This window comes from Oncorhynchus mykiss, chromosome 13 (assembly GCF_057628025.1).
Source record: "Oncorhynchus mykiss isolate SJ-2025 chromosome 13, ASM5762802v1, whole genome shotgun sequence".
Classification (NCBI taxonomy): Eukaryota; Metazoa; Chordata; class Actinopteri; order Salmoniformes; family Salmonidae; genus Oncorhynchus; species Oncorhynchus mykiss.
This window is the reverse complement of record NC_143034.1, coordinates 41,819,074-41,891,162: the sequence shown is the minus strand read 5'-3', so window position 1 is coordinate 41,891,162 and position 72,089 is coordinate 41,819,074. Positions and strand designations below refer to the sequence as shown.

Sequence of the window (72,089 nt, the reverse complement as noted above, 5' to 3'; positions counted from 1 at the left end):
CAAAAATGCAAAACATTTTATAATAGTATGACAATTAGGAAACATTCTAGCCATGAAAGTGGGACAGCCTCTGTCGCGGGGGATGATGACATCGTTGAATAAACCACAAATCGCTTTCACTTCCGAAAACAATCGTTTTTTTTTATTTTTTTTTTACATACGACAGCATTTTGTGATCTATAGGCAGACCATACATAACATATTCTCATATGGTTTTGAACATAATTTTTATATATTTTTTTATGAATATATCACGATTTCACATTGTTGATTTGTTTATGTAATTATTTGTTTATTAATTTAAATGAACAGAACGATGCAATTCAGGCTTTAGCTGCCAATGTTGTACACCATGACAATAAACGAAACCTTACTTTAAACACGATTCACACCAACTGGATCTTTGATTGGCTATAGGCCCCAAAAAACGTATCTGTCTAATGCTGCATTATATTCTACAATACTCGCCATTCTCTAAGAATTTCGCCTGTCATATTTCAGTAAGAGTGTTATCTGATTGAGACAACCCCATAAACAAAGAAATGTTCTGATCTGCTCGAAGTGATGTCAACCGGCCAGCAGGGGGCATTATTACCCCTTTAGGTGCTCTTGTGAGGACCACAGTTTAGAGGGGATGGATGCTTAAAATTCACGTATGAGGACATATACATAGTAGTTAGTGCTAGCCAAGAGAAGATATGGATGCTTAGAATTGATCATTTACAGTATTAAACGCTTAAATGCCATTCTCAACCAGGTGCTTTAAAATATATTTTCAATACATTGGGAGATTAAATCAAATCAAATTGTACTTGTCACACACACAGTGAATATCATGTATAACAAGTGCAGTGAAATACTTGTATGCTAGGCTAGCTCAGTCAACATTATTATTACATGCTTATTACCTGTATAAGCAATATGTAATAATGAACTCGTCTGTTGCCTACGTCATCTATCCTCATTCCCAGGCCATCCAGACTGTTAAATAGCCATCACTAGCACAGAGAGGCTGCTGCCTACATACAGACTTGAAATCATTGGCCACTTTAATAAATAGAACGCTAGCCACTTTAATTATGACACTTTTATCATGTTTACATAACTTGCATTACTCATCTCATATGTAAATTCTGTATTCTATACTATCTATTGCATCTTAGTCTATGCGCTCTGACATTGCTCATCCATATATTTATATATTCTTATTCCATTCCTTTACTTAGATTTGTGTGTATATGGTATCTGTTGTAGAATTGTTAGATATGAAATGTTAGATATTGCTGCACTGTCGGAACTAGAGGCACAAGCATTACTCTACACTCGCAATAACATCTACTAACCATGGGTATGTGACCCAATACATTTGATTTGTTCTGTTTGCTTTTCAGGGCTGTACATGTAAACCATTACAATGTGATTGTGCAGGCTATTTTGAACCCCCTTCCCACATCCACTTTTCCCTGGGCTCATTGTAAAATGAAGGATTTACTCTTTTGCCCTGACATTGGCAGGATGTTTTAACACAAGGAAGTGCATCCTCCATATTGCCCTTTAAAAGGAAACGGACTCAAGAAACTGACAATGTCCTACATCTATCTATGATGAATCATTCAAACAACTTTTATTCATGAGTGTGATTAATAAAGCTCATCCTATGTTTGGACGTCTTCCTGTCCTCCATTGCAGACACGATCTCCTCCTCCTCCAGTCCGGTGTTGCTCCTTAGCTGGTCCATTTACGTGTTTTATGCCTCCCCATGCATTAATTAAAAAACATTAAAGATGTCAGCTGCTAATTTTAAGATTTACGCCAGATAAACACTCAGCCATTTTCCCTGGACCCCTGTAGCTGCAAATTCATGATTTCCCTGGGGGTTAACCTTGCAATAACCAAGTGGTGAGAAACATAGCCCTCTATATTTAAATGTTTCAGGTACACTCCGACAGGTGTCTGCGTCACATACAGTCAGTAACCACTCACAGACCCACCTCAGTGTTCACTAATCATGGAGGAAGACCACAGGACCACAACATTTTGTTTCTCTCTGTTAGAGCGGAACGCTTATGGAGAGATGTTTGGACTGCTGTGACATGTCAGTACTACAACTTGCTGCACAGTTTGGAGGAAGAAGGCTACCTTGACCTGCCAAATTCCATCCACCTCTTCTGTGTGGGATATGTGTTCCTATCTCGTCTGCGGGCAGATCTGCAGCATTCCACAGAGAGTTGGAATAATCACCCTTTAAGTACAAACGGTGAACCTGACACCTGTGGCATATCGGAATGCTCCAAACAACTGTGTCTGAGCCAGACTATTGACACAGAATTCCACACTATGCAGAGGTACAGTATGTGCTAATATGATAAAAGTTCTACTTACCCCATCAAGACACTGGGCTGCTTGTACAAAAGCCTGGGAGAACAAAATGTAATGAATGACTTAATTGTAATGAAGAGAAGGGCTGATGTTGGTAGTTTTAGATAGACTGACCTGTAATAGTTGGACTACTACATAACATATACATTAATATAACTACTGCCCCAACCACCTTGCTATAAGCTAAACACATACAGTATTCCATCAACAATTTATGCAGTGAATCAAACATGACATTGATGCACATTTCTATGACATAAAAGGACCACTAATCTGATTGATTGTCAGTCCTTTTTGGGAAGATTTTTTGGTAGGATTGATTTGATTGTTTTCATCAGTACAGCATGACACCATACTGCTATGGTTAATGATGGTAGAGTAAAATACAGATACACACTTTTCTGGAGAGACCATGTTCCATACTCTGCTCCTGCCCATGGGCTTACTCAGGCTGTATGAATAGAAAAACATAGTAAGAAGACTTGCTTCAGCTGTACAGAACAATTTTTTTGTGTTAGTCAAAGGAATTTACGAGTTTAAATTGCTTGAGTCTAGTGTTGACAATTTGAGGCTAGTGTAGTAGTGACTGTATTATAAATAGTAGTGGGAGAGTAGTTATTACTGACTGTATCCCAGTAGTAGTAAATCAAATCAAATTTTATTTGTCACATACACATGGTTAGCAGATGTTAATTAATGCGAGTGTAGCGAAATGCTTGTGCTTCTAGTTCCGACAATGCAGTAATAACCAACGAGTAATCTAACCTAACAATTCCACAACTACTACCATATACACACAAGTGTAAAGGGATAAAGAATATGTACATAAAGATATATGAATGAGTGATGGTACAGAACGGCATAGGCAAGATGCAGTAGATGGTATAGAGTACAGTATATGCATATGAGATGAGTAATGTAGGGTATATAAACATAAAGTGGCATAGTTTAAAGTGGCTAGTGATACATGTATTACATAAAGATGGCAAGATGCAGTAGAAGCAGCAGTTTAAATGAGTACAGTATATACATATACAAATGAGATGAGTAATGTAGGGTATGTAAACATTAAAGTGCCTTGCGAAAGTATTCGGCCCCCTTGAACTTTGCGACCTTTTGCCACATTTCAGGCTTCAAACATAAAGATATAAAACTGTATTTTTTTGTGAAGAATCAACAACAAGTGGGACACAATCATGAAGTGGAACGACATTTATTGGATATTTCAAACTTTTTTAACAAATCAAAAACTGAAAAATTGGGCGTGCAAAATTATTCAGCCCCCTTAAGTTAATACTTTGTAGCGCCACCTTTTGCTGCGATTACAGCTGTAAGTCGCTTGGGGTATGTCTCTATCAGTTTTGCACATCGAGAGACTGACATTTTTTCCCATTCCTCCTTGCAAAACAGCTCGAGCTCAGTGAGGTTGGATGGAGAGCATTTGTGAACAGCAGTTTTCAGTTCTTTCCACAGATTCTCGATTGGATTCAGGTCTGGACTTTGACTTGGCCATTCTAACACCTGGATATGTTTATTTTTGAACCATTCCATTGTAGATTTTGCTTTATGTTTTGGATCATTGTCTTGTTGGAAGACAAATCTCCGTCCCAGTCTCAGGTCTTTTGCAGACTCCATCAGGTTTTCTTCCAGAATGGTCCTGTATTTGGCTCCATCCATCTTCCCATCAATTTTAACCATCTTCCCTGTCCCTGCTGAAGAAAAGCAGGCCCAAACCATGATGCTGCCACCACCATGTTTGACAGTGGGGATGGTGTGTTCAGCTGTGTTGCTTTTACGCCAAACATAACGTTTTGCATTGTTGCCAAAAAGTTCAATTTTGGTTTCATCTGACCAGAGCACCTTCTTCCACATGTTTGGTGTGTCTCCCAGGTGGCTTGTGGCAAACTTTAAACAACACTTTTTATAGATATCTTTAAGAAATGGCTTTCTTCTTGCCACTCTTCCATAAAGGCCAGATTTGTGCAATATACGACTGATTGTTGTCCTATGGACAGAGTCTCCCACCTCAGCTGTAGATCTCTGCAGATCATCCAGAATGATCATGGGCCTCTTGGCTGCATCTCTGATCAGTCTTCTCCTTGTATGAGCTGAAAGTTTAGAGGGACGGCCAGGTCTTGGTAGATTTGCAGTGGTCTGATACTCCTTCCATTTCAATATTATCGCTTGCACAGTGCTCCTTGGGATGTTTAAAGCTTGGGAAATCTTTTTGTATCCAAATCCGGCTTTAAACTTCTTCACAACAGTATCTCGGACCTGCCTGGTGTGTTCCTTGTTCTTCATGATGCTCTCTGCGCTTTTAACGGACCTCTGAGACTATCACAGTGCAGGTGCATTTATACGGAGACTTGATTACACACAAGTGGATTGTATTTATCATCATTAGTCATTTAGGTCAACATTGGATCATTCAGAGATCCTCACTGAACTTCTGGAGAGAGTTTGCTGCACTGAAAGTAAAGGGGCTGAATAATTTTGCACGCCCAATTTTTCAGTTTTTGATTTGTTAAAAAAGTTTGAAATATCCAATAAATGTCGTTCCACTTCATGATTATGTCTCACTTGTTGTTGATTCTTCACAAAAAATACAGTTTTATATCTTTATGTTTGAAGCCTGAAATGTGGCAAAAGGTCGCAAAGTTCAAGGGGGCTGAATACTTTCGCAAGGCACTGTATATTAAGTGGCATTGTTTAAAGTGGCTAGTGATTTTTTTTATACATCAATTCCCATCAATTCCCTTATTAAAGTGACTGGAGCTGAGTCAGTATGCTCAATGTTAGTGGTGACTGTTTAACAGTCTGATGGCCTTGAGATAGAAGCTGTTTTTCAGTCTCTCGGTCCCTGCTTTGATGAACCTGTACTGAACCTTGCCGTCTGGATGATAGCGGGGTGAACAGGCAGTGGCTCGGGTGGTTGTTGTCCTTGATGATCTTTATGGCCTTCCTGTGACATCGGGTGGTGTAGGTGTCCTGGAGGGCAGGTAGTTTGCCCCCGGTGATGCGTTGTGCAGACCTCACTACCCTCTGGAGAGCCTTACGGTTGTGGGTGGAGCAGTTGCCATACCAGGCGGTGATACAGCCCGATAGGATGCTCTCGATTGTGCATCTGTAGAAGTTTGTGAGTGCTTTTGGTGACAAGACACATTTCTTCAGCCTCCTGAGGTTGAAGAGGCGCTACTGAGCCTTTTTCACAACGCTGTCTGTGTGGGTGGACCAATTCCGTTTGTCTGTGATGTGTACACCGAGGAACTTAAAACTTACTACCCTCTCCACTGCTGTTCCATCGATGTGGATAGGGGGGTACTCCCTCTGCTGTTTCCTGAAGTCCACAATCATTTCCTTTGTTTTGTTGACGTTGAGTGTGAGGTTATTTTCCTGACACCACACTCCGAGGGCCCTCACCTCCTCCCTGTAGGCCGTCTTGTCGTTGTTGGTAATCAAGCCGACCACTTTAGTGTCATCCGCAAACTTGATTGAGTTGGAGGCGTGCAAGGCCACGCAGTCGTGGGTGAACAGGGAGTACAGGAGAGGGCTCAGAACGCACCCTTGTGTGGCCCCAGTGTTGAGGATCAGCGGGGTGGAGATGTTACCTACCCTCACCACTTGTTACCTACCCTCATTGACTGTGTTTGAAGTAGGCGTAATAGTTACTATAGCCAGTTAGGCTACTCTTGGTGCGTTCTACAATCCTGCTGAGTTTCATCAAATTTGACCAATAGCGGAGAGGAAGAAGCAAAGCGAGCGGAGAAAACAGAGGCTCGACTCCGCCCCAAAAATGTGTAGCATGAAAATACAGCGAGACACCACCAGACCGTTGGGTAACTTCTGCTTTTTGCTGTCACACAAACTGACACCCCTGGTCCGCTCAATGTACATGTATAATGCTCGTACTGGACGCATGGCATGTAACCACCTCCACTGAGTAAACAGAGGAAATGAAATGAGAAAAAGCTCAAAAGCTAGAGACCTGTAGTTCATAAACATGGCCTTAGGGGCAAAGGCCAATTAGGACACAACACCACCTTATAGTCGGCAAGCTCAAACCTCATGCAGGCGGGGAGAATTTATAGCTTGTGGAGATCTCCAACATGTTTAGCCACGAGCAGGGTGGTCTCACACTGTCTCGACACTTACAGTGCCTTGCGAAAGTATTCGGCCCCCTTCAACTTTGCGACCTTTTGCCACATTTCAGGCTTCAAACATAAAGATATAAAACTGTATTTTTTTGTGAAGAATCAACAACAAGTGGGACACAATCATGAAGTGGAACGACATTTATTGGATATTTCAAACTTTTTTAACAAATCAAAAACTGAAAAATTGGGCGTGCAAAATTATTCAGCCCCTTTACTTTCAGTGCAGCAAACTCTCTCCAGAAGTTCAGTGAGGATCTCTGAATGATCCAATGTTGACCTAAATGACTAATGATGATAAATACAATCCACCTGTGTGTAATCAAGTCTCCGTATAAATGCACCTGCACTGTGATAGTCTCAGAGGTCCGTTAAAAGCGCAGAGAGCATCATGAAGAACAAGGAACACACCAGGCAGGTCCGAGATACTGTTGTGAAGAAGTTTAAAGCCGGATTTGGATACAAAAAGATTTCCCAAGCTTTAAACATCCCAAGGAGCACTGTGCAAGCGATAATATTGAAATGGAAGGAGTATCACACCACTGCAAATCTACCAAGACCTGGCCGTCCCTCTAAACTTTCAGCTCATACAAGGAGAAGACTGATCAGAGATGCAGCCAAGAGGCCCATGATCATTCTGGATGATCTGCAGAGATCTACAGCTGAGGTGGGAGACTCTGTCCATAGGACAACAATCAGTCGTATATTGCACAAATCTGGCCTTTATGGAAGAGTGGCAAGAAGAAAGCCATTTCTTAAAGATATCCATAAAAAGTGTTGTTTAAAGTTTGCCACAAGCCACCTGGGAGACACACCAAACATGTGGAAGAAGGTGCTCTGGTCAGATGAAACCAAAATTGAACTTTTTGGCAACAATGCAAAACGTTATGTTTGGCGTAAAAGCAACACAGCTCATCACTCTGAACACACCATCCTCACTGTCAAACATGGTGGTGGCAGCATCATGGTTTGGGCCTGCTTTTCTTCAGCAGGGACAGGGAAGATGGTTAAAATTGATGAGAAGATGGATGGAGCCAAATACAGGACCATTCTGGAAGAAAACCTGATGGAGTCTGCAAAAGACCTGAGACTGGGACGGAGATTTGTCTTCCAACAAGACAATGATCCAAAACATAAAGCAAAATCTACAATGGAATGGTTCAAAAATAAACATATCCAGGTGTTAGAATGGCCAAGTCAAAGTCCAGACCTGAATCCAATCGAGAATCTGTGGAAAGAACTGAAAACTGCTGTTCACAAATGCTCTCCATCCAACCTCACTGAGCTCGAGCTGTTTTGCAAGGAGGAATGGGAAAAAATGTCAGTCTCTCGATGTGCAAAACTGATAGAGACATACCCCAAGCGACTTACAGCTGTAATTGCAGCAAAAGGTGGCGCTACAAAGTATTAACTTAGGGGGGCTGAATAATTTTGCACGCCCAATTTTTCAGTTTTTGATTTGTTAAAAAAGTTTGAAATATCCAATAAATGTCATTCCACTTCATGATTGTGTCCCACTTGTTGTTGATTCTTCACAAAAAAATACAGTTTTATATCTTTAGGTTTGAAGCCTGAAATGTGGCAAAAGGTCGCAAAGTTTAAGGGGGCCGAATACTTTCGCAAGGCACTGTACATCACAAGAAAGAGAAATGGGTGTTAATTTATTGGGGCAATTACAAATTCTCGACTAACTCAACAACCACAGGCTGCTACTAACTGCCAATCAGATTGCACACCTGTTGCTACACCTTAATTACTTGCCGTGAACCTAGCTCCTCAGCAGCATCAGCTGCAGCTCGTCGATAGTCAGCATTCACACCTGTCGTCGCTCTCCTTTTTTTATTGCATATGACGCGACCTAGTGTTGTTGTTTTCTGTATTGATCCCCTCAAATTCCTTAAATGATGTGTCTTTAATATTCTATCAGAGTTTAGTTTTTTATTTCTTATTTCTGAAGTAAAAATTGTTTTTGCATCACTACCCCAAGTTTTCATACGTGGGTCAAATATGACCTTTATGTATTTCCAATGGAAATATTGTTTTACGGGAAGCTGGATGAGGAAGCCATTGGTGACTCTGAGTCAGAATCTGAGGTATCCAATTCAGATGACACAGACTATGTGCCTGTGGGTCAAGTTGGAGTTGTGGATGCAACTGGTAGTCCAGCTGTCCTAGATGAGTCTACAGATGGGGAGGAGGAGAGTGAAAACCAGTCAAATAGACTGCGTAAAAAGGGGTCTTACTGGAGTGAACATCCTCCGACTAAAAAGACAGGACCAGTAGCCATAACATCCTGAAGAGCTGCCCAGGGTGTGTGCTGGGGTCAATCTTTGTGCCACCAAACGATGCATGGGAGCTGTTCATTAGTGACAACATCATTGAGGCGGTCCTAAAGTGTACAAATTTAGAAGGATGGAGAACAGTGACGGCAAAAGGGACAGAGTGGAGAGAGGTCAACAAAGAGGAACTAAAAGCATGTATTGGTTTAACCCTCCCCGCCGGCGTGGAGAAAAGCTGGGATGTCTCCACACGGCATAAGGCCACCATGTCAGTCGGAAGATATGAGGATATCCGTCACCTCCTGAGAAGCTGTGTTCAGAGAGTCAACAGACCACCTGACAGCCTTCCGGTAGGTGTGGGACAGCATAAGTAGGCATGACACACATGCACACACACATTTTGTTCATTTGAGTGTTTGTGTTTTCTAAATTCACAATTGTTGGTGTTGTCATTTATATCGATGACGAATTTTGGATAAAAAATGTTTTTAAAAAGGAAATATAATAGGGACATGTTTAAGGTGGTTTTATTTTGTTATTCACAATTTGAAGTCATGTAGGGCATTAGAAACAGTATTGGGTATGTGGATATGGTGGGAACATGTGGATCTGAGCAAGTGTGATGTCACTAATGTTTGTGGATATGTACAGGGGCGCAACTTTCACTGGGGATGGGTCTCATGTCCCCCCCACATTCAGAAATTGCATTTTTGCCCCCCCCCCTCCTAACCCTAACTCCCCCAGTTGTATTATTACAATGTAATTCAAAAACGTCAATCGTGTGGAAGGGTAGGCTGTTTGGAGTGTTCAGCCAGCTGGATTTAGGACCGCTGGACACCACAAAGGGGGCTGACAGGCTGTGTGGAGGCAAAGCTTCTGGAAGGCTGGCTGGACCAGCACGGGAGAGTTGAGCATAGTTCAGTGTGTACGTACGTGTACATCACCAGGTTGTAAAAGGAAGCAGAGCAGAAATGGGCAACTCTTTACTTGACTAATGTAGCTTGCAAGGTAACTGCTCTTTACCGTAATAAAAAAGAAACTAGAGTTTATTTGCAGTGCTGAGCAAGTATTGTAACTGACATGTAACGTTAGCTCATCTTTCATCCCCTCTCGACTGAAGTAAATGAATGAGCTACGCTCCTAGCCTCTAGCTATCTGTCAGATAGCGATCTGAGGTGGCTATTATTACTCATATCTAATAACTGTTATTTGTATGGACATGTTTTTGTTTTATCCTGTTTCAAATGAAGTAAATTAACTTGACTAGCTTTCCCTAGTAGCTATTATTTTTGCCTCAATCACACTAGACATGAATCAAACGATGAAACCATCAGCCAAACAATGGAAGATTGATATTGTCACGCCTACTCCCGTTCCCTCTCTCCGACCTGCTCACTATCATTATGCACACCTGGACTTCATCATTACCTTGATTGCTTCCCCTTTTTTTAGCCCTCAGTAGCCTCAGTCTTCAGGCAGTATTGGTTTGTTTTCATGTTCCCTACGCATCTCCTGTTTTGTTAATTTGCCGTTCATCATTGTTATTAAACTCTCCTTCTACACCTTTGCTTCCTGACTCCCTGCTTATACATTGTCAGTCAAAGGTTTGGACAAACCTATTCATTCAAGGGTTTTTCTTTATTTTTACTATTTTCTATATTGTAGAATAATTGTAAAGACATCAAAACTATGAAATAACACATATGGAATAATGTGGTAGCCAAAAAAGTTAACAAATAAAAACATATTTTATATTTCGCCTGGATGACAGCTTGTGACATTTTTGTAGTGCAATGTGAGTTTTTGTTAGTCCATTTCCCTAGTTAATTCCCTACATTTCACACTGACAGTAATAAACAGCTCTAACGTTACAGGCTTTCCTGTCATGGTGCACAGTAGAGGTCTGTGCTGTACCAATTTCTTCATTCATTCTTAAACGGAAGAAGTTTGGAACCACCAAGACTCTTCCTAGAGCAGGCCGCCCGACAAAACTGAGCAAACGGGGAGAAGGGCCTTGGTCAGGGAGGTGACCAAGAACCCGATGGTCACTCTGACAGAGCTCCAGAGTCCCTCTGTGGAGATGGGAGAACCTTCCAGAAGGACAACAATCTCTGCAGCACTCCATCAATCAGGCCTTTATAGTAAAGTGGCCAGACGGAAGCGACTCCTCAGTAAAAGGCACATGACAGCACGCTTGGAGATTGCCAAAAGGCACCTAAAGGACTCACAGACCATGATAAACAAGATTCACTGGAATGATGAAACCAAGATTGGTCTGGAGGAAACCTGGCACCATCCCTACGGTGAAGCATGGTGGTGGGGATGTTTTTCAGCAGCAGTGACAGGGAGACTAGTCAGGATCGAGGGAAAGATGAATGGCGCAAAGGACAGAGAGATCCTTGATGCAAACCTGCTCCAGAGCGCTCAGAACCTCAGACTGGGGTGAAGGTTCACATTCCAACAGGAGAACGACCTTAAACAAAGAGCCAAGAAAACGCAAGATTGTCTTTGCGACCAGTCTCTGAATGTTCTTGAGTGGCCCAGCCAGAGCCCTGACTCGATCGAACATCTCTGGAGAGATCTGAAAATATCTGTGCAGCGACTCTCCCCATCCAACCTGACAGAGCTTGAGAGGATCTGCGGGACAGTATTGGGCACCAAGGCACCAGCCTTGCGCTCGGTGTCTCCGGTTCGCCTGCATAGCCCAGTGCGGGCTATTCCACCTCGCCGCACTGGCAGGGCGACCGAGAGCATTCAACCAGGTAAGGTTGGGCAGGCTCGGTGCTCAAGAGCTCCAGTGCGCCTGCACGGTCCGGTCTACCCAGTACCACCTCCACGCACCAGCCCTCCGGTGGCAGCTCCCAGCACCAGGCTTCCTGTGCGTGTTCTCGGCCCAGTACCACCAGTGCCAGCACCACGCATCAGGCCTACAGTGTGCCTCGCCTGTCCAGCGCTGCCAGAGCATTCCTCCTCTCCAGCGCTGCCGGAGTCTCCCGCCTATCTAGCGCTGCCAGAGCCTCCCGCCTGTTTAGTGCTGCCAGAGCCTTCCGTCTCTACAGCGCTGCCGGAGTCTCCAGTCTGCAAGGAGCTGCCAGTCTGCATAGAACTGCCAGTCTGCAAGGAGCTGCCAGTCTGCAAGGAGCTGCCAGAGCCGCCAGTCTGCATGGAGCAGCCAGAGCCGCCAGTCTGCATGGAGCAGCCAGAGCCGCCAGTCTGCATGGAGCAGCCAGAGCCGCCAGTCTGCATGGAGCAGCCAGAGCCGCCAGTCACTGAGGTCTCAATTAAATCCCGGTGAGGTACAGATACCCGTTACCTCTTATCGCCACGGCGATTGAGTCAATGCATGGGGCGCGCTTCTTCATGAAACTGGATCTCTGGAGTGCGTATAACCTGGTACGTATCCGAGAGGGAGATGAGTGGAAGACAGCGTTTAGTACCACCTCAGGGCATTATGAGTACTTAGTCATGCCATACAGGTTGATGAATGCTCCATCAGTTTTCCAATCCTTTGTAGATGAGATTTTCAGGGACCTGCATGGGCAGGGTGTAGTGGTGTATATTGATGACATTCTGATATACTCTTCTACATGCGGCGAGCATGTGTCCTTGGTACGCAAGGTACTTGGATGACTGTTGCATGACCTGTACGTCAAGGCCGAGAAATGCCTGTTCTTTCAGCAGGTTGTCTCCTTCCTAGGGTATCGCATTTCCACATCAGGGGTGGAGATGGAGAGTGACCGCATTGCAGCCGTGCGTAATTGGCCGACTCGCACCACGGTAAAGGAGGTGCAGCGATTTTTAGGGTTTGGCCAAAACCCCAGAGATTTATCCGGGGTTTTGGCCAGGTGGCTGCTCCCATTACCTCACTGCTGAAGGGGGGTCCCGTACGGTTGCAGTGGTCGGCTGAGGCGGACTGGGCTTTTGGGCAGCTAAGAGCTCTTTTTACTTCAGCTCCCGTGCTGGCCCATCCGGATCCCTCTTTGGCGTTCATAGCGGAGGTGAACTCGTCCGAGGCTGGGATAGGAGCCGTGCTCTCACAGCGCTCGGGTACGCCACCAAAATTCCGTCCCTGTGCTTTCTTCTCGAAGAAGCTCAGCCCAGCGGAGCATAACTATGATGTGGGGGACCGGGACCTGTTGGCTGTGGTTAAAGCGTTGAAGGCGTGGAGACATTGGCTTGCAGGGGCTAAATACCCTTTCCTCATCTGGACTGACCACCGCAACCTGGAGTACATCCGGGCATCGAGGAGACTGAATCCTCGTCAGGCAAGGTGGGCCATGTTCTTTACCCATTTTGTGTTTACCCTGTCCTACAGGTTCCCAGAAAACGAAGGCAGACACACTGTACCGGCTGTATGGCATAGAGGAGCGGCCCATGGATCAGACTCCCATACTCTCAGGCTATTGCCTGGTAGCGCCGGACATGTGGGAGCTGGATGCGGACATTGAGCAGGCGTTGTGTTCAGAGTCCGCTCCCCTCCAGTGTCCTGTCGGGCGTATGTACATTCCATCTGCTGTCCGTGACCAGTTGATCTATTGGGCCCATACATCACCCTCCTCTGGTCATCCGACTGGGAAGTACTGGTGGCCCACCTTGGCTAAGGCCGTGAGGGTTTATGTTTCCTCCTTCTCAGCGTGTGCACAGTGTAAGGCTCCGAGACACCTGCCCAGAGGTAAGCTACACACCTTACCCATTCCACAACAACCTTGGTCACACCTGTCTGTGGATTTTTTAACCGATCTACCTCTTTCACAGGGAAACACTATGATCCTGGTTCTTGTGGATTGTTTCTCTAAGTCCTGTCATCTCCTCCCTCTTCCTATGGTGCTACAGACTGCGGAAGCCCTGTTTACTCATATCTTCCGGCACTACGGGGTGCCTGAGGATATACTGTCTGATCGGGGTCCCCAGTTCACGTCGAGAGTGTTGAAGGCGTTCATGGAACGTCTGGGGGTCTCGGTCAGCCTTACCCCGGTTTTTCACCCTGAGAATAACGGGCAAGTAGAGAGAGTCAACCAGGATGTGGGCAGGTTTCTGCGGTCCTATTGCCAGGACCGGCCGGGGGAGTGGGCGGCGTTCATCCCCGAGGCCAGGTGTCTGCGTGCTGCTGGAGCCGCGCGTCGAGGGGGGGATACTGTCACGACTTCCGCCAATGTCGGCTCCTCTCCTTGTTCGGGCGGCGTTCAGCGATCGACGTCACCGGCTTTCTAGCCATCGCCGCTCCATTTCTCATATATCCATTTGTTTTGTCTTGTTCCATACACACCTGGTTTTCATTCCATAATCACTGCATGTATTTAGTCCTCTGTTCCCCTCCATGTCTTTGTGTGTAATTGTTTTTGTTATGTGGATATTGTCATACTTTTGTTATGTTCCTTGTTTTTGGCACTTTTATGTGCTGTCATTTTTGGACCGGAAATAAAGTGAGCCTGTTTACTACACTCTGCTCTCCTGCGCCTGACTTCGCCTCGCGTACACACCCCTAACACCCCAAGCACATGGGGTTGGGTAGATGGTTTTAGGAACCCCCAATTTAGGCGAGTAACTTTGTGCTCAGAGTACGAAACTTGTGGGAGGCTTCAATGTATTGATTTCCAAAGAAGACTTTCTGGAACATCTCAAATGTTTTTTTCATTTTGGGGGGGGTATCTTAGGTTTATATCAATAGATGAGGCCCATAAGCAAGATACATGCCTGTGCAACAATGGGAATACCAGCCAGGACCTCGGCTTCTTCAATGCAGATCGCATGCTCTGGATCCTGATGCAGATCACTCACTGTTGAAGGATTTTTATCAATAATGACTAAATAATGTATACATTTGGCGTAGACTTATAACTAACAGAGTTATATGCTGTCTGTTGAAGAATATGTTTGTTCATAGGCCAAGAGGAAGGGTTAACAGACAACAGAAAAGGGAGAGAGGCGCACAAAGCCTGACTCAGGCAGTGACGATGATGAATCCTGACTAGAAACTGATAATGCTAAAATAGTCAGGAAGGAGTTAATCGACTGGTACGGCAAACATGACAATGACTGTATTGATGACAATTTAGACCTTGATATGTTGGATGAGATGGACTCTGAGACTGAGGTCTTTGAATTAGCAACAGTAGACCTTGCTCTCGCTCAGGAAGAGAAACCCTTTTTGAAACTTACAGTCATGGGAAAAATAATCACATTTCTGAATGATACGGGGGCATGTAGGACAGCTACAGTGGGGAGAACAAGTATTTGATACACTGCCGATTTTGCAGGTTTTCCCCACTTACAAAGCATGTAGAGGTCTGTAATTTTTATCAGAGGTACACTTCAACTGTGAGAGATGGAATCTAAAACAAAAATCTAGAAAATCACATTGTATGATTTTTAAGTAATTCATTTGAAGCCTTCCTGTTCTACACAGGCTCGAGCGGTCACGACAACACAGACGAAAATTTCAAATAGTATCCGTAATGTCAAATCAAATCAAATCAAAATCAAATCAAATGTATTTATATAGCTCTTCGTACCTCAGCTGATATCTCAAAGTGCTGTACAGAAACCCAGCCTAAAACCCCAAACAGCAAGCAATGCAGGTGTAGAAGCACGGTAGCTAGGAAAAACTCCCTAGAAAGGCCAAAACCTAGGAAGAAACCTAGAGAGGAACCAGGCTATATGGGGTGGCCAGTCCTCTTCTGGATGTGCCGGGTGGAGATTATAACAGAACATGGCCAAGATGTTCAAATGTTCATAAATGACCAGCATGGTCCAATAATAATAAGGCAGAACAGTTGAAACTGGAGCAGCAGCACGGCCAGGTGGACTGGGGACAGCAAGGAGTCATCATGTCAGGTAGTCCTGAGGCATGGTCCAAGGGCTCAGGTCCTCCGAGAGAGAGAAAGAAAGAGAGAAAGATAGAATTAGAGAGAGCACACTTAAATTCACACAGGACACCGAATAGGACAGGATAAGTATTCCAGATATAACAAACTGACCCTAGCCCCTTGACACCCCAAACTCCACAGAAACATGTCAAACGTTTTTTATAATCAATCCTCAGGTTGTTTTATAAAATATATAATCGATAATATATCAACCGGCACTGTCTTTTTCAGTAGGAGAGGGAGAGACGATGGCTGCCCAAGCTCTGTTGCGCAAGCAAAACTCATTCGAACACCGGACGCGATGTTATCTTTCTCAGTCATTTTTCAAAATAAAAACCTGAAACTATGTCTAAAGACTGTTGACACCTTGTGGAAGCGATAGGAAATGGAATCTGGTTGATATCCCTTTAAATGGAGCGAAGGCAGGCTATGGAACATGGAGCTTTCAAAATAGAAGCCACTTCATGGTTTGATTTTCCTCAGGTTTTTACCTGCAATATCAGTTCTGTTATACTCACAGACAATATTTTGACAGTTTTGGAAACTTTAGAGTGTTTTCTAAAAGTTCTGAAACAGTCAGTACAAACATGTCAAATGATGTACTGAATCAATCTTTAGAATGTTGTTTACATATATCTTACAGTTTTGGAAACTTTAGAGTGTTTTCTATCCTAATCTGTCAATTATATGCATATTCTAGCACATGGGCCTGCGAAATAGGCCATTTATATTGGGAACGTTATTTTTCCAAACATAAAAATAGTGCCCCCTAGCTGAAAGAGGTTAACCCTCGCAAGGCTGCCAGACCAGAAAGCATCACTAGCCACGTCCTCAGAGCATGTGCAGAACAGCTTGCTGGAGGGTTTACGGACATATTAAATCTCTCCCTATCCCAGTCTGCTGTCCCCACCTCAAGATGTCCACCATTGTTCCTGTATCCAAGAAATCAAAAGTAACTGAACTATGACTATCGCCCCATGACACTCACTTCTGTCGTCATGAAGTGCTTTGAGAGGCTAGTTAAGGATCATGTCAGCCGCACCTTACCTGACACCCTAGACCCACTTCAATTTGCATACTGCCCCAATAGATCCACATACGATGCAATCAACATCGCACTGCACACTTCCCTATCCCACCTGGAGAAGAGGAATATCTATGTAAGGATGGTGTTTATTGACTACAGCTCAGCATTTAACACCATAGTACTCTCCAAGCTCATCATTAAGTTCGAGCCATAGGTCTGAACCCTGCCCTGTTCAACTGGGACCTGGACTTCCTGACGTGCCGCACCCAGGTGGTGAAGGTAGGAATCAACACCTTCCCTATGCTGATCCTCAACACAAGGACCCTACTTGGGTGCACGCTGAGCCTCCTCCTGTATTTCCTGGCCACGCACACCTCTAATTCAATCATCAAGTTTGCAGATGACACAACAGATGGATGCCTGATTACCAACAATGACTAGGCAGCCTACAGAAAGGAGGTGAGGGCCATGAATGAGTGGTTCCAGGAAAATAACCTCTCCCTCAACGTCAACAAAACGAAGGAGCCAATTGTGGACCTCAGGAAACAGCAGAGGGAGCACATCCAAATCGACAGGGCCTCAGTGGAGAAGGTGAAAAGCTTAAAGTTCCTTGGGCATACACATCAGTGGCAATCTGAAATGGTCCACCCACACAGACAGTGTGATGAAGAAGGTGAAACATCACCTTTTCAACCTCAGGAGACTGAATAAATTTGGCTTGGCCCCTAAGACCCTCACAAACTTTTACAGATCCACCATTGAAAGCATCCTGTCGGGCTTTATCACCGCCTGGTACAAATGGCTGATTCCACACAGCACTACTGAGGGAATGATGTTGTTACCTTACTGGAAAGCCATGCTTTTCTACGGACTCCAGGAGAAGGAACCAAGGGCAGTTGATGCTTTGTTGTTGGTTACTGCACCAAGGTAAATGATCTATAGGATATCATTATGAAACTGATCGTGTAATACAAAAAAATAACACATGTATACAAAAATAGCTGTGCTGTTTGTATCATTCAAACCTATTTTGAATAGAAAGCATTGGATTATCCACATTGAGTCAGACAAATATGACCAACTTCAAATACCATGGGAGATCAATTGTTTGCCTTTCTTGAGAAGCAGTATATGCCACCAAATATCAGAAGGCCATATCTGTTGAAAGACCGTTTTGGACAGTTTTGTATACAGTACTTGCTAAATCAGCCATTTTACAGTGAAATATACAGAGCCAGCATTGTATGGGCTATGAGTTATATGACTCAATGTGTAGAGTCTCCTCCAGGAATTTACGACCTGGGACAACCTGGGACAACAGAACCTGGGTGTAGGAGGGAGAGAGAGGGGGATGCCACGCTCTATACCCAGGCAGATCCATTTCAATCAGCTGTCGAAGGTGCTGTTCTGACAATCAGTTTAGGACGTCCCATTTCGTCATCAACAACAATTGATGGGGCACGTCGTTCTTCCATTTCAGCATTGACTAGGATACACACAGTCTGGAGAGACCCTGCAAGTCTACTCAATAATCTCATTGGTCCAGACAAACTGTAAGTAACCAAGATCCAGTGGAAGGTGTTGCATGGCCTGCTGCAGTCTGTACAGGAGCCTCTCCATAATGTGCCTCCTCATTGCCTGTGAGGACATATGAAAACTGTAATTCTACCAGCTGGTATCAGGCAAGATTGTGTCTAGACTTCAGGTATTGTTAGGGGAATTCCTATTAAGGGTTGTCGCTGTTTTATCTCACTCACTCTCTCTCTCTCACACACACACACACACACACACACACACACACACACACACACACACACACACACACACACACACACACACACACACACACACACACACACACACACACACACACACACACACACACACACACACACACACACACAGCTAACCTTTCACTACGGATGACAGTGGCTGGCTGTAATGTTACAGGCATGCAGTTTTGCGATTCATTTCATTTCCATTTGGCTAGCAAGTCTGACTCCAAAGCCAGCCAACTAAGTTAACATACTTCAAAATTGTCAGTCACGGGTCAATAATGCACGGATGTTAGAAGCGCATCTATCTAATACATTTAATGACAAAATATGTATCTACTTAAGTAAACATATGAATTACCTGTTGCCCAAAGTTCGGCGCAGGTGTTGGTAACTTGTTCGCCATGTTCAGAACACGCAGCCACTGTCTGTGTGGGTGGACCACACAGTGTGTAGTGGTGACGTCAGATCGTTTGGTTACGTAGCCAATATAAAAAAGCATGTGTTCATTGAGTTAAGATGAACCGGTACTCCAAAACTAGTGGACCAATGGAGACTCATTGTCTACACCTCCCTTTAAACCTTCACGAAAAATGAAATTCCAAAACTTCCAATAAAAAAACTAGCAATAAAAGCAACGAAACAGACATCGAAGGCAAAGATATGAGTAGCGTAACCGAAAGGTAGTAAATGCAGGCATGAGCCCAGGCAAAATGGGTTAAATTGGAATGGTTGTTGGGAAAGTTTAACTTAAAAGATCTTTGCATTCATTATTTTGTCAATCACTTGTCATAAAGTTTTGCTCTCGCTTTATTTATTTTTTACAATTCTATACATTTTGCTTTCAGCAGTTTTTAAAAATGTATTTCAATATCAACTATTTCAACCTTCCACGACCTTCCACGTCTGCGATTTATTTGATTTTAAATTCCATACATATGTTGTGAAATTGGCCATATGTGTTGGACCTAATGAGTTTATTTATAATCCTTATAATCAAATCAAATCTTATTGATCACATAGTTAGCAGACGTTATTGTGGGTGTTGCAAAATGCTTGTAACTGTTATATGAACTGAAACTCAAAAATCTTTGAAATGGTTGCATATGTTTCTTTTATATTTGAGTTCAGTATATTTAAGAAACCAATACAATTAAAATGAATGATGCTAATTCGTTATTGAATTGGAAATGCTTCTGCTCTTATAGTTGTTGAGGCTGCAAGGTCAGTGGATGGGGTAGTAAGGCACTCAGCGATACACTGCACATCAACAAGGTGAGGTAAGTATATGTTTAGCTCTATGACTGGCAGGAACACTAACCCAGTTTAAACTAGCCAATCCCATGAATCCCCAACAAAGACAGATACAGCATTGTACCTTGCTGGCCCACAATGAGGAACTGCGCAGAGAGGCATGTAGATAAGAACACGTTGAACTGAGGAAAAGTTTGGACTAAAGTGTGAAAAAAGGATCCATAATAATAAGAGACCGTACACTGTAAACCCTTTCCTGTTGTCTTTTTACGGTAACTTACAGGCAAAGAGTTTACTGTAAGTTACCATATAAAATGGTATGTTACCATACTGTATTTTACAGTTTCCAATAATGTTACTGTAATCTTTTTTTACCATTGTTTTTACAGTTACATGCAACTGGCTGCCTGTAAGTTACTGTAAAACAACAGTACAGTTTGTTACTGTAATCTTCTTATGGTAATTGTAATGAATGAATGACAAGGCATTCCTAGACCGGCATTGTAAATAAGAATTTGTTCTTAAGTGACTTGCCTAGTTAAATAAAGGTTAAATAAAAATAATAAATGAATTACTTTATTTGAGGGGAGATGTTATCTTTATTTAACTAGGCAAGTCAGTTAAGAACAAATTCTTATTTTCAAAGACAGCCTAGGAACAGTGGGTTAACTGCCTGTTCAGGGGCAGAACGACAGATTTGTACCTAGTCAGCTCGGGGATTTGAACTTGCAACCGGTTACTAGTCCAACGCTCTAACCACTAGGCTACCCTGCCGTCTCCATTTGAGGGGAGATGGGGTTTGTATTTTACAGCAATTGCATAAGATTGGTCCAAGCAAGTTGGCCGCTAGGTCATGTGTTTACATATTTCAGAATATCAATGAATGCCAGTTTGGAAGCTTTAGAAGGGAAAGTCATATAAAATACAAAATGTTGGTCTCAACAAAGGCTTTCCAACTGGCAGTGACTACAGGGGAAAACAGATCAAAGGACATGGTAAATACTCAACCATTAAAGGTTTGAGACTTGTTGGAACTCCATTCTATCCCATTTACACATTTAATTTAGCCTCTTACAAGGCACACCTCAAAATATGTTAACAACAATACTAAAGACAATAAGATGGGCAGTAACTGCTTCTCCAACAGAAATCCCCAATCACACTTGTAGGCGATGTCATAGCAACGTTGGCTAGCTAAACTCATGCTCAGAAACACGTCATCAGTCGTCTCGTGCTGTACTGCGCATGGGCAGGCCATCAAATCAAAGGCACTCCTTCAATATCAAGTTGTTTCTGATTTTAAAAATGAAAACATGTCAGTTTGAGACTTTCACGAGGTTGGATTAATAACTATTTAAGACATTGGCTCTAATCTACTGCAGGTTGTGCCTTTAGATTTCGATCAAAATGAACAACTAAGGAATATTTATTAACTTTTCTCATTGAACACGGTTACATGCGCACAATAATACGATTATTGTGGGTAGTCAGGCTAATATAATAGATTGTTTAAAACGTTTACGTGGTTTGCAAAAAAAAGAACGATTTTCCTAATAAGCCAATCAAAATAAATGCCCTACCACAGTGACCGTGTACATTTTTGGTGGACTATTTGATTTTGAGTTCGGACATGTAAAGTTTTTATGTGAAAACTATTTCTAAAGATGCATACTTTCAGTTTTTCCAAACCCACTTCCCTCTCACATAAGAGGGAGGTTTGCGCTACCAGTGCTGGCCCATGTGACGATCATCATACAGTAAGTACATCGTTGGAATGCCGATTAAGCTGTTTACATGTCCTTAGAATTTGAAAGATTGCTCAGAAAAAAAGTGTGTTTTAATAGACGTATGCTTACTTCAATTGTGACCTCATACCGATTTAAGATAAGCAGAGTAAGGTGTTACCATACAGTACCAGTCAAAGGTTTGGACAGACCTACTCATTCCAGGGATTATCTTTATTTTCACTTTTTTCTACATAGTATAATAATAGTGAAGACATCAACACTATAAAATAGAATCTAAAATATCAAATAAATAAAATAAATAAATAAATAAAATTTGTTTGACACTTTTTTGGTTACTACATGATTCTTCCATATGTGCTATTTCATAGTTTTGATGTCTACATTGTAGAAAAGAGTACAAATAAAGAAAAACCCTTGAATGAGTAGGTGTGTCCAAACTTTGAATTGTACTGTATAAGCAATAGCCTAAATGTAGAATAATTTTGCTTGGGGCCAATAAGGAGATTCAGGATCTTTCCTTCATGGCATTTTTCATCCACCGTTTCCATTGCATTTTTTTAAATTTTTTAGTCAGTTCCATTAACCTCTTTACAGTATCTTTACCACTTCGCTCTAAAGCATGCAATGTAGTAGACTTGTCAAACTGCCTATCAGAGGGTCTAATAAGCCCCTACATCCACCATCATTTTCACTCTGTCAGCTTTGGGGCACTGGTTCCTATGGTTGAGGCGTGCTTGAATGCGCCAATGGAGGGGTGAGAGGAACATGGTGATTTGGGAATCAGACAAAGAGAAAGAACATAGGAAGTATCCCAGGGAGGAAGCTCCTCCCTTATAATAGGCTACACGAAATACACACACACACACACACACACACACACATTTTGCGTGTCACACCAGTTTAAACTGATATCAACCATCTTTAACTTGGTCCTAAACCCTGACAAGGATATATTTACTGATGAAAGATTTATCCACTATCATACTTTTGGCCAGTATTAATAGGATCAACTAAATATTTTCGTTACTCTATTTCAGGAACAATGCGTTTTAGCACAAACTTTAAGCCGTATGTTCTGCTTCTCGTTGTTGGAATCTTCTTGCTTCTTGGGTATGTAAGCCATTTTGACTTCTAGTTTATTTATTTTTCTGGGATTAAATTAAATTGTGATATATTCATATTCGTTTCTAAGAGTGAGATGTCATTTTTCTTTCTTGTGTGTGAGTATGTTCTAATTTATTAATTAACACTTTTGTTGGATTGCTACATGTTACCATAAGTGTCATTTCATAGTTTTGATGTCTTCACTATTATTCTACAATGTAGAAAATAAAGAAAAATCCTTGAATGAGTAGGTTTCCCACGTCCGAAGCTACATCCATAATCGGTAGACGGTTCCAATTGGATCCTTGTGGGAAAAACCTAATTAATTTCACATGTGATCAAGTTCATGTGGTAACATGTTAAAGCAACACGTGGCAGAATGAAACGATGCATAAATGTGACATGGGGATGCAACATTTCAATATGTGATTCCAGGAAACTACAAGTGACAACATTTGAAAGTTTTTCAGATGTGAAAATGCAATTCCACATTTGAGTGTTAGATTAAATCAGTAATTCACGCAGACACGGTGGCATAGAAAGAACATCGGAAGGCCGTGAAATAAGAGGTTGTGAGTTAAAATTCCAGATGGGGACATGTTGAATAATAATTCATGTATAAATAAACATACATCATGTAATCCTGTATGTCAAATATGTAAGTGGAAAACACTGCGGCTATTTGGTGATGTTCAGGGGATATTCTAAACGTTTTGTTTGCAGGGCATCATGTGAACATTTGAATCAACATGTGAAAGGTTATGTGATCATTTGAAATATTATATGTCGTGTTCCAAACCCACATAGTGTAACATGATATCAAGTGAAATAATTGTTTTTTTGTAAGGTGAGAATCGCTGTTTGCATCACCGAACAAGAAACTATTAAATCCAGTTTTTAGATGCTACACCCAATACCCAAATCAAATACAGGCTGTGCTCTCACTTTGCGCACACGTCTGTCTTTGTTTCACACCAGTTCACACCTGTTTGTCTAGATTCTGGAGAGGGGTTGTAGCATTTAAAAACTAGATTCAAACGTTTCTTGTTCATTGCTCGACGATGCAAATAGCGATTGTCCAATCGGAGCCGTCAACCGATTATGGATATAGCTTCAGACCGGGAACACGGTCATTCAACTTCTCAAGATTCCATTAAAAAAATACATCTCAAACTTAGCAGTTTACAAATTTACAACACAGCCACGAGGCAAACCTCCCTCTTACATGGCCAACACACAGTTAAATGTCAGTCACGGTTCAATATGTTGCCACTCAGTGAGCAGCAAACCCTGCCGACTACTGTCAAATGTCAAACTGGCATACTACTCCAGCTTTTCTTGTTTATCATCAACAGGTACAAACAGGTTCTTACTTTGGGTTGAATGGAAACATGTAGAATTCACAGACCTGTATGAACGTCTCAATTGTTTCCCCTCCACAATAGTCAATGCAAGCTGAATGACTAAGGCTTTCTTTTGAGCCTGGTCAAAAAGGAAAACAAAGGCCACACAATGATTTAACATACAAAACAAACAAACGCATAGGTTCTGTTGCAGGGTTGAAGGAAGCACTAACTGAACAGTCATTGAACTTCTCAAGATTTAATCAAACTATTCAATACATGAACTATGTATCTTGGGACACTACTACATCACATATGCCTCTCCAAGTGGTATTGAATAAAGACAACGGCTCTCTGAAGCCACATGGAATTAATATCATCAGTACAGCATTTTTATTGCGTCAGCAAAAAAAATTCAACGCTTTAAAATTGTCCGCTCACATGTGAATCGTTGCGTTATTCAGGTGTGCAACACTATGTGCAATATGGTTTAATTGAAAAGCTCCTGTATACTTTCAATATCTTGCCTACGTGTTTATACCACTACATACTATGGTGTTCATTGTATATTAATAGCTGGACACACACATGCAGCATGAATGTGGCTTTGGCCACACCAAATCCAAAGTAATGTAAAGATAGTATAAATCCTAATTTACACACTACACAATGCAATAAGATACGCAAATGTATGCGGTCCGGTAATGTATGCGGTCCGGTAATACTATGCAGTATTGCCATTTTGCAAAGCTAATTGCGGCTTTGGGTCGTGTACTTACTTAAAGGTATGAATTACGTTTAAAATACAAGTGTCAAATCAAATGTCGAAGAAAGGCAGCGCCGGCAACACATTTTGTTAGTGTAAAAATGTCATAAATGTTTTCATGACAGACTTGAACGGATTCTCTTTTGCCTCCCAAAGGTATGTCTACGTCAGCTTCTTCTCTGAAAGGCTCAACCGGTAAGATCAAGTTCTGTTAATCTATTACGGCTTAATGACGCTATAATGTGATATGAAAGTTGCAATATTTTCTGATTCATATTAACAGGGTTTGGTTTGAAGTTTGATTTAAGAGGAACGTTAGTTTACGGTTTCATTGTTTCCAACAGAGATATCCCAGTTGATGAGGACGTGAAGAGCAGCAGGTTAGTTGAGATAAACAAAGACATTCCCCCAACAAGTCATGGTACTTCGTACTTTTAAAGTTAGGATGTTTGGATTTTAATTGTTTTGTTCTGTCACAAGATAAGCCATTCAGTTGCGTTAAACAACACACTCGGGAAGAAAATGGAATGTTCTATTCTCAGCCAGACCCATCTTTCGAAAGAAAACGCAATTTAATCTCTATTTGAGCTAAATAAGTAGTTTTTTGTGAACACAAGAAAATCCTAACAATTCAGACAAATAGCGCCACAGTCAGGCAAAAAATCTCAATGTTCTATCATAAAGAGATAAGTTAGTCACCCTGGTTGAAATGGCTGCTACTTAGAAACACTATTACAGTAAATTAATAGACGACTTTCACTGCTATTAACATGCCTCCAATATAATCGCATAGTTTTCATAGACCCACCGCGGACCTTTGTCAAATAAATATCTCTGTGAAAAGGTGTCCCGTGGTCTGTTTTGTCAACAAACGCGTATTCCCGAACACTGCTAGTAACCAATGTAGGCCGTCATTTTAAATACGATTTTGTTCTGAACTGACTTGCCTAGATAAATAAAGGTATTACATTTTTTTTTTTAAACAGATGATCCCGATAATTTAGGTTGCCTAGTAAATTATGCTGGTGTCTGTCTGGGACTCGTTCCCCTGTTTTACTACTCAAATATATTTGACTTATTAAGTCAAATAATAAACTAATCTGCAATACACTGGTTTCAAATATATTAGCATAACTAGGCTACACAGAACCACGGTGGACCCATTGTGGAATTATAGGCTTTTAATTCATTACAACGTGTCCCAGTCCAAGGTGCCTAGCTCTGCCCACTGGGGCGTGGCTTAAGGAGCGCTCTTTGAAATAAGCGCTCGTATCGCCTTATTCCAGGGGATCGACTTCTCTCACCACATTGTCAGTGTCAATTATGCTTGTACTCTGAATTTTGTTGACTTTGTGTGAAGAACAGAAATAGGACAGCACTCCGGTAAATATACTTAAATATACATATTTTTATGGTCACGCATACATTTCGGGTATGAGCCCTTCTTCAGCGTGTAAGGCAATGGTAGTCAATGTTACATCAACAATACCACACACAGGTGGGAATAATTATGAATTCTCTGTCACTTATGGCCCAATCAAGAGATCCCAGCAGAGGGAGCTGTGAGGGAAACATGAAACTCGAATAAAAATATATAAACACAGCAGACTATGCAATATGTCTCTCTTTGGAGATGTACTGTAATTGATCACTTTGTGTAGAGTAAATATGCTAGGCTATACAACACTTGTTTGGATAATGTGTTATTTTATGATCAAAAGTATGTGGACACCTACTCGAACATCTCATTCCAAAATCATGGGCATTAATATAGAGTTGCCCCCCCCCCCCCCCCCCCCCATTGCTGCTATAACAGACTGCACTCTTCTGGTAAGGATTTGGGGATCCTAATAAAATACCAAAATACCAAAAAAATACCACTAGATGTTGGAACATTGCTGTGGGAACTTGCTTCCATTCAGTCACAAGAGCAGTGAGGTCGGGAACTGATGGCAGTGAGGTTGGGCACTGATGTTGGGCGATTATGCCTGGCTCGCAGTCGGGGTTCCAATTCATCCAAAAGGTGTTCAGTGAGGTTCAGGTCAGGGCTTTGTGCCGGCCAGTCAAGTTCTTCCACACCGATCTCAACAAAACATTTCTGTATGGACCTCGCTTAGTGCACAAGGGCATTGTCATGCTGAAACAGGAAAGGGCCTTCCACAAACTGTTGCCAAAAAGTTGCCTCCAGAAAGTATTCAGACCCCTTGATTTTTTTCACAAAAAAATGGTTACAGCCTTATAAAAAAATCGATAAAATCTATTTTTTTTCTCATCAATCTACACACAATACCCCATATTGACAAAGCAAAAACAGGTTATTAGAAACTGAGATGGGTCAATCGTCCAGAATGAACCATCTTCACTGAGGAACTCCAGAGCTCTGTCAGAGTGACCATCGGGTTCTTGGTCACCTCCCTGACCAAGGCCCTTATCCCCCGATTGCTGTTTGGCCAGGCGGCCAGCTCTAGGAAGAGTCTTGTTGGTTCCAAACTTCTTCCATTTAAGAATGATGGGGGCCACTGTGTTCTTGGGGGCCTTCAATGCTGCAGACATTTTTTGGGACCCTTCCCCAGATCTGAGCCTCAACACAATCCTGTCTTGGAGGATGATTCATGGAAACAGGATGCACTTGACCTTAATTTCGAGTCTCATATCAAAGGGTCTGAATACTTACGTAAATAAGGTATTTGTTTTTTATGTTTTTTATGTACAATTCCTTCGACCTCATAGCTTGGTTTTGCTGTGACATGCACTGTCAACTGTAGAACCTTAAATAGATAGGCGTGTGCCTTTCCAAATCATGTCCTATCAATTGAATATTCCATAGGTGGACTCCAATCAAGCTGTAGAAACATCTCAAAAATGGTCAATGGAAACAGGATGCACCTGTGCTCAATTTGGAGTCTCATAGCAAAGGGTCTGACTACTTATGTAAAGGTATTTCTGTTATGTTTTTTTGCAAATATGTCTAAACACCCGTTTTTGCTTTTTCATTATTGTGTATTGTTTGTAGATTGCTGAGGATTGTTTTTTATTTAATACATTTTATAATAAAACTGTAATATAGCAAATAGTCAAGGGATCTGATTACTTTTCAAAGGAATTGTATGCTATAGCATTAAAGATTTCCTTTCACTGACACTAAGGGGCCTAGCCCAAACCAATATTCTTCCTCCAACATACTTTATAGTTGGCATTCTCCAAACCAAGATTAGTTTGACGGACTGCCAGATGGTGAAGCATGATTCATCACTCCAGAGTTACTTATATATTTATATGTTATTTTACCAGGTAAGTTGACTGAGAACACATTCTCATTTGCAGCAACAACCTAGGGAATAGTTACAGGGGAGAGGAGGGGGATGAATGAGCCAATTGTAAACTGGGGATTATTAGGTGACCGTGATGGTTTGAGGGCCAGATTGGGAATTTAGCCAGGACACCAGGGTTAACACCCCTACTCTTACAATAAGTGCCATGGGGTCTTTAATGACCTCAGAGAGTCAGGACACCCGTTTAACATCCCATCCGAAAGACGGCACCCAATCACTGCCCTGGGGCATTGGGATATTTTTTAGACCAGAGGAAAGAGTGCCTCCTACTGGCCTTCCAACACCACTTCCAGCAGCATCTGGTCTCCCATCCAGGGACCGACCAGGACCAACCCTACTTAGCTTCAGAAGCAAGCCAGCAGTGGTATGCAGGGTGGTATGCTGCTGGCTGTAAGTCCAATGGCGGCAAGCTTTACATCACACCAGCCGACGCTTGGCATTGCGCATGTTGATCTTAGGCTTGTGTCCGGCTGCTCGGCCATGGAAACACATTTCATGAAGCTCCTGACAAAAAGTTATTGTGCTGACATTGCTTCTAGATGCAGTTTGGAACTCGGTAGTGAGCGTTGCAACCTAGGACAGACAATTTTTACACGCTTCAACACTTGGCAGTCCCATTCTGTGAGCTTGTGTGGCCTACCACTTCGCAGCTGAGCTGTGGTTAATCCTAGACATTTTCACTTCACAATAACAGCACTTACAGTTGACCGGGGCAGTTCTAGCGAGGCAGACATTTGATGAACTGACTTGTTGGAAAGGTGGCATCCTATGACAGTGCCACATTGAAGGTCAATGAGCTCTTCGGCAAGGCCATTCGATTTTATACACCTGTCAGAAACTGGTGTGGCTGACATAGCCGAATCCACTAATTTGAAGGGTTGTCCACATACTTTTGTAGACTATATATATATTGTATACATATTATAATATCATATTTCAGAATCATTGCAATGTGGTTAACATTAAAAATCTAAATTAAAATTATTCAAATCTTAAAGATCAAATTCAACCGGAGAGCGCCCTTAGACCATGATCAAACTTCTTCCATTTAAGAATGATGGAGGCCACCGTTTTCTTGGGGACCTTCAATGCTGCAGAAATGTTTTGGTAGCCTTCCCCAGATCTGTGCCTCGACACAATCCTGCCTCGGAGGATGATTCATGGAAACAGGATGCACTTGACCTTAATTTCGAGTGTCATATCAAAGGGTCTGAATACTTACGTAAATAAGTTATTTGTTTTTTATGTTAAATACATTTGCAAAAATTTCTAAAAACCTATTTTCGCTTTGCCATTATTGGGTATTGTTTGTAGATTGCTGACAAATTTGATTTATTTGATCCATTTTAGAATAAGGGTGTAACGTAACAAAATGTGGAAAAAGTCAAGGGGTCTGAATACTTTCCGAAGGTGCTGTACATATCGGGGGATGCTAATCTATTATTCTGTCTCACGATTCCCAAGATGCAACAGCACAGTGTCACGTTCTGACCATCGTTCGTGTGTGTTTTCCTTGTTTTAGTGTTGGTCAGGACGTGAGCTGGGTGGGCATTCTATGTTGTGTGTCTGGTTTGTCTATTTCTATGTTTGGCCTGATATGGTTCTCAATCAGAGGCAGGTGTTATTCATTGTCTCTGATTGGGAACCATATTTAGGTAGCCTGTTTGGTGTTGGGTTTTGTGGGTGATTGTTCCTGTCTCTGTGTTTGCACCAGATAGGACTGTTTAGGTTGTCACTTTTCTTGTTTTGTTTTGTTTAGTTTATTCATGTATAGTTTTTCTTAATTAAAAAATCATGAATAACAACCACGCTGCATTTTGGTCCGACTCTACTTCACCCAAAGAAAACCGTTACACACAGGGGGCATTCAGTGTGCTGCGTGGCTGTATTGTCGAAAAACAGATTCCATGGGATCGAATGGTGGGCTGAAGCCTTTTGCACGGATATCGCTCCAACTATGGTGGGACGGCGGGCAGGCCCCCTTTCCTCGGCTGTGCATGTTTCTAACAGAAAACAGCATGAGTAAGTGTCCCACACGAGTGATGACTCCTCACCTCCAATACTTGGAAAATCACGTTGGGACCTACTTCCCTATCTGTTTGACTGTGATCCTGGCTCACTTGACATGGTGGTATGTTAAATGAAACAGCTGACCGAGCTGTCATGTGACGAAATGCTGCAGAAAACGCATTCACATGTCATTATGGAGGAGTTTTGGTACCTGACTCAAAGAGAATACCCTGCTGTCTTCCTCTGATCATTAAAACTCATGGTAGCCTTCACCAGCTCTTGTCTGTGTGAAGCTGGATTTTGGGCTCTCATTGAGCCAAATATCAATGGTTTTAACAGCAGGGATGAGGTGACAGCAGGGATGAGGTGCGTACTGTCGACCACGTCTCCTGACTTTGAGAAGCTCCGACGTGACGTGCATCAAGCACACCCATCTCATTAGTGGTGGTGAGATAAGAGACAATTTGTCAGACTAATTTGCAATTGAGTGTCACAAAGCCACAGTAAAAGTATGTGAAGGTAAGTTTGGAAGACAATCAGAAATACTGTTAGAATGTTTTTCAAATAAATAAGTAAACATTGGCTGTTAATTCCATAATTTTTTTCACGTGGTTGGGGTCGTGAGAATTTTCCGATATCAAAATGGGCCAAAATGGTTTGGGAACCCCTGCACTAATAGCTACTATCCCGCTACTATATATAATACAGTCGCTACTACACTAGCCTCGAATTGTCAACACTAGCTTCTAACATTTGAAACTTCTAAACTCCTTCCACTAACATAAAAATACTTCTGGACAGCTGAAGCAAGTCACACAATTTTTCTTAATGAAAAAGTACACTTTCTAGTTTTTATCGTCTTCATTGTGTATGTTTTCTTCTTACTATGTTTTTCTATTCATACAGCCCGAGTAAGCCCATGGTCAGGAGCAGAGTATGGAATATGGCCTCTCCAGAAAAGTGGGTATCTGTATTTTACTCTACCATCATTCACCATAGCAGTATGGTGTCATGCTGTACTGATGAAAACCATCAAATCAATCCTACCAAAAAATCTTCCCAAAAAGGACTGACAATCAATCAGATTAGTGGTCCTTTTATGTCATAGAAATGTGCATCAATGTCATGTTTGATTCACTGCATAAATTGTTGATGGAATACTGTATGTGTTTAGCTTATAGCAAGGTGGTTGGGGCAGTAGTTATATTAATGTATATGTTATGTAGTAGTCCAACTATTACAGGTCAGTCTATCTAAAACTACCAACATCAGCCCTTCTCTTCATTACAATTAAGTCATTCATTACATTTTGTTCTCCCAGGCTTTTGTACAAGCAGCCCAGTGTCTTGATGGGGTAAGCAGCATTTTTACCTTATGTTAAAGTCATATTAGCTGACGTAATGTAAGTGTCTGACACATCAGTGTGGGGAGCTTTGATATATTAGGTAGGCCACACCTGACATTAGTGTTTGACACGTCAAAGTCCTTTAATTGCCAGTACCATAGTGAAATATTGAGATCTTAACATGGCTCTGGTCAGTACAACACAGTCAGGCAGGACCTTTTGTTCTGTTTCTCTAGACGTACTGATGTGGTGACAGTGACCCCATGGTTGGCATCCATCATCTGGGAAGGCACCTTTGACCCTGTGCTCATTGACAACATCTACAAGCCCATGAACCTCACCATAGCAACCACAGTGTTTGCAGTTGGAAAGTAAGTAGCCTACAACTTTTGCCAAATATTCAAAAGGGAAGTTAAAAATAATAATAAATAAATACTTTTTCAACACTGCAACTATGAGTAAATAAGTACCTGATGGCAGGTAATTAAATATTGTGGTGTAATCATGATTCATGCCTTGTAACATTGTTAATTAATACATTAATAATTGTACTTCTTGATGTATTATCTGCTAGACTGTATACTGGTCAGAAAGTGGTAGAATGTCCTATGAGAATGATGATGCAGTTAAGGGGATACCTAGTCAGTTGACCAACTGAATGCATTCAACCGAAATGTGTCTTCCACATTTAACCCAACCCCTCTGATACAGAGAAGTGCTGCCGTTGTATCACTGAGCAAGGCACTAATCCTTATGTTATGTATGTCTTTAAATACTGACAGATATGTCAGCTTTCTCCGAGATTTTCTGGAGACAGCGGAGATGCACTTCATGGTCGGCTTCAACGTGCGCTACTATGTTTTCACTGATCGTCCCCACGATGTTCCTTCGGTGAACCTAACTCAGGGGAGACATCTGAGTGTGATCCAGGTCCCAGGTTCAAACCGCTGGCAGGAGATATCAGCCCGGAGGATGGAGATCATCCAGACCACCATTGAAAGTCAGATCAGAAGGGAGGCCGACTACATCTTCTGTCTTGACGTGGACAGCAAGTTCCACGCTCGCTGGGGGGCCGAGTCTCTTGGAAGACTGGTTGCTGTGATACACCCAGGCTACTATGATCAGACCCGTGCCAACTTCCCATACGAACGGCGTCCAGCCTCGATGGCCTACATCCCCATGGATGAGGGAGACTACTACTATGGCGGGGCTATGATCGGAGGGTTCGTGGAGGATGTGTACACACTTACAACGGTATGTCGGAACCGGTTTGCGGTGGATGCTGGGAATTCCATCGAGGCTGCCTGGCAGGAGGAGAGCCACCTCAACAGGTACCTGCTCTATAACAAGCCCAGCAAGGTGTTGTCTCCCGAGTACCTGTGGCAGGACTTCAAGGCCAAAACCAAAGAGGTCAAAGTCATTCGCTTTTCCGGGGTCATTAAAAACTATGCTGAAGTTCGTCCCAATGTATAAAAAGAGGAAGTGGATATTTGACCAGCAGAAAAAAACTAAATTCAGTCTTAGCGGAATAAATTCATTGTGGTTAGTTATGTTTAGGTTTAGGAACAAGGGTTGGGTTAGGGTTACGTTCGGGTATCATTTTGTTGAGTTACGTTTGTGGGTTGCGGTTCGGGTATAATTTTGTTGAGTTACGTTTGTGGGTTGCGGTTCGGGAAAGGCATAATAATACAAAAAAATTGGGGGGGATCCTGAAATTTGACCTACTACACGTGTTTTTTTTTTTAGAATTAGGCTGTAATGTAACAAAATGGGGAAAAGGTGAAGGAGTCTGAACACTTTCCAAATGCACTGTATTGAAATGTTTGTTGAAGATGAAAGGAGGAACTTTTATTATATTTTTACCTTTATTTAACTAGGCAAGTCAGTTAAGAACAAATTCTTATTTTCAATGACAGCCTAGTGGGTTAACTGCCTGTTCAGGGGAAGAATGACAGATTTGTACCTTGTCAGCTCAGGGATTTGAACTTGCAACCTTCCGGTTACTAGTCCAACACTTTAAACACTAGGCTACCCTGCCACCCCTATCACAGACAAGAATGAGAAGTTGTTTGAGTGATTCATATTACAAACATGTAGGACATTGCAACAAATGAGTCACACTTAATCAGAATAGTTTCTCATCTTTGAGCTCCCCTGTAACAACGATTATGACCAACAAACAAATGGTTTAGTTGTGGAGAGATGCAGAAATAGGGAATACATATCATCTATAAATGTGTAAGTCAGACAAGCCACTACAGTGGGCTGAATTCCATTTAATGATAAAAGGGCAAAAACTGCACAAAGGGCAAGGTGGAGCTGACAGTCCTATCCAGAAACAACCCCTACACACTACACACATACAGATCTGAAATGCTTGGATAGGTACAAGCAATGTTCCCTCTAAGCTGAGCACAGCTCCCCACAGACTGCCAGCAGAAGAAATATCAGCCTGCGGAGAGAAGCACTAGATTGAACATCACTCAACTTTATAGAGTTTTCCATTTCAGTTACCACTATCAACGCCTCACTCTACTGTGGGAATGCTCGAATCAACTGAATATTAGGCACTTTAAATGTAATACATCCTGAAACAAAACCAACTATGCAAGACTTAGCATGCAAAACTTTGGAGTAGGATTCTATTGCATTGACAGGCAAGACTAAGGCCCATACTCTATACAGACTGGTGCGCCATAACCAATCAGAGCTGCAGTTGGCCTATATGCATATAGCCATTGCCATATATGGATCTGTGCCATTCAATTTAATAAACTGGACTGTGTTTCTATCATGAGTGGTCTCGAGTAAATGCTCTTGTTTTGATATCAAAGTGACAGCTGCATGTAGCCACCTGTGTTCATTTTTTCATATTCTTTGCTAGTTATTGAGTTATTAGCCCAGTTATAGCTAATGTCTAGTCAACAATGGGGAAGTGGTTGCTTCCTACAAGAGCACAAATATGTGTATTTCTTGCCATCTTTGAAAAGCCAGAGCTTTTTTATGTCTTAAAGGGGCAGTGTTGTATTTTGAGACCGTCTTGAAGAAGATAAGTAGCAAATAGGCGGAGGGTAGCATAATTTGTCTGTTTCTCTCTAATAATTGTATGGAAATAATAAAGCATTTTATTTTGTAAAGTGGTTTCTTGCATCAAACCCTGCATGTTCCTTTCAAAAGTCTCATGGAATGTAGGCCTACATTGAACACCACACTTTTGCTGCTACTGACAGAACATTCATTTCCATGTTAAAATGTTGTGGGTTGCACTCTGGTAGGCCTACAATATGATCAAAAAGACACAGCAGCCTACTGTTAAAACTGTAACTGAAAGCAGGGTACAGCCTCAGTGTTCACAGTAAACTCGCGCCAGAAGTTGCACCGAATTTCCATCATGTTCCAGTTTGCACTCAGCAGACCTGAAATTTGCTCAATGCTGAAAAACATTAGCGGGAACATTGGGTACAAGCAATATGGCAAAATGACTCCAAAATGCCTATCAGAAGGCAAAGTGGAGCAAAGTCTAGATAGCTTGCTAATACCTATCCACTTTATTTCAGATCTATATGAAGTGCCTTGGAATTAGGAGAGGGTTATGTCTGGATTGGACCATTGCCTTTATAAACAGTATTATCCACAACAGGGAGTCTTCAAGACTAGGTGAAGGAAGGTCTCAAGTTTTCGGGAATGGCAATAATTTGGGTTCACTCACAAGATCTTCCAATGAAAACAAAGAAAAACAAGAGACAAATCCTTTTTAGAAGGCAATATGGAGGATGGGCTTCATTGTGTAAAAACATCTTGACAGTGTCAGGGCAAAAGGGTAAATCATTCATTACAATGAGCCCATAGAAAATTGAAAGGGGGAAGGGGATTCAGAATAGCATGCACCATCACATTGTACTGGGTGACATGTGACACTGCCCTGAAAGCAGACAGAACTGGAAACAGGTGTATTTCTTCCATTGTCACACCCTGATCTGTTTCACCTGTCTCTGTGCTTGTCTCCACCCCCACCAGGTGTTTCCCATCTTTCCCCATTATCCCCTTGGTAATTCCACCTGCGATTTCTGTTTGTCTGTTGCCAGTTCGTCTTGTCTTACCAGTGTGTTTTCCTGGTTTCCAGTCTTTCTAGTTTCTGTTTTCTAGTCCTCCCAGTTCTGCCTGCCCTGACTCTGATCTGGTTACGAACATCTGGCTGTCCTCGACCTGCACTTTGCCTGCTCTCTGTGTTATAATAAGTGATTTGTGTCTGCATCTGGGTAACATCCTGAGTCGTGATAGCAATATTTGACCAAAATCAGACAGCATTGTACTTTTAAACAGGTGATTGAAGAGACATGACCTAGGCAACCCGAAGAGTTCATCGTTACATAATGCTTATACATGCAATAAGCTAGTGATAATAATAATGTTGAGTGAGCCAGCATTGCAAGCAAGAATTTAACTGCACCTTTTACGCATGCTGTAAACTGTGTACAACAAATGCAATTTTATTTTATTTAATCAACCTAATTTTAAAGCACATAGTTGAGAATGGCATTCAAGAAATTAATACAGAAATGTAGGATTTCTAAGCATCCATATCTTCTCTTGTCTAGCACTACTACAGAATGTCCCCATACATGAATTCTAAGCCTCCATCCTCTACTGTTGTCCCCAAAACAGCACCAACGGGGCAAGAGTTTCCCCTGCTGGCCTGTTGACATCACTTCAAGCAGATCAGAACATAGCCTAGCGCGCAGACATTTCACTGCACCTTTTATACATGCTGTAAACTGTGTATAGCAACAACAAAAAATATATTTGATTTAATCTCCCAGTGTATTCAACCTAATTTTAAAAGGCATACAGTAAACGGTCAAAACTTTGGACACACCTACTCTTTCAAGGGTTTTTCGTTATTTTCATTATTTTCTACATTGTAGAATAATAGTGAATACATCTAAACTACAAAATAACACGTGGGATCATGTAGTAACCCAAAACGTGTTAAACAAATCAAAATATATTTGAGATTCTTCGAAGTAGCCACCCTATGCCTTGATGACAGCTTTGCACATTGTCTCAACCAGCTTTATAAGGTAGTCACGTAGAAATGTATTTCAATTAACAGATGTGCCTTCATAAAAGTTCATTTGTGGAATATAGAGGTAGGGGTAGGGGTGGTATATAGAGGACATATAGAGGACAAGCCTACTTGGTAAAATACCAAGTCCATATTATGGGAATGCTTGAATCAATGGAATATTAGCCACTTTCAATGTAACACACCAAAAAAACATTGGAGTAGGATTCTATTGCATTGACAGGCAGGACTCAGGTCCATACTCTACACAGACTGGTGTGCCATAACCAGCTAAAATAAGCAACGAGAAACAACAGTCCATCATTACTTTAAGACATGAAGGTCAGTCAATCTGGAACATTTCAAGAACTTTGAACGTTTCTTTAAGTGCAGTCGCAAAAATCATCAAGCGCTATGATGAAACTAGCTCTCATGAGGACCGCAACAGGGAAGGAAGACCCAGAGATTCCTCTGCTGCAGAGGATAAGTTCATTAGAGTTACCAGCCTCAGAAATTGCAGCCCAAGTAAATGCTTCACAGAGTTCAAATAACAGACACATCTCAAAATCAACTGTTCAGAGGAGACTGCGTGAATCAGGCCTTCATGGTCAAATTGCTGTGAAGAAACCACTACTAAAGGACACCAATAATAAGAAGATACTTGCTTGGGCCAAGAAACACGAGCAATGGACAATAGACCGGTGGAAATCTGTGCTCTGGTCTGATCCCAAAATGTGAGATTTTTGGTTCCAACTGCCATGTCTTTGTGAGACGCAGAGTAGGTAAACGGATTATCTCTGCATGTGTGGTTCCCACAGTGACGCATGGAGGAGGAGGTGTGATGGTGTGGGGGTGCTTTGCTGGTGACACTGTCTGGATTTATTTAGAATTAAAGGCACACTTAACCAATATGGCTACCAAAGGATTCTGCAGCGATACGCCATCCCATCTGGTTTGTGCTTAGTGGGACTATCATTTGTTTTTCAATAGGAGAATGACCCAACACACCTCCAGGCTGTGTAAGGGCTATTTGACGAAGAAGGAGAGTGATGGAGTGCTGCATCAGATGACCTGGCATCCACAATCACCCAACCTCAACCCAATTGAGATGGTTTGGGATGAGTTGGACCGCAGAGTGAAGGAAAAGCAGCCAACAAGTGCCCAGCATATGTGGGAACTCCTTCAAGACTGTTGGAAAATCAGTCCCGAGTGGGCTCCCAAGTGGCACAGTGGTCTAAGGCATTGCATCTTAGTGCTAGAGGTGTCACTACAGACACCCTGGTTTGATTCCAGGCTGTATCACAGCCGGCCGTGGTTGGGAGTCCCATTGGGCGGCGCACAATTGGCCCAGCGTCGTCCGGGTTTTTCCGGTGTAGGACGTCATTGTAAATAAGAATTTGTTCTTAACTGACTTGCCTAGTTAAATAAAGGGTGACAAAGGGTGGCTACTTTGATTACTACATGATTCCATATTTGTTATTTCATAGTTTTGATATCTTCACTATTATTCTACAATGTAGAAAATAGTACAAATGAAGAAAAACCCTTGAATGAGCAGGTTTGTCCAATCTTTTGACTGGTACTGCAGTTGAGAATGGCATTCAAGTGATTAATACAGCAATTTCGAATATCTAAGCATTCATATCTTCTCTTGTCTAGCACTACAGTATGTCCCCTCACATGAATTCTAAGCATTCATCCTCTCTAAAACTCTTGTGCCCACAACAGCATTTACGGGGGAAGAATAACCCCTGCTGGCAAAGTTCTTAGAGTATTGTGAGTATTGTAGATTGTAATACAGCTTTAGCTAGTTTCTCTTTTTGGGGCCTATAGCCAATTATATATCCAGTTGGCATGAATCGTATTTATAGTAGGGGACACCAGGAATGGTTGTAACACGGGACAGTTGTAACACTTGCAATTCCTCCAATCAGGAGTAAGGTAGAATCCTGTGATTCACAGTGCATATGCTCAGTTTAGTCTTGAACCCGCATGTGAAAAAGTTAGTCCCTGTGATAAACTCTGCACATTCTATTGACAGAAATCTGATTTTGAGTTAGGTAATTATTTTGACCCAATTTTTTGGGGGGGTGGCATCAACTGCTTTGTAGTTCCATTCACCAAACTTATATCAGGGTTATATCCATTCTGTGGAGAGATATTTGATGTAAGTTAGCAATGCTAAAGTTTAAACTAAAATGTTTTGCTAAAGAGTTGAGCTAAAATGATAGCTAGCTAATGGCTGAAAGGGTCAGGGTTAGTTGTAACAACTTGTGAGAAAATGAAACTACCCAGAGAAAAACAAGATGTTTTTGCTACATTTTTTATTTTGCTTTCAGCATGCCTGGATCATGGAAAAGAAAATCTGACAGCGGAATACCTCTCCACACTTTGAAAAGACTGTCAAATTATGTAGCAGAGCAGGGGTCAATCAGATCGGATGCAACGTTGTATGGCATATGTCATGCGATGCTGTACAGATTCTGCAAAGAGATAAAGAAGCTACTGGAGAAGGGGTTGAGAGAGCTTCCTCATGTAGGCTACCGTAGTAGAAACAGGGTCTTCATGGATGAGTAGGAGCAGAAGTTGTCAGAGTGTCTCTTGAGGGCAGCTGTGCCCACTGTGCCCACCTCTCCAACTGCCTTCCAGCAGGCACTGGAAGAAGAGCATAAACAGTCAATCACTCAGAAAGCAAAATGAATATGATTCTGCCTTAAAAAACAGCTGGAAAGATGCAAGCCAAAACAAACCACACTGAAACAACAACAAAAAAACTGTCTTGCAACCTCTCACGGATAGGCATCCCCTTAGCGGGACAACTTCCGGTGAAACTGGAAGGCTCGCAATTCAAATAAATAATCATAAAAATGGATATGGATATTATGGATATTAAACATTTAGGGACATACAAGTGTCTTATATCGATTGAAGGCTTAAATTATTGTTAATTTAACTGCACTGTCCAATTTACAGAAGGCTTTACAGCGAAAGCATGCCATGTGATTGTTTGAGGATGACGCCCTTCATCAGGTTTCATACAGTCACAAATAGCGATTAAATATTCACTTACTTTTTGAAAATATTAATCTGATTTGTCATCCAAAGCGTCCCAGCTTTAACATGTAGTTTCGTTTTGTTAGATAAAATACTTCTTTATATCCCAAAAAGTCTGTTTAGTTGGCGCCATCGATTTGAGTAATCCACTCTTTCAACATGCAGAGATAGGAATCCGAAAATATACCCCTAAACTTTGTTTCAACAAGTCAAAATACATTTCTATTTAATCCTCAGATACCCTCAAATGTAATCAAACTATAATATTTCATATGGAAAGAAGTATGTTCAATAGGAAACTCGTAATGTCTTCATGGCACGCACACACACAAATTTCCAAGCAGGTGTCCTTGTACTAAAACTCCTATTTCTTACTTGTTTTGGAAGTTACAAGGCTGAAACCTTGAACAAAGACTACTGACACCCAGTGGAAGCCATAGTATGTAGTAGTAGTACCAAATGTATCCTGGGAGGTAATTCAATATACCCCTATACTGTCCATTGTAATAGCATGGGCTCTCAAAAAAAAAATCTGGTTGGTTTTTCTTTGGATTTTCTCCTACCATATCTATTGTGTTATAGTCTCCTACATTATTTTAACATTTCTATTAACTTCAAAGTGTTTTCTTTGCAATGGTACCAATTATATGCATATCCTGGCTTCTGGGCCTGAGTAACAGGCAGTTTACCTTGGGCGCATCATTCAGACAGGAAGTGAAGAAAAATAAGCCTTATGAAGTTTTAAGAAAAAAGCCAAAACAAAGCACATTGAACCAGTAGATTCAGATTCCTCCAATGAGGAAAACTTCTGTCCATGGATCACTTTAACAATTCCAAGTCCAAGGAGGTCTGGGTGAAGTGCTGAGAATGAAAATGATGGGCCCACCAAGCCTGTACCCCAGGACAGCCATACCACTGTCACAACTGGGACTCTGATTAAGTGAACATTTCCAACATTCAGTCCCACACACACACAGACACACCACAAATGTTCCGGTGTTTAGTTTAGCCGAGTTATTGTTTGGTTGAGAAAGACCATTTAGTGGAGGGTATTATTTCTGCCAAACAAAATGTTAAACATGGCAATGTTGCTCTCATGCTCTCAATAAAGGTGTTCAATAATTAGTTGCATGTCAGGATTTATGCACTTTTTCAATCTGTTACAATTCACCCCAAGCGCTGTTACAACTAACCCAGACCATGGGGTAAATTGTAACACTTCACTCCTTGTTTTTAAGACAGGCAGTGGTTGAAAAAAACAGCCGGAACTTGCCGAGGAGTCTTGTTCTGCACACAGATTGTGCAGGCAGCGAAGAACGCAAAGGTGGCGTGACAGCGCGTCTGGCTTGATTTTCTTGGATCCCGGTCGGTAGGAAGTGGAGAAGTTAAACCGGGTGAAAAGCAGGACCCACTTAGCTTGCCTGGAATTGTGAAGCGTGGCATTGTGGAGATATTCCAGGTTCTTGTGATCCATCCACACAATAAAAGGATGTCCCCCCCCCCCCCCTCCAACCAGTGTCTCCACTCCTCCAAAGCTATCTTCACCGCGAGAAGCTCACAATTCCCCACATCTTAATTCCTCTCCATAGCGTTGAGGCCATGGGAGAAGAAGGCACAGGGATGTAGCTTGAGGTCGAGGGCAGAACACTGGAACAGGACAGCCCCCACTCCGACATCCGAAGCATCGGCCTCCACTACGAACTGACGGGACGGGTCAGGATGAACCAATATGGGAGCAGTGGTGAAGCGGTGCTTGAGGTCCTGGAACACCCGGTCAGCAGCTGGGGACCACGTGAATGGAACCTTGGGAGAGTTGAGTGCAGACAGGGGGCGCTAGGGTGCTGTAACCCTTGATAAAGCTGCAATAAAAGTTGGCAAATCCCAAGAAACGTTGCAGCTGCACTCTGGATGTAGGCTGGGGCCAATCCACCACCGCTCTCACCTTCCCGGGATCGATTTGTACATTCCCTGCAGCAATGATGTAACCAAGGAAGGGGATGGTGGAGCGATGGAATTCGTATTTCTCCACTTTCATAAAAATCTGGTTCTCCGAGAGGCCCTGGAGGACCTGTCGGACGGGGAGCATGTGTTCTTGGGCTGAGTGGGAGAAAACGAGGATGTCGTTGAGCTGAACAAAGATGAACCGGTTCAAAATGTCAAGGAGAACGTCATTAACCAGGGCCTGAAACACAGCTGGGGCGTTGGTAAGAACAAATAGCATGACCAGGTATTCATAGTGACCGCTGGCCGCGTTGGAGGCAGTCTTCCACTCGTCCCCTTCCCGTATCCGTACCAGGTGGTAGGCATTCCGCAGGTCCAACTTGGAGAAAATGATGGCCCACTGGAGCGGCTCAAAGGCAGAGGAGATGGGGTTCTTCACTGTGATGACATTGAGGCCCCCGGAAGTCGATGCAGAGGCACTGGATTTTGTCCTTCAAAGAAGATCCCTGCGCCGGCGGGGGAGGCAGAAGGGCGGATACACCCTGCAACTTAATTATGGGAGTGGGAGTGGTATTGTAGTTGACCCGGGCCTATAGAGCGCCCGTCCAATATTCTAATGTCCATGGGAATGGACAGGGCCTGAGTGGGGATGCCCGGCTCGGACGCCAAGGATGCGTCCAAAATACTCTCATCAGGGCCAGTTCGTACTGTCAAGGTTCAGGAGAAGACCCAGATGCAGACAGTTTCGAAGTAACAAAAGTTTATCACAAAAACAGGGGGGCAGGCAAACGACAGGTCAAGGACAGGCAGAGGTCAGTAATCCAGAGCAGAGCCCAAAAGGTACAGAACGGCAGGCAGGCTGAGGGTCAGGGCAGGCAGAATGTTCAAAACAGGGAAAACTAGAAAACAGGAACTAGAGAAATACAGAAACACGGGAAAAACACTGGTAGGCTTGAAGAAACAAACGAACTGGCAACAGACAAACAGAGGACACAGGTATGGACAGGTGAAACAGATCAGGGTGTGAGACATATCACATCATACCATTATACAAATGAATATACAGCATATCTACAATAACTCTATTTTATTCCAAGTCCTATGAAAGGACAGTGTGCTGCCACAGTGGCCTACATAATACACACTTTTGTCTAATGTCATACAGGAATTGACCTCGTTTATCCATTGAGAACTATTGGGAGGATCCCCATGATGCCACTTAAAAAAGATCTATATTTATGACTAAGCTAAATCAATTGTTTGTTTTTATTTTCAATGTGTCATGTGACTGATCAGCGACAAGTTTAATCTGCATCCCCTCTGATGATTGGATTAGGCTGCTCCATATTATCAATCCACTCTCGTTGTTTTCTGACAAGAACGAATCTGGACAATTTAATACACAATACATTTTTATTCACAATTTCAATATTATTTTTTCATTGATTTTCAAAGTACACAGGCAATACGTTTCAGTTCAATACAGGTACAAAAGGGAAATACAAAATATAAATAATAATTTATGAAAATAAAAAACAATAATTTACATATTTAAATATAATAAATAAACTAACAGGCATGATTGTATTCATGCTTTATAAACTGGTAAGTGAGATGAGTACGGATGCTCAGTACATCTGTCCCACAAGGATATCCAATCTTTGCAGATGACGTTTTGTCTCTTTCCTGATGAGCTCCCACGCCTCTGCACTGTAGTTCTGAAAAACATTGAACATTTGAAATCTTAGTGGGGTGAACTTTCTTGTCAACATAATGACCATATCGTCTTGAACAACAAATAAAGGACTGGTGCCGTATATACACTGCTCAAAAAAATAAAGGGAACCCTTAAACAACACAATGTAACTCCAAGTCAATCACACTTCTGTGAAATCAAACTGTCCACTTAGGAAGCAACATGATTGACAACATGCTGTTGTGCAAATGGAATAGACAACAGGTGGAAATTATAGGCAATTAGCAAGACACCCCCAATAAAGGAGTGGTTCTGCAGGTGGTGACCAGACCACTTCTCAGTTCCTATGCTTCCTGGCTGATGTTTTGGTCCATTTTGAATGCTGGCGGTGCTTTCACTCTAGTGGTAGCATGAGATGGAGTCTACAACCCACACAAGTGGCTCAGGTAGTGCAGCTCATCCAGGATGGCACATCAATGTGAGCTGTGGCAAGAGGTTTGCTGTGTCTGTCAGCGTAGTGTCCAGAGCATGGAGGCGCTACCAGGAGACAGGCCAGTACATCAGGAGACGTGGAGGGGGCCGTAGGAGGGCAACAACCCAGCAGCAGGACCGCTACCTCCGCCTTTGTGCAAGGAGGAGCAGGAGGAGCACTGCTGCCAGAGCCCTGCAAAATGACCTCCAGCAGGCCACAAATGTGCATGTGTCTGCTCAAACGGTCAGAAACAGATTCTATGAGGGTGGTATGAGGGCCCGATGTCCACAGGTGTGGGTTGTGCTTACAGCCAAACACCGTGCAGGACGTTTGGCATTTGCCAGAGAACACCAAGATTGGCAAATTTGCCACTGGCGCCCTGTGCTCTTCACAGATGAAAGCAGGTTCACACTGAGCACGTGTGACAGACGTGACAGAGTCTGGAGACGCCGTGGAGAACGTTCTGCTGCCTGCAACATCCTCCAGCATGACCGGTTTGGCGGTGGGTCAGTCATGGTGTGGGGTGGCATTTCTTTGGCCGCACAGCCCTCCATGTGCTCGCCAGAGGTAGCCTGACTGCCATTAGGTACCGAGATGAGATCCTCAGACCCCTTGTGAGACCATATGCTGGTGCGGTTGGCCCTGGGTTCCTCCTAATGCAAGACAATGCTAGACCTCATGTGGCTGGAGTGTGTCAGCAGTTCCTGCAAGAGGAAGGCATTGATGCTATGGACTGGCCCGCCCGTTCCCCAGACCTGAATCCAATTGAGCACATCTGGGACATCATGTCTCGCTCCATCCACCAACGTTGCACCACAGACTGTCCAGGAGTTGGCGGATGCTTTAGTCCAGGTCTGGGAGGAGATCCCTGAGGAGACCATCCGCCACCTCATCAGGAGCATGCCCAGGCGTTGTAGGGAGGTCATACAGGCACGTGGAGGCCACACACACTACTGAGCCTCATTTAGACTTCTTTTAAGGACATTACATCAAAGTTGGATCAGCATGTAGTTATGGTTTTCCACTTTAATTTTGAGTGTGACTCCAAATCCAGACCTCCATGGGTTGATAAATTTGATTTCCATTGATAATTTTTGTGTGATTTTGTTGTCAGCACCTTCAACTATGTAAAGAAAAAATAAGAATAAGAATATTTCATTCATTCAGATCTAGGATGTGTTATTTTAGTGTTCCCTTAATTTTTTTTAGCAGTGTGTAAAGCTTCTCGGAGTAGGCTGATTTAGGATCATCTTTGCCTTTTAGATCACTATAAATCGGACAGAGGAGACCTGAGAGAAGACCTGATACTAGATCAGCAGTTCTTCTCTGAGACACTTGATACATATGGCCCCAGAACCCTTTTTTTATGAACACGTCTCCTGTTAAGCCAAGCCTAGTTTATATTAATTTGATTACACCTATTAAACATATTTCCATACGAAACCAAACTCACCATTTTTCTCAGAACTTTTCTATTCAAATTCCTGAAGTACCGTTTCAGTCTCTTCTCAGGTTTCACGACAGGTGATACCTGTTGGACAAAATTAAACAAAACATTAGCGTCATATGTAGGATCTTCATTTGATCTGGGGGTTTTTCCTGAGAATTTCCTGCACGTCAGGAAATTGAAAAAAATGTGTGCGTTCAAGGTTTAAAAAGGATTCTAAAGTTAGCAATTTCGACTTCAAAATATCAAACTTGATTTGCCGTAATGAAGATACGCACCAAAGCCTACAAAAAAAATGTCAGTTAATTATAAACCACAATATTTTACATTTCAGTATTATTTTTGTGATGTCGCAAACTGGCTCAAAATCTGTAATAACCTATATACAGTGCATTCTGGAAGTATTCGGACCTCTTCCGCTTTTCCACATTTTGTTAAGTTACAGCCTTATTCTAAAATGGATTCAAGAAAAAAAATCCTCATCAAAATACACACAATACCCAATAATGACAATGCAAAAACATATGTAAATACCGTCAAATACCTTCAACATATGCAAATACCTTGAAGGTATTTGCAAAAACAATGCAAATACCTTCAACAATTCAGACCCTTTAACTTGAGACTCAAAATTGAGCTCTGGTGCATCCTGTTTCCATTGATTGTCCTTGATTGGAGTCCAGTTGAGGTAAAATCAACTGTTTGGACATTATTTGGAAGGCACACACCTGTCTATATAAGGTATTAGAGTTTGTAGGTCTTGAGGTTGTAGAAATTGTCTGTAAGGCTCCGAGACAAGATTGTGTCGAGTAACAGATCTGGGAAAGGGTACCAAAACATTTCTGCGGCATTGAAGGTCCCCAAGAAACAGTGGCCTCCATCATTCTTAAATGAAAGAAGTTTGTAACCACCAAGACTCATCCTAGAGTTGGCCACCAGGCCAAACTGAGCAATCGGGAGAGAAGCGCCTTTGTCAGGGGGGTGACCAAGAGCCCTATGGTCCCTCTGACAGACCTCCAGGTTTCCTCTGTGGAGATGAGAGCCTTCCAGAAGGACAACCATCTCTGCAGTACTCCACCAATCAGGCCTTTATGGTAGAGTGGCCAGACGGAAGCCACTCCTCAGTAAAAGGCACATGACAGCCCGCTTGGAGTTTGCCAAAAGGCACCTAAAGGACTCTCAGACCATGAGAAGCAAGATTCTCTGGTCTGATGAAACCAAAATTGAACTCTTTGGCCTGAATGCCAAGCAATACGTTTGGAGGAAACCTTGCAGGATCGAGGGAAAGATGAGCGGAGCAAAGTACAGAGAGATCCTTGACGAAAACCTGCTCCAGAGTGCTCAGGACATCAGACTGGGGTGAAGGTTCACCTTCCAACAGGACAACGACCCTAAGCATACAGCCAAGACAACGCAGGAGTGGCTTTGGGACAAGTATCTGAATGTCCTTGAATGGCCCAGACAGAGCCCGGACTTGACCTGATCAAACATCTCTGGAGAGACCTGAAAATAGCTGTGCCGTACACTCCCTACCCAACCTGACAGATCTTGAGAGGATCTACAGAGAGAATGGCAGAAACTTTCCAAATACAGGTGTGCCAAGCTTGTAGGTATCACGTTTTAAGGTCTAACCAAGGTGCAGACAGTGTTGAAGAAACAAACGTTTATTCTTTAAACAGGGGCAGGCAAATTACAGGTCAAGACAGGGGTCAATAATCCAGAGAGGGTATGAGACACCGGAACAGCAGGCGGACTCAAGGTCAGGTCAGGCAGAGGTCGGTAACCCAGAGTCGAGGCAATGTACAGGATGGCAGGGAGGCTCAGGGCATGCAGGAAAGGTCAAAACCGGGAAAGCAGCGAACAGGGACTATCGAAAACAGGAGCAAGGGAAACCGCTGGTAGGTTTGAACGGACAAAACGAACTGGTACAGACTGACAGAAAACACAGGTATAAGTACCCAGGGGATAATAGGGAGATGGGCAACACCTGGAGGGGGGTGGAGACGAGCACAAGGACAAGTGAAACAGATCAAGACGTGACGGTAGCTTCATAACTAAGAAGATTCAAGGCTGTAATCACTGCCAAAGGTCCTTCAACAAAGTACTGAGTAAAGGGTCTGAATACTTACATAAAAGTGATATTTCATTTTTTTTTTATTGTGAACACCTTTGCATGCATTTCTAAAACAGGGTTTCTGCTTTGTCATTATGGAGAATTGTGTAGATTGATGAGGGGAAACATGTATTTAATCAATTTTAGAATAAAGCAGACGTAACAAAATGTGAGAAAAGTCAAGGGGTTGAATCTTTTCCGAATGCATTTTATGTGTAGATTTTTTTCACTTGTAGAGTTAGTAGGCTACACCTAAACCAGGGCTTTCTGATCCTGTTCCTGGAGAACTACCTTCCACACCTGATTCGTTAGGTGGTTGATAAATTGAGTCAGGTTAGTTTACAACTGGGGTTGGAGCAAAAACCTACAGGAGGGTACCTCTCCATGAACGGGGTTGGAGAGCCCTGGCCTAAACACTGATACTTTAAAATAGACTTGTTACTTACACAGGAACTAAGGTTCTCAAATTGGCGATCGAGAATGTTGAGGAAATCGTCCAGGTTTTTCTTGTCCCAGGTGACTGACTTCCTATTCCTATTCCCATCAAACAGTTTTATGATTTGATAGATGGTCTCGTTCAGGAATCTGACTTTGTCCTCAAACTACACAGGATGATACAAAAAAATACAAAAAAAGTTAGAAACAGTATAGGCTTCCGTTATGGCATCAATATTACATGGGGTCAAGACCACTATACCAAAGCATATCAGAACATGATAAGTCACAATTCGAGTCTTTACCTCGGCATCATATATGTGTCTGTAAAGTGATGTTGGGAAAAGGACAGGAGCATTCTGCTTTGTGATATCTCCTCCCTGGAAAACAATCAATATAGTATGTCAAGTCACGTGTCAAATACTTAAAGAGCAATCAAGACTGACATAAAGTATAGCTTATACTGCAAGTACAGTAGGCCTAATGTAGACAGCCTCTCTGGACCGCTCTGTCATTATATCCTTAGCCTATATTTGAATATACATTGTAAAATGGAGCTAACAGTTCTCTAACACAGAGGCTAAACATGAAACATATGACTATTTTACTTGGTTGGTTGTTTTGCTGTCCTTAATACATGCATTCAGTCTCCTCTTACAGTGTGCTGATAACTCACCATCTGCTCCAGCTGGGAAAGGTATTCTGCGCTTAAGTGACCGAAGTGGTGTTGGATCCAGTCACAGCAATGACACACACTCTGCATACTGCAAAGAATAAGAAAAAGACACGTCCAACTCTGCATTGTACACATTGTAAAGAGCTGTTTATTTTGCTTTTAGCTTTCCAGATGAGTTTGAACATCTTGGCGGTGTTAAGTAGTTTTACTGTGGAGTTAGGAAAGGGAAAACTGTATGGAGAATTTCCCCCGATCAACCTACCGGAGGCGGGGACTTTCATTTTCCAGACTACAACATGCAGCAATAAGAATTGCATGCCTCCTCCGTCTTCTGGACCAACAAATCTATACACATTCTCCTTGAAATCAGCTTTGAATTATAGTTGAACCAAAATATAAGATTATTAAATGTACATATCGGCTAGGCTATTAGCGAGAATAAGCTATTCGCGAGCATTGCTTTCAACTGCTAATAACTTCGCGTGAACGATTTTTAAAAAGGCTGATAACAAAATCGTCGAAGTCGAAATAAAACCCACAGTTCTTTAAGAACTCTGGACATATAATACATAAATTTAGTGGGTTTCTTTAAAAGGTAGTCCGAAATACTGTTCCGCAGTCCTCTGCTGTTGCGATACAACTGAAAAGTAATTTGGAGACGTCAAAGCCCTACCCCCACCACAATGACGCAACCAACTTTCACCCTACTGTTGTCTGCTGGTGATGCAATGTTGACAAGCAACGACAACATGATTTGTTGGAACGTTCGATTTGTCGTTTTCTTTACAACTGTAAATATCATATACTGTAGGGAAGTGGTCACCAAAACTGTCTTGCACGGTCCTGGAGACGAGAAGGAGGAGGTGCAGGCTTTTGTTCCAACCCAGTAGAACACACCTGTTACATCAGGGTCTTGATAAGATGTCATAGATGGTTTCATCCTGAAATGTCATATTGTAGGCTAAAATATGAGATGTAGCCTAACTATTCTGCTGGGAATTTATTCATAAAGCGCCTCAGAGTAGGAGTGCTGGACCCCCTCTGTCCATTCATTATAATCTAAAAGGCAAAACTGATCCTAGATCAGCACACCTGAGATGCTTTATAAATGCGGGTCTTGGTGTTATTCAATATAGCCTTATTGATAAGCCTTATGTATAAAATACATTTTATCTATTGGGGACCAGCAATGAGGATGAATCATAGGAGTGACACTTGAAACGTGATACCAAAGAGTCAGAGAGCAATATTTCCCATCACGTACAGGTCCAGTCAAAAGTTTGGACACACCTACTCATTCAAGGGTTTTTCTTTATTTTTACCCCATTCTACATTGTAGAATAATAGTGCACACATCAAAACTTTGAAATAACACATATGGAATCATGTAGTAAGCAAAAAAAAAGTGTCAAACAAATCAAAATATATTTTGTATTTTTGATTCTTCAAAGTAGCCACCTTTATGACAGCTTTGTACACTCTTAGCATTCTCTCATCCAGCTTCACGATGTAGTCTCCTGGAATGCATTTCAATTAACAGTTGTGCCTTGTTAATGTACTTTTAACAAGGCACAACTGTTAATTGAAATGTGCCTTGCGAAAGTATTCGCCCCCCTTGAACTTTGCAACCTTTTGCCACATTTCAGGCTTCAAACATAAAGATATAAAAATGTATTTTTTTGTGAAGAATCAACAACAAGTGGGACACAATCATGAAGTGGAACGACATTTATTGGATATTTCAAACTTTTTTAACAAATCAAAAACTGAAAAATTGGGCATGCAAAATTATTCAGCCCCTTTACTTTCAGTGCAGCAAACTCTCTCCAGAAGTTCAGTGAGGATCTCTGAATGATCCAATGTTGACCTAAATGACTAATGATGATAAATACAATCCACCTGTGTGTAATCAAGTCTCCGTATAAATGCGCCTGCACTGTGATAGTCTCAGAGGTCCGTTAAAAGCGCAGAGAGCATCATGAAGAACAAGGAACACACCAGGCAGGTCCGAGATACTGATGTGAAGAAGTTTAAAGCCGGATTTGGATACAAAAAGATTTCCCAAGCTTTAAACATCCCAAGGAGCACTGTGCAAGCGATAATATTGAAATGGAAGGAGTATCAGACCACTGCAAATCTACCAAGACCTGGCCGTCCCTCTAAACTTTCAGCTCATACAAGGAGAAGACTGATCAGAGATGCAGCCAAGAGGCCCATGATCACTCTGGATGAACTGCAGAGATCTACAGCTGAGGTGGGAGACTCTGTCCATAGGACAACAATCAGTCGTATATTGCACAAATCTGGCCTTTATGGAAGAGTGGCAAGAAGAAAGCCATTTCTTAAAGATATCCATAAAAAGTGTCGTTTAAAGTTTGCCACAAGCCACCTGGGAGACACACCAAGCATGTGGAAGAAGGTGCTCTGGTCAGATGAAACCAAAATTGAACTTTTTGGCAACAATGCAAAACGTTATGTTTGGCGTAAAAGCAACACAGCTGAACACACCATCCCCACTGTCAAACATGGTGGTGGCAGCATCATGGTTTGGGCCTGCTTTTCTTCAGCAGGGACAGGGAAGATGGTTAAAATTGATGGGAAGATGGATGGAGCCAAATACAGGACCATTCTGGAAGAAAACCTGATGGAGTCTGCAAAAGACCTGAGACTGGGACGGAGATTTGTCTTCCAACAAGACAATGATCCAAAACATAAAGCAAAATCTACAATGGAATGGTTCAAAAATAAACATATCCAGGTGTTAGAATGGCCAAGTCAAAGTCCAGACCTGAATCCAATCGAGAATATGTGGAAAGAATTGGAAACTGCTGTTCACAAATGCTCTCCATCCAACCTCACTGAGCTCGAGCTGTTTTGCAAGGAGGAATGGGAAAAAATGTCAGTCTCTCGATGTGCAAAACTGATAGAGACATACCCCAAGCGACTTACAGCTGTAATCGCAGCAAAAGGTGGCGCTACAAAGTATTAACTTAAGGGGGCTGAATAATTTTGCACGCCCAATTTTTCAGTTTTTGATTTGTTAAAAAAGTTTGAAATATCCAATAAATGTCGTTCCACTTCATGATTGTGTCCCACTTGTTGTTGATTCTTCACAAAAAAATACAGTTTTATATCTTTATGTTTGAAGCCTGAAATGTGGCAAAAGGTCGCAAAGTTCAAGGGGGCCGAAAACTTTCGCAAGGCACTGTGTGCTGCCATCCTGTTAGAAGGTAACATATTATTTTATTACAAGGGTTCAATTGGATTTTCATTGTGTGCAATGGTGTTATTTGCCCCCTAGTGGATGTTTCTGGTACTTAGAAAGACAACGCAAACAGGAAGTAGAGAATTTGTTCTGCACGCATAGAAGCAGCTACAAACAACGCTACGGTGCAGGTCTTTCAATGTAGTTATTTCTTGTCACGCTTCAGCCTTGGAAAATATTTGTTTGTAAGTTTAATTCAAGCATTTAGCTAATGATTATAATCTTGTTATTGATAGAGTTGCTTACATGTCAATGTTGGTTGCATTTACTCACAAATTGCAATGCTTTTCATGTATGTCGTTAGCAGTATTACTTTGCTCGTGCGTCATGCAAACTAATTGTAATATATACAATACTGTAGTTTGTTACTGTTCCTAGTGTAATATGCTTTGTTATTCTACATAAATGGTTGTACACTATTAGAGTAATGAAAGGAGCCAATTACCATATGAGTAACAATTAGCTATATGGTTTGGCATCGTGCCAGATGCATGGTACCTTAGCACGTGCTTTGTATTTATGCAACTTCAAATGTATAATGTACAGCTACTGTCGGTGTGAATTGAATACTAAAGTATATTCTTTTCTGTATTTTGCAGTTTCACAACATAAACGTTTTCAATATATTCATTCAAGAAAAGTCACGCCTTGGGAGTTTTATTGAAGACTTAGTTGTTAGCTATCTGTCTAGTTTTGCATGGGAACGCAACTCAAAGGGCAGAATAGTGAAAAAACATCATCACAGCGGGCTCAAGCACAAGAATAACTGCACACGGTGGTTATGTTTCTACGTTCATCAGCCAACAAAGCCTCTTATCCTAGGGAAGACCAGCAGTCTACGATGCAACAACCAGAGTCAGGTGTTCAACAGAGAGAGATGGAAGAGCCTCTTCAGCACATTGGGACCAAGTCTCAATCTACAAGATCAAGGTCATCAAAACAGTCAAGCAGATCCTCAACGGTGAGTTTTGCAGCCGTCAAAGCACGCACCAAGGCGGACGCAGCACGCGCACAAGTCTCTTATGCTGAGAAGGAAGCTTCTGTGATGAAACAAAGGGCAGAAATAGAGGCCAGCTTGTTGAAGCAAAAAGCTGACCTCGAGGCAAGTTTATCTGTTCTCCAAGTTGAGAGAGCAGCTGCTGCTGCGTTGGCTGAAGCTGCAGCCTTTGAAGAAGTTGTAGGATCAGAACGCAGAGAGCTTCGCAAAGAACTAGACACAGGGACACAGCCCTTAAGTCCAGTCCAACGTACATGTGAGTATGTGCAACAACATGCTAGGCCCTACTTTGCTGAACTTCCATTTGAAGTGGAGAAACGAGCTTAGTGTTGACCCAGCTACATGCCACAATCTAGAAAGTAGCAAACAACGGAGCATAAGCAGAGACTCTCCGTTCAAAAGGAATGAACAGCAGCATGGTGGAAATGGAAAACAAGCCCACTTCCAGTCACACACACAAAACTTCCCTGAGTCACAAGTGGCACCAGACCTCATCAAGTACCTCCTACGCCGTGAGATGGTGAGTTCCGGACTCCTGAAGTTTGATGATCGTCCTGAAAATTATTGGGCATGGAAAGCATCCTTTCTCAATGCGACCAGAGACTTGAATTTATCAGCCAGGGAAGAGTTAGATCTAATTACCAAGTGGCTAGGGGCAGAGTCGTCTGAGCAAGCAAACAGAATTAGATCTGTCCATATTTTCAACGCAACAGCAGGACTTAACATGGTCTGGCAACGACTAGAAGAGTGCTATGGTACACCCGAAGTGATCGAGAATGCACTGTTGAAGAAAATTGAGGATTTTCCAAAACTGGCTAACAAAGACAATCACAAACTAAGAGAACTAGGTGACATTCTTCTCGAACTGGAGTGTGCTAAAGTAGAAGGGTACCTTCCAGGCCTCGCTTATCTGGACACATCTCGGGGGGTAAACCCTATTGTAGAGAAACTTCCATTCAGTTTACAAGAAAAATGGATAGCACAGGGATCCAAATATAAGGAGGACTATCGGGTAGCATTCCCACCATTCTCGTTATTCTCGAGATTCATCAGGAATCAGGCGAAAATTAGAAATGACCCCAGCTTCACCCTCTACACCTCAACTAACCAGGTGCCCATGAAAAGTGAGAAACCTGCCAGGTACAGCAGCAAGACACCTGTGACTGTATACAAGACAGATGTGTCATCTGAGGCCTCAGACCACCAAACCAAACCCAGTAAGACAAAGGTTGAAAACCCTGACCATCACTGTCCAATACATAACAAGCCTCATCCTCTTAAAAAGTGTCGTGGGTTTAGATACAAAACTCTAGATGAGCGCAAATCATATCTCAAAGACAATGGCATTTGTTTCCGATGTTGTGGGTCAACTCAGCACAGAGCTAAAGACTGTAAGGTTTCAATCAAGTGCTCTGAGTGCGACAGCGACAGGCATCTTGCTGCTCTGCATCCAGGCCCAGCCCCTTCAAATACAGACACCGCTACAGCAGAGACGGAGCATGGCGGGGAGCAAGGTGACGATGCTCTTTTATCTGTCACCTCAAAGTGTACAGAGATCTGTGGTGAGGCAGTCAATCCAAGATCATGTTCAAAAATATGCCTAGTCAAAGCTTATCCGGCTGGGAAAAGAGAGAAAGCTGTCAAAATGTATGTAGTACTTGATGAACAGAGTAACAAATCTCTGGCCAAGACAGAGTTTTTCAGTCTCTTCAACATCAATGACAACTCTGCTCCATACACAATGAAGACGTGTTCTGGGGTAACAGAGACTTCGGGCAGGAGAGCCGTCAACTTCATGGTGGAGTCTATAGATGGACACATGCAGCTCACTCTCCCTACTCTGATAGAGTGTGATATGATGCCAGACGATAGGATGGAGATTCCCTCCCCCGACATTGCGTATCATCATCCCCATCTGCAACCAGTTATGGACAAAATTCCAGCAGTGGACCCAGACGCTCCCATCCTCCTGCTCTTAGGACGAGACATCTTAAGGGTACACAAGGTACGAGAGCAAATCAATGGGCCCCACGACACTCCTTATGCACAGCGACTCGACCTCGGGTGGGTCATCGTGGGTGAGGTCTGTCTGGGAACGGCTCACCGACCAGCCAATGTTAACGTGTTCAGGACAAACATACTTCAAAATGGTCGCACATCCTATCTGAGCCCTTGCCCTGACATCATCCAGGTAAAAGAGAACTACAACAGCGTAGCTCAGAAACACATCTCTCCCTCTACAGTGCAATCGAGAGATCCAATCACAACTGTGAACACAGACAGCCTGGGATGTTCCGTGTTCGACAAAACACAAGACGATGATAAACCAGCACCATCAGTGGAGGACAAAGCCTTCTTGGACATTATGGACAAACAGGTTTTCCAGGATGATGGAAACAACTGGGTGGCTCCACTACCCTTTCGCCCCACTAGACGTCGCCTCCCTAATAACAGGGAGCAGGCCATGAACCGTCTCACATCACTTCGCAGGACTTTAGACAAAAAACCTGACATGAAGCGTCATTTTATTGACTTCATGCAAAAGATGCTGGATAACGACCAAGCCGAACCTTCACAGCCACTAGAGGGAGACAAAGAACGTTGGTATCTGCCCATATTTGGTGTTTACCATCCACAAAAGCCTGAACAAATAAGAGTAGTATTTGACTCCAGTGCTAAGTGTCAAGGCGTGTCACTTAACGATGTTCTGCTCAGTGGTCCAGACTTAAACAACACACTCTTGGGTGTCCTAATGCGTTTCCGCAAGGATTGCATTGCACTAACAGCAGATGTGCAACAAATGTTTTACTGTTTTGGTGTACGTGAGGATCACAGAGATTACTTAAGGTTTCTCTGGTATGAAGACAACAACCCAGATAGAAACATAACCGAGTACAGGATGAAAGTCCATGTATTTGGGAACAGCCCTTCACCAGCCGTAGCCATCTACTGCATGAGACGAGCAGCGCTACAGGGTGAGAAGGAACACGGGTCAGAACCCAAGCAATATGTAGTGAGGAACTTCTACGTCGATGATGGTCTGACATCAGTAGCTGCTACAGAAGAAGCTATCAACATTCTAAGAAAAACACAAGCAATGTTGGCGGAGTCCAACATGAAACTACACAAGATTGCATCCAATAGCAAAACAGTTATGGAAGCCTTCCCTATGGAGGACCGTGCAAAAGACTTAAAAGATCTGGACCTAGGAGTGGATCCTCTTCCCTTTCAACGGAGTCTGGGACTTTCCTGGAACCTGGAAACAGACAGCTTCTCATTCCAGGTGTCCCACAATGAGAAGCCTTTTACCCGGAGAGGCATCCTGTCCACAGTGAATAGTCTTTATGACCCCCTTGGGTTCGTGGCTCCAATAACAATGCAAGGTAAAGCCTTAATCAGAGAACTCTCTTCTGATCAGAGTGAGTGGGATGCCCCTCTTCCCACAGAAAAAGAAGAGGAATGGAAAATGTGGAAGGAATCTTTGATGGAGTTGGAACATATGAATATTCAGCGGACCTACATCCCAGTCTCCTTGTCTACCACTCAAAGAAGAGAGCTACACATCTTCTCGGATGCCTCTACAGTAGCCATAGGAGCAGTAGCCTACCTGAGAGTTATTGACTCGGAAGGTCAATGCCATGTTGGATTTGTCATGGGGAAATCAAAATTGGCCCCTCGTCCGGCCCACACTATCCCACGCCTAGAACTGTGTGCGGCTTTGCTAGCTGTTGAGATGTATGAACTGATCAAAGACGAAATGGACATTGATGTACATGCAGCCAAGTTCTACACAGACAGTAAGATAGTTCTCGGTTACATCCACAATGTCACCAAAAGATTCTACGTTTATGTTGCCAATAGGGTAACTCGCATCAGGAAGTCTACCCATCCAGATCAGTGGTGCTATGTAAACACTGACAGCAATCCAGCAGACCATGCAACCAGGCCCATACTTGCTGCGCTCTTAAAACACACTAGTTGGTTCTCAGGTCCACCGTTCCTGACCCAAACAAACTCGAGTAAGACTGAGAACATCAATTTTGACCTTGTAGAGCCTCACAAAGATGCAGAGATTCGACCAGACGTCACTGTCTTTGCCTCTAAAGTTTCTGGAGCTCAACTCGGCTCTCATCGCTTTGAGAGGTTCTCAAGCTGGAAAGCTCTCAATCGAGCCACAGCACGACTCATTCATGTTGCCAGATCCTTCCATGAAGGTGCAGACAACAACAGCTGCAGAGGCTGGCATGACTGTAATAAACCATGCAGTACAAGTGAGTTGTTACAAGCCAAAACAGCAATCATTCACTGTGTGCAACATGAAGCCTTCAGAGAGGAATTCAAATGCATTGAAAAAGGAAAAGAGTTCCCAAAGCAAAGTACACTCAAAAAGCTGAACCCAGTGATTGATGAGGATGGGTTGCTGAGGGTGGGAGGCCGCTTATCCTCCGCCGAAATGTTACAAGACGAAAAACATCCTCTCATCATCCCACGGACACATCATGTTGCCACTCTGCTGGTAAGACATTATCACGAGCAAGTGGCTCACCAAGGCCGTCATTTTTCAGATGGAGCTATTCGAGCAGCAGGCTTCTGGATTATTGGGAGCAAACGTCTGGTCTCTGGTATCATTCACAAGTGTGTCACCTGCCGCAAGGTTAGAGGGAGGTTAGTTGACCAAAAAATGGCTGACTTGCCTGCAGACAGACTCACATCTGAACCACCATTCACCAGCGTTGGACTTGATGTGTTTGGACCATGGAATGTCATAACTCGTCGCACTAGAGGTGGTAGTGCAGACTCCAAGCGCTGGGCGGTGCTCTTTACATGTATGTCTACTAGAGCAGTCCATATCGAGCTTATCGAATCCATGTCCACATCCAGCTTCATCAACGCGCTGAGGCGTTTTTTCTCTATCCGTGGTCCAGCAAAAGTGCTACGCTCTGATCGAGGTACAAACTTTATAGGTGCCTGCAGGGAACTGGGTATCGACACAAATGACTCAGAACTGACTAAATACCTCTCAGATAAGGGATGTACTTGGATATTTAATCCTCCACACTCGTCTCATATGGGTGGTTCTTGGGAGAGACTCATTGGGGTTGCCAGACGTATTCTTGATGCTATGCTGTTTCAGACGGGCTCCATTCGTCTCACACATGAGGTCTTGAGCACTCTTATGTCTGAAGTTATGGCAATAATCAATGCGAGACCCTTAGTGTCAGTATCAACTGACCCTGACATGCCTACCATTCTCACACCCTCAATGTTACTTACACAAAAGACCAGCGCTACCTCAGCCCCTTCTGGATACTTCAGCATGAACGACCTTCATGGAAAACAGTGGAAGCAAGTCCAGTGTCTCGCTGACACCTTTTGGAAAAGGTGGAGACAGGAGTACCTGACAACGCTGCAGAGACGCAGAAAATGGACAGCAGAAAAGCCAAATGTAAAAGTGGGAGATGTTGTCTTATTGAAAGACAGTCAGGCACACAGAAATGACTGGCCAGTCGGGCTTGTGGTAAAAACCTTTCCCAGTACTGACAAAAAGGTTAGGAAAGTAGAACTAAAAATTGTCAAGCAAGGAGCTGCTAAGGTGTTTCTGAGACCAATCTCAGAGATTGTTGTTCTTCTTTCTGAAGCATCCTAGAGAAAAGATAAAAATAGAAAGGGCATTATTTGTTTCTTGATATGTTTTATTTCATAGTGGCACAATTTCATTATACCAGGCGGGGAGTGTGCTGCCATCCTGTTAGAAGGTAACAGATTATTTTATTACAAGGGTTCAATTGGATTTTCATTGTGTGCAATGGTGTTATTTGCCCCCTAGTGGATGTTTCTGGTACTTAGAAAGACAACGCAAACAGGAAGTAGAGAATTTGTTCTGCACGCATAGAAGCAGCTACAAACAACGCTACGGTGCAGGTCTTTCAATGTAGTTATTTCTTGTCACGCTTCAGCCTTGGAAAATATTTGTTTGTAAGTTCAATTCAAGCATTTAGCTAATGATTATAATCTTGTTATTGATAGAGTTGCTTACATGTCAATGTTGGTTGCATTTACTCACAAATTGCAATGCTTTTCATGTATGTCATTAGCAGTATTACTTTGCTCGTGCGTCATGCAAACTAATTGTAATATATACAATACTGTAGTTTGTTACTGTTCCTAGTGTAATATGCTTTGTTATTCTACATAAATGGTTGTACACTATTAGAGTAATGAAAGGAGCCAATTACCATATGAGTAACAATTAGCTATATGGTTTGGCATCATGCCAGATGCATGGTACCTTAGCACGTGCTTTGTATTTATGCAACTTCAAATGTATAATGTACAGCTACTGTCGGTGTGAATTGAATACTAAAGTATATTCTTTTCTGTATTTTGCAGTTTCACAACATAAACGTTTTCAATATATTCATTCAAGAAAAGTCACGCCTTGGGAGTTTTATTGAAGACTTAGTTGTTAGCTATCTGTCTAGTTTTGCATGGGAACGCAACTCAAAGGGCAGAATACACTGTATTTCCTTCTTAATGCGTTTGAGCCAATCAGTTGTGTTGTGACAAGTTAGGGGTGGTACACAGAAGACAGCCCTATTTGTTTAAAGACCAAGTCCATATTTTGGAAAGAACAGCTAAAATAAGCAAAGAGAATCAACAGTCCATCATTACTTTAAGACATGAAGGTGAGTCAATCTGAAAAATGTCAAGAACTTTGAAAGTTTCTTCAAGTGCAGTCGGGAAAAACCATCAAGCGCTAGGATGAAACTACCTCTCATGAGGACAGCCAAAGGAAAGGAAGACCTAGAGATACCTCTGCTGTAGAGAATAAGTTCATTAGAGTTCCTGCCTCAGAAATTGCAGCCCAAATAAATGCTTCACGGAGTTCAAGGAACAGACACACCTCAACATCATCTGTTCAGAGGAGACTGTGTGAATCAGGCCTTCATGGTCGAATTACTGCAAATAAACCACTACTAAAGGACACCACAAAGAAAATAGACTTGCTTAGGCCAAGAAACACAAGCAATGGTTATTAGACCGGTGGAAATCTGCCCTTTGGTCTGATGAGTCAAAATTTGAGATTTTTGGTTCCAAACGCTGTGTCTTTCTGAGACACGTCTTTGTGAGGTGAAGGGATGATCTCCGCATGTATCGTTCCCACCATGAGGCATGTAGGAGGAGGTGTGATGGTGTGTGGGTGCTTTGCTGGTGTCACTGTCTGTGATTTATTCAGTATTCAAGACACACTTAACCAGCATGACTATAACAGCATTCTGCAGCGATACACCATCAGATCTGGTTTGTGCTTAGTGGGACTATCATTTGTTTTTCAACATGACAATTACCCAACACACCGTCAGGCTGTGTATGGGCTATTTGACCAAGGAGGAGAATAATGGAGTGCTGAATCAGATGACCTGGCCTCCACAATCACCCAACCTTAACCCAGTATGTTTGGGATGAGTTGGACCTCAGAGAGAAGGAAAAGCAGCCAACAAGAGCTCAGCATATGTGGGAACTCCTTCAAGACAGTTAGAAAAGCATTCCAGGTGAAGCTGGTTGAGAGAATGCCAAGAGTGTACAAAGCTGTCATCAAGGCAAAGGGTGGCTATTTTGAAAAATCAATTTCCAAACGCCTGAAGGCACCACGTTCATCTGTACAAACAATAGTATGAGTATAAAAACAATGGGAACACGCAGCCATCATATCGCTCAGGAAGGAGACGTGTTCTGTCTACTAGAGATGAACGTACTTTGGTGCGAAAAGTGCAAATCAATCCCAAAACAACAGCAAAGGACCTTGTGAAGATGCTGGAGGAAACAGGTACAAAAGTACCTATATCCACAGTAAAACGAGTCCTATATTGTCATAACCTGAAAGGCCGCTAAGCAAGGAAGAAGCCACTGCTCCAAAACCACCATAAAAATGCCAGACTACGGTTTGCAACTGCACATGGGGACAAAGATCGTACTTTTTGGAGAAATGTCCTCTGGTCTGATGAAACAAAAATAGAACTGTTTGGCCATAATGACCATCGTTATGTTTGGAGGAAAAAGGGGGAGGCTTGCAAGCCGAATAACACCATACCAACCGTGAAGCACGGGAGTGGCAGCATCATGTTGTGGGGGGTACTTTGCTGCAAAAGGGACTGGTGCTCTTCACAAAATTGAGGTCATCATGAGGAAGGAAAATTATGTGAATATATTGAAGCAACATCTCAAGACATCAGTCAGGAAGTTAAAGCTTGGTCGAAAATGGGTCTTCCAAATGGACATTGACACCAAGCGTACGTTCAAAGTTGTGGCAAAATGGCTTACGGACAACAAAGTTAAGGTATTGGAGTCCTATAGAAAATGTGTGGGTAGAACTGAAAAAGCGTGTGCGGCCAAGGAGGCTACAAACCTGACTCATTTACACCTGCTCTTTCAGGAGGAATGGGACAAAATTCACCTAACTTATTGTGGGAAGCTTGTGGAAAGCTACCCGAAATATTTGACCCAAGTTAAACATTTTAAAAGCAATGCTACTAAATACTAATTTAGTGTATGTAAACTTCTGACCCACTGGGAATGTGACAAAATAAATAAAAGCTGAAATAAATCATTATCTCTACTATTATTCTGACATTTCACATTCTTAAAATAAAGTGGTGATCCTAACTGACATAAAACAGGGAATTTTTACTCTGAGTAAATGTCAGGAATTGTGAAAAACTGAGTTTAAATGTATTTGGCTAAGGTGTATGTAACCTTCCGACTTCAACTGTATATGGCACCCCTGAAGGATCTATATAGAACCTTTTTCTAAGTGTGTGTATAATATTTGAATAAACGGACACACACACAGCTTATATTTGTTGGAATTGTGCTAGTAATTTTGTTCAAATGTAATATGTGAGTCAACCGTTGAATGAAGACATTTCTCCATGAAACGTTATCCTAAATGTTATCTTATTCCTTCTCATAATTCCGTATCAACCTCATCTTCAATTAAAAACAATTAACGCCTTTAGAATACACTTTAAGACAATGAATCATTTGACTGTCATCATATCACTGTAAAACATTGTTGATTTGTATAGTTGTTAATAATTTAAAGTACACATATACTGGATATCATGTAATATAATTATCATTTTGAATTTTGAATGTTATTTCAATTGAGTAAAGCAATCGCTCTTAAAACCATACTGTTACTCTTCAGTCCCTAGAGTGGAAAGATAATAGATGCAGACGTCCCATCAATGTATATATCTGGATGAATAACCTAAATATGTATTTAAAAGTCCATTAAACACACGACTATGGAAAACTTTGACAGATGATCTACCTGACGGGCCTTTGGAATACTCTGACAGATGATCGACCTGACAGGCCTATTTTTTACACACACATGCCTACAGGCCCAGATTCAAAAGCACCCGCATTATAGGCTCCAATTTAAATGTTAAGGTCTGTACTGCCTGTGCACTGCATAGGCTACCAGTGTCTTATTCTGAAAACCGGGAGCATATAGGAGGGGCTCTACCAAAATATGTCAGACCCCCCAAACCCGTTTCTTAAACGAAATAACGCGATGTTGAGTGTGTAATTGATATAACCCATACAAGGTTGATCTGTATTTTAAGTAGGCAGTTGTGGTCACAAACTACAATTACCCTTCAAGCAAGTGGTTACAACGTAGGCGGAGACCATAGTTTCGGTGTGCAAATGAAAAGGACAATATAAAATGCTATTGTTTTCGAAGTGAAAAGCCAAACTCAGTTTTGTTCTATATGGTGATATTTATTTAGGCCATAGTCGGACTGAAATGGATTCACATGAATATTTTTTTCATCATCCCCCCCTCTCAGGTATGAAAGTGTACGGGGACTTCCGCCTTTCACTTTTGGAACACCTTGCATAGTTATTGTATAAAGGATCGACACAGGTTGGAGCATGGCAGAACTCGGGAATTTGAGAAATTGATCGATCAGGAAGAACAACTTCTCTCTTTATCCTTTTCGGAAAACCTTTTTTTTTTGTCGGAATTATACAAAATAGGCTATCTTTCGGGAGTGCACCACCACGTTGATTGCGGACAGACCGAGAACTACAACAGCCCCAAGCTAAAATGAGTTCAATCAGCCTTTGGATGTGCTTGGTCCTGACGATTTGCACCTGGCATAAAACCATCGGATGCACTTGGATGAAGACACCTCCTCGGTCTCCGAGCATGTTCCAAGTGTTCAGCAACAACACCATAACTATGCTTCAGAAAATGGTAGGATACGGTGATGTTTTTCACTTGTTCCTGGTCATTGAGCTGTTGCCATCTTTTCAACATTTCATGTGCTGTTGTGTGTTTAATTTAATTCCCTGACTCCTTTATGTACAGTTATAATAATGCAATATTTGTGTGAAATATTTTGGCATCTCAGGGTCATAAAGTCTCACATCACTTTCCCTGACAAGCAATACAGACAAGTCGATAATTTAAAGGTAGGAAATATGCATAGCCTCAACTCTTTAAGAAAAATGCATTTTTCATCCATCACCCTTTTTTCTAAGAGTTCTAACAGTTCATTCAGAAAGGATTCAGGGCCATTTACTTTTTCCACATTTTGTTAGGTTACAGCCTTATTCTAAAGTGGTTCATTTCCCCCCTCATCAATCTACACACAATACCCCATAATGATTTATCCCCAAACACGGCCGATTGTGATACAGCCTGGAATCAAACCAGTTTATGTAGTGACACCTCAAGCACTGAGATGCAGGGCCTTAGACCGCTGTGCCACTCGGGAGCCCAAATGATAAAGCACTTTTTTTAGTTTTTTCATGAATTTGCAAAAATGTCTAAAACATGTTTTGGCTTTGTCATTATGGAGTATTGTGTTGATTGATGGGAGAAAAATATATTTGAGCAATTTTAGAGTAAGGCATGCACTAATACAAATCACTCTTCTTCTAGGCTGACGAACAGATTGTCTTCATTTCGCAAACTCTGAATGCTATAAAGAAATTGTACAGCAGTGGTAAATACGAGTCCACCTCCTCTAACCAGAAAGCATTTGACAAGTTTATGAATGATCTCTATCGCCAGACCTCGGAGCTGGACCAATGCGTAAGTAATTTGTGCCTCTTAACATTAACGCAAAAAGGAAAACATTCTATTATAATGACAAATTGATATTAAATTAATTATTTGTATGTTGTTCCAACAGGTAAAGGCTATGAAAACTAGACTGTCAAAATCTGTCAAAAGAGTGAACAAAAAGATGAGCCTTTACTTTAAATTCCTTGTGAATTATTTGAAACTCGCGGTAGGTTGATCAATTTGTCTTACAAAGAGAGTACATTCACCAAATCTGGATGCATTTATGTGATGATACAACATTTGTCTATTCTAAAATCTTAACAATTGTATTTTATTTATGCAGGAATACAGCGCAAGCGGCTGGGAAGACATAAGGTCAGTGGTGCTGGCACACCTACAAAGACTAGACATGACATTAAGTAGCCAATGAGCGTTAGGTTCGTGTGGCGTAGAGATTATGTATGTCTATTTATTTACACGTTGTCACGGCCGTCCTCCTCTTCATCTGAAGAGGAGAGGCGAGATGGATCTGAGGACCAATACGCGGCGTGGTAAGTGTCCATGGTCAATCTTTAATAAAGAAAGTAGTGAACACTGAAAACTATACAAAACCAGTAAACAAAATAACAATAATCATATGGACTGTGCTGAAACAAGCCATCAACATAGACAATCACCCACAAACAAACAGTGCAACCCAGGCTACCTAAGTATGATTCTCAATCAGAGACAACTAATGACACCTGCCTCTGATTGAGAACCATACTAGGCCGAAAACATAGAAATGCCCCAAAACATAGAAAAACAAACATAGACTGCCCACCCAACTCACGCCCTGACCATACTAAATAAATACAAAACAACGGAAATAAAGGTCAGAACGTGACACACGTTTATTTTTGTTTTTTAATCTATTCATTTATTGTGTAGCAATGTATTCACAACTCTGGAGTAAAATATTTTTTTTATACTGAATAATTATGTGATTGATTTAGGCTAAACACAATGTAACAATGTTTTCCTGCATTTATTTTTTGTATTTATGAAGGCCTTTGCATACTATATTTATTATTGCAACCTGATACGAAGTGTTTGTTATTGTAATGATTAAATGTATTTAATACTGAAATATTTTTTTTTATCAAGTCAAATGTAATTGGTCGCATGCACATATTTAGCAGATGTAATAACGGGTGTAGCGAAATGCTTGTGTTCCTAGCTCTACCGGTGCACTAATATCTAACAATACACACAAATCTAAAAGAAAAAGAATGGACATAGGAAATATAGAAATATTAGGACGAGCAATGTCGGAGTCCGGAGTACAGTACCAGTCAAAAGTTTGGACACACCTATTCATTCAAGGGTTTTTCGTTATTTGTACGATTTTCTACAATGTAAAATAATTGTGAACAAATCAAAACTATGAATAACACATATGGAATCATGTAGTAACCAAAAAAAGTGTTAAACAAATTCCTCAAAGTAGCCACCCTTAGCCCTTTGTGGTAGATGGCTAGTGACAGTTACTAAGCTCAGGTCAGGGTACTGGGTGGAGACCAGCTAGTGATGGCTATTTAACAGTCTGATGGCCTTAATCTAACATATTTACATGTAGTCATAATAAAAATGGCCTTGGTTAGGCCTGACGATGTCACATGTGGTAGACAGTGTTGTTGTGACTTAACTTGGTAGGACAAGTCTGCCCAATGTACCTAGTAAGCAAAATGACTTTGAAAAGAAGTCTGAAAGAAGTTAGGTTTATTCTGGGTTCTGAATGAAAGTTAAAAAAAAAAAAAAAAACGATTTTCCGGGCGTTTAAAAAATATATTTTCAGAATGTTGAAAGTAGAGAAGGTGTATTTTCTGGACATTGAAAATTAATATTTTCAGAATATTGAAAATACATGTTTTCCGGGAGGTTGAAATCTGGTTAATTGTCTAACCTGAATGAACGTTGACAATATAATACTTAGACATTGCATTGACAAAATATGTATTTTTAAAATATGTATTTTTTTGGTAATTAATTCAAAGGCAAAATTTCAGCTGCACATACATTCTCAACAAAGAATAATACATTTTAAATCCATTTAATATAGGAAAGAGACAACTGAAGATTGCAACATGTAATATTTATTATTGCTCCCATCTGTCACAATGTTAACTTTTTCAAATGCTTTAAAACAGCCATCGATGTTCAAAGTGTCCAACCTACAAATGAAATAAAAACAGACCACGTCAACTACAATAACATCCTCAGTAAAGGTTACATAAATATTTTTTTCTTGCTATGACTAACATATGTTGTTGTTTATCTACAGTGCATTCGGAAAGTATTCAGACTCCTTGACTTTTTCCAAATTGATTAATAACTTCTTATGGCTGGGGGCAGTATTGAGTAGCTTGGGTGAATAAGGTGCCCAGAGTAAACTGTCTGCTACTCAGGCCCAGTTGCTAATATATGCATAGTATTAGTATATTTGGATAGAAAACACTCTGAAGTTTCTAAAACTGTTTGAATGATGTATGTGAGTATAACAGAACTCATATGGCAGTCAAAAACCTGAGAAAAAATCCAACCCGGAAGTGGGAAATCTGAGGTTTGTAGTTTTTCAACTCTTTGCCTATCGAATATATAGTGTCTATGGGGTCATATTGCACTTCCTAAGGCTTCCACTAGATGTCAACAGTCTTTAAAACCTTGTTTGATGCTTCTACTGTGGAGGGGGGAATGGGATATGAATGAGTCAGAGGTCTGCCAGAGTGGCATGAGCTGGTCAAGCTTGCACTTGCGAGAGGTAGCTTGCGTTCCATTGCAATTCTACAGACAAACCGGAATTTTCCGGTTGAAACATTGAAGATTTATGTTAAAACCATCCTAAAGATTGATTCTATACATCGTTTGACATGTTTCTACGGACTGTAACGGAACTTTTTTACTTTTCACCTGGCCTGCGCATCATGCATTTGGATTACTGGGCTAAACGCGAACAAAAAGGAGGTATTTGGACATAAATTGACTTTATCGAACAAATCAAACATTTGTCGAACTGGGATTCCTGGGAGTGCATTCTGATGAAGATCAAAGGTAAGTGAATATTTATAATGCTATTTCCTTTAGCTGGAAAAATGGCTGTGTTTTTCTGTGACTAGGTGCAGACCTAACATAATCGTTTGGTGTGCTTTCGTCATAAAGCCTTTTTTAAATCGGACATTGTGGTGGGATTAACAATAAATGTATCTTTAAAATGGTGTAAAATACTTCTATGTTTGAGGCATTTTAATTATGAGATTTGTCACAGGCCGGCTCATAGCCTGTGGCAAAAATGAGGGGACGCGAACAACAGGTATTGGCCAATTAAAAAATGTTCTTTATTGTAAACAAAACTATTAACTTTAAACTAAGAAAAATGAATGAGGTGTGGAAGTATCATAATGTAAGGTGTATGTAAAGTGCATGGGATGCGTGAATCTGTGTGTGTGAATGACTGAGTGAAAACTATGCAAAACTACAAAAGAACAAACAAAACAGGTTCATACCTGGAGGAGCAAAGCGAGAGAGAGAGAGAGAGAGAGAGGTGATTAGTGACAGTTTAAATACCTTGAGCCCAGGTGACTCCAATTACTAACGACCATCCTCTGCCTGCAGGAGGAACCGCCCCTGCACTACAGAGGAGGAGCCGTGACAGATTTCTGTTGTTTTGAATTTGGCGCCCTGCACTTCCACTGGCTGTTGTCATATCGATCCTGTTAGCGGGATTCAAGCCATAAGAAGTTGTTCCCTCCCCCTCGTCAATCTACACACTACCCCATAATGACAAAGTAAAAACAGGTTTTTCAAATTTTTTTCTGCAAATTAACAATTAAAGCTAAAATATAACATTTACATAAGCATTCACTGGCGGCAGGTAGCCTAGTGGTTAGAGCATTGGGCCAGTAACTGAGAGGTTGCTAGATCGTATCCCCGAGCTGAGAGTCTTCTTTGCGTATGACGCTACAAGCTTGGCACACCTGCATTTGGGGAGTTTCTCCCATTCTTCTCTGTGGATTCTTTCAAGCTCTGTCAGGATGGATGGGGAGTGTCTCTCCAGAAACGTTTGATCAGGTTCGAGTCCGGGCTCTGGCTGGGCCACTCAAGGAAAGATTACATATTTTATACATTATACATATACATGTTATATTTAATTAATGTAATTAATTAAGGCTCCATCGAGTAACACCAAGGTCCGTATTGACAAATAATCTCTGAGAGTAGGGGTGCTGCTCTAGGACACATTTTGCCTTTTAGATTATAATGAATGGACAGAGGGGGTCCTGATCCTTGATCAGAAGTCCTACTCGGAGATGCTTTGTGAATAAATGCAAGACCAGCAGAATAATTAGGCTACATCTCATATTTTAGCCTACAATATGACATTTCAATATGAAACCACATTTTATCAAGACCCTGATGGAACAGGTGTGATCGTACTGGGTTGGAACAAAAGCGTGCACCTCCTGCTGGTCTCCAGGACCTTGAAGACAGTTTTGGTGACCACTTCCTTACATTATATGATCTTTACAGTTGTACAGGCTTTGTACATTATTAATTAATCCCAATATTCTACACAAAAAGGGAGAAATAAACCAATGCCAAGAGTTGACCTTGCATAGTCATTCAAAAACGTGCACAACGCCATGAAACACACACACAAACACACACACAACAGTAGGTTATAGCCCTGTCAACACTCTTCAGGAAAAATATCCTGATATCGTAGCCTAAACCAAGGAACTATAGTCACGTATTATTTTTAATTTTCCCCTTGAAAAGAAAACGACAAATAATAGAAAGTTCCAACAAATCATGTTCTCGTTGCTTGTGAACATTGCATCACCAGCAGACAACTGTAGGGTGAACGTTGGTTACGTCATTGTGAAAATGAAAGTAGAAAGATCAGAGTAGTGACGCTGACGTCTCCCATTCACTTTTCATTTGAAGCGCAACAGCAGAGTACTTTCCGGAGCTGCGGAACAATATTTCGGACTAACTTTGAAGGAAACCCACAAAAGTAATGTCTTATATGGCTACATTTCTTAAGAAGTATGGATTTTATTTAGACTGACAATATTGTTATCCGATTTTTTTTATCGGTTCACGCAAAGTTATTAGCACTTGAAAGCACAGCTCGCGTATAGCCTGTTATCGCTAATAGCCTAGCCGATATTTACATTCGAAGTTTGATGTTTACATACACGTTAGCCAAATACATTTAAAATCAGTTTTTCACAATTCCTGACATTTAACCCAAGTAAAAATTCCCTGTTTTAGGTATGTTAGTATCACCACCTTATTTTAAGAATGTGAAATGTCAGAATAATAGTAGCGATAATGATTTATTTCAGCTTTATTTCTTTCATCACATTCCCAGTGGGTTTACATACACTCAATTCGTATTTGGTAGCCTTGCCTTTAAATTGTTTAACTTGGGTCAAATGTTTCTGGTAGCCTTCCACAACGAATTTTGTGAATTCTGGCCCATTCCTCCTGGCAGAGCTGGTGTAACTGAGTCAGGTTTGTAAGGTCTCCTTGCTCGCACACGCTCTTTCAGGTCTGCCCACAAATTTTCTATGGAATTGAGGTCAGGGCTTTGTGATGGCCACTCCAATACCTTGACTTTGTTGTCTTTAAGCCATTTTGCCACAACTTTGGAAGTATGCTTGGGGTCATTGTCCAATTGGAAGACCCATTTGCGACCAATTTAACTGATGTCTTGAGATGTTGCTTCAATATATCCACATCATTTTCCTGCCTCATGATGCCATCTATTTTGTGAATTACACCAGTGCCTCCTGCAGCAAAGCACCCCCACAACATAATGCTGCCACCCCTGTTCTTCACGTTCCGAATGGTGTTCTTCAGCTTTTTTATGGCGGTTTTGGGCACCTATACAACTTTCATTCATTCCATGGAGATACTATTACATTATTAGAATTCCTAATTCTATGGTTCCAACCCATCTATGAAATTGTGTTCCTCAATCAATAACGTAATAGGAACAATATCCACAGAATAGACTGAAAAGGTGCACAGTGAATTCACTAACCCAAGCCCAGCTCATTTAATCCCTACCATTGTGTTGCTGAGTTATCATAATGCATCAGCAAATGTATATTATCCCGGGGGTATTGGAAGACAACATGTAAGTATGTCGCTCTTACTGCCCTGAATGATCCTACAGCTATTGTATGCAGCAATCATATTCCTATGTACCAGAGTTCTACTGTTAGCACTGAGGTGGTGTACCCTAGCAGGAAGTCCACCGTGTGCAGCTCACCCTCCACTAACATAAATTACCCAAATCAAATCAAGCATGTCTACCTCTGCCAAGCCTCCCAGTAAAGTGTTACAGATAGCCCACGTTAACTTTGTACCTTATGAAACATGGTTAACAAAATCAATAATAACCTAGTTCAGCGTATCAATCAACCTACCTGGGTAGTTACAAACAGCACGGGATTGAAATCATCAGCATGTATTGAGCATATCTTTACGAATACTGCAGAAATTTGTTTAAAAAGCAGTATCCAAATCCATCAGACGACGTGATCACAATATAGTAGCCATATTTAGGAAAACCAGAAGGCTGGGCCTAATGTAGTGCATAACAGGTCATACAATAATATTTGTAGCGATTCCTTTGTTGTTGATTTAAATAATATTTGTTGGTTCGTGATGTGTAAAGAGGAGCAACCAGACCTGCCTTAATTTTGCTGGACCCCAGGAAGATCCATAATACATACAAATACAAGCAGTGAGGTGAAATGGCCAAACTTTATACTTCATTCAACACTATCAGTCTCTCTATTAATAACATCTACTTTGATTTCAAGGATGTGCAATGTAAACGCTGAGCAGCCATGTGTTTCAAATTGCAGTCCCTGATTAAAAGAGAGTCTACAGACTAAATGTGTGAGCAAAATGTGGCCTCTGTGAAACACCTATTGAAACAATGGGTCTTCAAAAAAACGATTTTGGTTATCCCTACACAGAGTCTGAAAGTATGGTGTGCAATGTCCATAGTTATATTGAACATGGCCCTCATTTAATAAGGCAGAGCCCTGCACCACTATATTACAGAGTTATTTGTTTTTCATATTCAATATTTCCGGCTGAATAATTGCTTACTGTTATCATGAAATGCATTGATTGCTCCAATGTAATTCTTTGCAGAGACATGTATGAAAACTGTTCACTTTCATGACGTTTCTCTGATTAATTTCACAATAGCATAATTAAGAATCACCCATTGAAAATGGGGGCTTATAAATGGAACCATTCAACCTTCTTCACAGTGTTTGCCCTGTACACCTTGTCAGAACCGTAGGATTACACCCGGCCATCCGGGGTGTTAAAAGCATCTAAGCATGATGCCCACAATCTAAGCTTGATGCCTTCAATCTCACACAAATTATTAATGAACCCACCAGGTACAACCCCAAATCCGTAAACACGGGTACCCTCATAGATATCATCCTAACCAACTTGCCCTCCAAATACACCTCTGCTGTTTTCAACCAAGATCTCAGCGATCACTGCCTCATTGCCTGCATCCGTAATGGGTCTGCTAACGACCACCCCTCATCACTGTCAAACGCTCACTAAAACACTGCAGCTATCTTTCTAATCTTCTCTCCAGACCTGACTGCCCTTGACCAGCACAAAAACATCCTGTGGAGTTCTGCATTAGCATCGAACAGCCACCGTGATATGCAACTTTTCAGGGAAGTTAATATATACACAGGCAGTTAGGAAAGCTAGGGGTAGCATTTTCAAGCAGAAATGTTCATCCTGTAGCACAAACTCAAAAAGTTCTGGTACACTGTAAAGTCCATGGAGAATAGAGCACCTCCTCCACTATAGTTGAGAATTTCAATAGGCCCTTTTCTATGGCTGGCCATGCTTTCCACCTGGCTACCCCTATCCCGGTCAACAGCCCTGCGCTCCCCACAGCAACTCGCCCAAACCTCCCCCACTTCTCCTTCACCCAAATCCAGATAGCTGATGTTCTGAAAGAGCTGCAAAATCTGGACCCCCACATATCAACCGGGCTAGACAGTTTGGAGCCTCTCTTTCTAAAATTATCTGCCGAAATTGTTGCAACTCCTATTACTAGCCTGTTCAACCTCTATTTCGCATCGTCTGACATTTCCATAGATTGGAAAGCTGCCGCGGTCATCCCCCTCTTCAAAGGGGGAGACAATCTAGACCCAAACTACTACAGACCTATCTATATCTATTCTACCCTGCCTTTCTAAGGTCTTCGAAAGCCAAGTTAACAAACAGATCACCAATCATTTATAATCCCACCGCACTTTCTCCGCTATGCAATCTGGTTTCAGAGCTGGTCATGGATACACCTCGGCCACGCTCAAGGTCCTAAATTATATCATAACCGCAGTCGATAAGAGACATTACTGTGCA

General features: G+C 41.9%; 4 protein-coding genes across 5 annotated transcripts; 3 read left to right on the top strand and 1 right to left on the bottom strand.

Moving 5' to 3' along the window:
• Window positions 1-22,293: 22,293 nt before the first annotated feature.
• Window positions 22,294-34,519, top strand: LOC110486140 (globoside alpha-1,3-N-acetylgalactosaminyltransferase 1). The gene is made up of 7 exons (XM_021557518.3): window positions 22,294-22,589; window positions 24,849-24,887; window positions 25,037-25,072; window positions 30,941-30,994; window positions 31,356-31,388; window positions 31,616-31,750; window positions 32,162-34,519. The coding sequence occupies exons 1-7, from the start codon at window positions 22,522-22,524 to the stop codon at window positions 32,850-32,852; spliced, it is 1,056 nt and encodes a 351-aa protein (XP_021413193.1). The 5' UTR covers window positions 22,294-22,521; the 3' UTR covers window positions 32,853-34,519.
• Window positions 34,520-42,838: 8,319 nt separating this feature from the next.
• On the bottom strand, window positions 42,839-48,963 carry ifn2 (type I interferon 2). Of its 2 annotated transcripts, XM_021556157.3 has the most exons (6): window positions 48,541-48,963; window positions 48,279-48,366; window positions 47,908-47,982; window positions 47,614-47,769; window positions 45,061-45,138; window positions 42,839-43,157 (listed from the first exon to the last, which is right to left on the bottom strand). In XM_021556157.3, exons 2-6 carry the CDS (start codon window positions 48,363-48,365, stop codon window positions 43,068-43,070), a joined length of 486 nt encoding a protein of 161 aa, XP_021411832.3. In that variant the 5' UTR covers window position 48,366; window positions 48,541-48,963; the 3' UTR covers window positions 42,839-43,067.
• Window positions 48,964-51,593: 2,630 nt separating this feature from the next.
• LOC110498840 (uncharacterized) lies at window positions 51,594-58,971 on the top strand. Its single transcript, XM_090194436.1, has 2 exons — window positions 51,594-51,728; window positions 52,143-58,971. Exon 2 carries the CDS (start codon window positions 52,803-52,805, stop codon window positions 58,185-58,187), a length of 5,385 nt encoding a protein of 1,794 aa, XP_090050562.1. The 5' UTR covers window positions 51,594-51,728; window positions 52,143-52,802; the 3' UTR covers window positions 58,188-58,971.
• Window positions 58,972-62,657: 3,686 nt separating this feature from the next.
• LOC149978889 (interferon a3-like) lies at window positions 62,658-64,107 on the top strand. The gene is made up of 5 exons (XM_090194307.1): window positions 62,658-62,807; window positions 62,975-63,025; window positions 63,498-63,650; window positions 63,751-63,849; window positions 63,967-64,107. The coding sequence occupies exons 1-5, from the start codon at window positions 62,658-62,660 to the stop codon at window positions 64,051-64,053; spliced, it is 540 nt and encodes a 179-aa protein (XP_090050433.1). The 3' UTR covers window positions 64,054-64,107.
• Window positions 64,108-72,089: the final 7,982 nt, after the last annotated feature.

Coding starts and splice junctions, on each gene's coding strand:
- LOC110486140 (XM_021557518.3), top strand. CDS start 22,522: ATGCGTTTTAGCACAAACTTTAAGCCGTATGTTCTGCTTCTCGTTGTT. Junction 25,073..30,940: donor GAGGACGTGAAGAGCAGCAG/GTTAGTTGAGAT, acceptor CTATTCATACAG/CCCGAGTAAGCCCATGGTCA. Junction 31,751..32,161: donor ACAGTGTTTGCAGTTGGAAA/GTAAGTAGCCTA, acceptor AAATACTGACAG/ATATGTCAGCTTTCTCCGAG.
- ifn2 (XM_021556157.3), bottom strand. CDS start 48,365: ATGCAGAGTGTGTGTCATTGCTGTGACTGGATCCAACACCACTTCGGT. Junction 47,983..48,278: donor TTTCCCAGCTGGAGCAGATG/GTGAGTTATCAG, acceptor ATTGTTTTCCAG/GGAGGAGATATCACAAAGCA. Junction 43,158..45,060: donor GAAAAGTTCTGAGAAAAATG/GTGAGTTTGGTT, acceptor AATGTTTTTCAG/AACTACAGTGCAGAGGCGTG.
- LOC110498840 (XM_090194436.1), top strand. CDS start 52,803: ATGTGCAACAACATGCTAGGCCCTACTTTGCTGAACTTCCATTTGAAG.
- LOC149978889 (XM_090194307.1), top strand. CDS start 62,658: ATGAGTTCAATCAGCCTTTGGATGTGCTTGGTCCTGACGATTTGCACC. Junction 63,651..63,750: donor CCTCGGAGCTGGACCAATGC/GTAAGTAATTTG, acceptor TTGTTCCAACAG/GTAAAGGCTATGAAAACTAG. Junction 63,850..63,966: donor TGAATTATTTGAAACTCGCG/GTAGGTTGATCA, acceptor TTATTTATGCAG/GAATACAGCGCAAGCGGCTG.